This window comes from Lissotriton helveticus, chromosome 8 (genome assembly GCF_964261635.1).
Source record: "Lissotriton helveticus chromosome 8, aLisHel1.1, whole genome shotgun sequence".
NCBI classification, from domain to species: Eukaryota; Metazoa; Chordata; class Amphibia; order Caudata; family Salamandridae; genus Lissotriton; species Lissotriton helveticus.
In genome coordinates, this window is record NC_136069.1 from 752,602,252 (window position 1) to 752,674,106 (window position 71,855).

Below are 71,855 nucleotides of genomic sequence, written 5' to 3' on the forward strand. Positions count from 1 at the left end.
TTGTCCTTATTTATTAAAGAAACGTTTTTACTTTTTTGCTGTCCGTGTTTTCATTGTTTTTTAATTCAGGCTTGTTGCAACATGGCCCTCCGTCCAGGCTAATCAGGAAAACTTCCTCAATGGTTCGAGGCGGCAACCAATACTCCTTGCTGTCTCTCGACCCACTTCCAACTCGGTCCACTTCAGGGAATTGTGGCGCTCTTTCTCGGGCGGTGCATCCATCAGCGGGACCAAGCCGGAAAATATTGCTTCAACTACCTCGCATTCGAAGGAAGGACGCACTCACAAGCCGGGGATTTGAGGTTAAATTTCTTTTTTTTCAGTTTGCAGCCTGAAGCGTTTCGGGGTATCTTTCCCCTTCCTCATAGGCATAAAATGGACATCACGGCAAAATTTACTCCCAGCGTTCCCTGCGTGCTTTTAAGTTCATTTGCCTCCAGTGTGTCTCACTCCTGATTTTCTTTCAGGTGCATGCTGGAACATGTAGTTTTTTTACGGGTTCATTAATCCTCTCCAGTGGGTGCTGTGAAATTCAATTGTCCATATTTATTAAAGAAACGTTTTTCCTTTTTTGCTGTCCGTGTTTTCATTGTTTTTTAATTCCGGCTTGTTCCAACATAGCCCTCCTTCCAGGCTAATCAGGAATACTACCTTGATGGTTCGAGGCGGCAACCAATACTCCTTGCTGTCTCTCGACCCACTTCCAACTCGGTCCACTTCGGAGAATTGTGGCACTATTTTTCGGGCGGTGCATCCATCGGCGGGACCAAGCTGGAAAATATTGCTTCAACTCCCTCGCCTTCGAAGGAAGGACGCACTCACAAGCCTGTGGTTTGAGGTTACATTTCTTTATTTTCAGTTTGCAGCCTGACGCGTTTCGGGGTATCTTTCCCCTTCCTTATAGGCATAAAATGGACATCACGGCAAAATGTACCCAGCGTTCCCTGCATGCTTTTAAGTTCATTTGCCTCCAGTGTGCCTCACTCCTGATTTTCTTTCAGGTGCATGCTGGAACGTGTAGTTATTTTGCGGGCTCATTATTCCCCTCCAGTGGGTGCTGTGAAATTCAATTGTCCATATTTATTAAAGAAACGTTTTTCCTTTTTTGCTGTCCGTGTTTTCATTGTTTTTTTATTAATTCCGGCTTGTTCCAACATAGCCCTCCTTCCAGGCTAATCAGGAAAACTACCTCGACCAACCAATACTCCGTGCTGTCTCTCGACCCACTTCCAACTCGGTCCACTTCGGAGAATATTGGCGCTCTTTCCTGGGCGGTGCATCCATCAGCGGAACCAAGCCGAAAAATATTGCTTCAACTCCCTCGCATTCAAAGGAAGGACGCACTCACAAGCCGGTGATTTGAGGTAAAATTTCTTTATTTTCAGTTTGCAGCCTGACGCGTTTCGGGGTATCTTTCCCCTTCCTCATAGGCATAAAACTGACATCACGGCAAAATTTACTCCCAGTGTTCCCTGCATGCTTTTAAGTTAATTTGCCTCCAGTGTGTCTCACTCCTGATTTTCTTTCAGGTGCATGCTGGAACGTGTAGTTATTTTACGGGCTCATTAATCCCCTCCAGTGGGTGTTGAGAAATTCAATTGTCCATATTTATTAAAGAAACATTTTTCCTTTTTTGCTGTCCGTCTTTTCATTGTTTTTTAATTCCGGCTTGTTCCAACATAGCCCTCCTTCCAGGCTAATCAGGAATACTACCTTGATGGTTCGAGGCGGCAACCAATACTCCTTGCTGTCTCTCGACCCACTTCCAACCCGGTCCACTTCGGAGAATTGTGGCGCTCTTTCTCGGGCGGTGCATCCATCGGCGGGACCAAGCCGGAAAATATTGCTTCAACTCCCTCGCCTTCGAAGGAAGGACGCACTCACAAGCCGGTGATTTGAGGTAAAATTTCTTTATTTTCAGTTTGCAGCCTGACGCGTTTCGGGGTATCTTTCCCCTTCCTCATAGGCATGAAATGGACATCACGGCAAAATTTACTCCCAGCGTTCCCTGCATGCTTTTAAGTTCATTTGCTTCCAGTGTGCCTCACTCCTGATTTTCTTTCAGGTGCAGGCTGGAACGTGTAGTTATTTTGCGGGCTCATTAATCCCCTCCAGTGGGTGCTGTGAAATTCAATTGTCCATATTTATTGAAGAAACTTTTTTCCTTTTTTGAGGTCCGTGTCTTAATTGTTTTTTAATTCCGGCTTGTTCCAATATAGCCCTCCTTCCAGGCTAATCAGGAAAACTACCTCGATGGTTCGAGGCGGCAACCAATACTCATTGCTGTCTCTCGACCCACTTCCAACTCGGTCCACTTCGGAGAATTGTGGAGCTCTTTCTCGGGCGGTGCATCCATCGGCGGGACCAAGCCGGAAAATATTGCTTCAACTCCCTCGCATCCGAAGGAAGGACGCACTCACAAGCCGGTGGTTTGAGGTTAAATGTCTTTATTTTCAGTTTGCAGCCTGACGCGTTTTGGGGTATCTTTCCCATTCCTTATAGGCATAAAATGGACATCACTGCAAAATTTACTCCCAGCGTTCCCTGCATGCTTTTAAGTTCATTTGCCTCCAGTGTGCCTCACTCCTGATTTTCTTTCAGGTGCATGCTGGAACGTGTAGTTATTTTGCGGGCTCATTAATCCCCTCCAGTGGGTGCTGTGAAATTCAATTGTCCATATTTATTAAAGAAACTTTTTTCCTTTTTTGCTGTCCGTGTTTTCATTGTTTTTTAATTCCGGCTTGTTCCAATATAGCCCTCCTACCAGGCTAATCAGGAAAACTACCTCGATGGTTCGAGGCGGCAACCAATACTCCTTGCTGTCTCTCTACCCACTTCCAACTCGGTCCACTTCCGAGAATTGTGGTGCTCTTTCTCGGGCGGTGCATCCATCGGCGGGACCAAGCCGGAAAATATTGCTTCAACTCCCTCGCATTCGAAGGAAGGACGCACTCACAAGCCGGTGGTTTGAGGTAAAATTTCTTTATTTTCAGTTTGCAGCCTGACACGTTTCAGGGTATCTTTCCCCTTCCTCATAGGCATAAAATGGACATCACGGCAAAATTTACTCCCAGCGTTCCCTGCATGCTTTGAAGTTCATTTGCCTCCAGTGTGCCTCACTCCTGATTTTCTTTCAGGTGCATGTTGGAACGTGTAGTTATTTTGCGGGCTCATTAATCCCCTCCAGTGGGTGCTGTGAAATTCAATTGTCCATATTTATTGAAGAAACTTATTTCCTTTTTTTGCTGTCCGTGTTTTCATTGTTTTTTCATTCCGGCTTGTTCCAATATAGCCCTCCTTCCAGGCTAATCAGGAAAACTACCTCGATGGTTCGAGGCGGCTACCAATACTCCTTGCTGTCTCTCGACCCACTTCCAACTCGGTCCACTTCGGACAATTGTGGTGCTCTTTCTCGGGCGGTGCATCCATCGGCGGGACCAAGCCGGAAAATATTGCTTCAACTCCCTCGCATTCGAAGGAAGGACGCACTCACAAGCCGGTGATTTGAGGTTAAATTTCTTTATTTTCAGTTTGCAGCCTGACGCGTTTCCGGGTATCTTTCCCCTTCCTCATAGGCATAAAATGGACATCACGGCAAAATTTACTCCCAGCGTTCCCTGCATGCTTTGAAGTTCATTTGCCTCCAGTGTGCCTCACTCCTGATTTTCTTTCAGGTGCATGCTGGAACGTGTAGTTATTTTGCGGGCTCATTAATCCCCTTCAGCGGGTGCTGTGAAATTCAATTGTCCATATTTATTAAAGAAACGTTTTCCTTTTTTGCTGTCCGTGTTTTCATTGTTTTTTAATTCCGGCTTGTTCAAACATAGCCCTCCTTCAGGGATAATCAGGAAAACTACCTCGATGGTTCGAGGCGGCTACCAATACTCCTTGCTGTCTCTCAACCCACTTCCAACTCGGTCCACTTCGGACAATTGTGGCGCTCTTTCTCGGGCGGTGCATCCATCGGCGGGACCAAGCCGGAAAATATTGCTTCAACTTCCTCGCATTCGAAGGAAGGACGCACTCACAAGCCGGTGGTTTGAGGTTACATTTCTTTATTTTCAGTTTGCAGCCTGACGCGTTTCGGGGTATCTTTCCCCTTCCTCATAGGCATAAAATGGACATCATGGCAAAATTTACTCCCAGCGTTCCCTGCATGCTTTTAAGTTCATTTGCCTCCAGTGTGCCTCACTCCTGATTTTCTTTCAGGTGCATGCTGGAACGTGTAGTTATTTTGCGGGCTCAATAATCCCCTCCAGTGGGTGCTGTGAAATTCAATTGTCCATATTTATTAAAGAAACGTTTTTCCTTTTTTGCTGTCAGTGTTTTCATTGTTTTTTAATTCCGGCTTGTTCCAACATAGCCCTCCTTCCAGGCTAATGAGGAAAACTACCTCGATGGTTCGAGGCGGCAACCAATACTCCTTGCTGTCTCTCGACCCACTTCCAACTCTGTCTACTTCGGAGAATTGTTGCGCTCTTTCTCGGGCGGTGCATCCATCCGCGGGACCAAGCCGGAAAATATTGCTTCAACTACCTCGCATTCGAAGGAAGGACGCACTCACAAGCCAGTGATTTGAGGTTAAATTTCTTTTTTTTCAGTTTGCAGCCTGAAGCGTTTCGGGGTATCTTTCCCCTTCCTCATAGGCATAAAATGGACATCACGGCAAAATTTACTCCCAGCGTTCCCTGCATGCTTTGAAGTTCATTTGCCTCCAGTGTGCCTCACTCCTGATTTTCTTTCAGGTGCATGCTGGAAGGTGTAGTTATTTTGCAGGCTCATTAATCCCCTCTAGTGTGTGCTGTGAAATGTATTTGTCCATATTTATTAAAGAAACGTTTTTCCTATTTTGCTGTCCGTGTTTTCATTGTTTTTTAATTCCGGCTTGTTCCAACATAGCCCTCCATCCAGGCTAATCAGAAAAACTACCTCGATGGTTCGAGGCGGCAACAAATACTCCTTGCTGTCTCTCGACCCACTTCCAACCCGGTCCACTTCGGAGAATTGTGGCGCTCTTTCTCGGTCGGTGCATCCATCGGCGGGACCAAGCCGGAAAATATTGCTTCAACTCCCTCGCATTCGAAGGAAGGACGCACTCACAAGCCGGTGATTTGAGGTTAAATTTCTTTATTTTCAGTTTGCAGCCTGACGCCTTTTGGGGTATCTTTCCCCTTCCTCATAGGCATAAAATGGACATCACGGCAAAATTTACTCCCATTGTTCCCTGCATGCTTTTAAGTTCATTTGCCTCCAGTGTGCCTCACTCCTGATTTTCTTTCAGGTGCATGCTGGAAGGTGTAGTTATTTTGCGGGCTCATTAATCCCCTCTAGTGGGTGCTGTGAAATGTATTTGTCCATATTTATTAAAGAAACGTTTTTCCTATTTTGCTGTCCTTGTTTTCATTTTTTTTAATTCCGGCTTGTTCCAACATAGCCCTCCATCCTGGCTAATCAAAAAAACTACCTCGATGGTTCGAGGCAGCAACAAATACTCCTTGCTGTCTCTCGACCCACTTCCAACCCGGTCCACTTCGGAGAATTGTGGCGCTCTTTCTCGGGCGGTGCATCCATCGGCTGGACCAAGCCGGAAAATATTGCTTCAACTCCCTCGCCTTCGAAGGAAGGACGCACTCACAATCCGGTGATTTGAGGTAAAATTTCTTTATTTTCAGTTTGCAGCCTGACGCGTTTCGGGGTATCTTTCCCCTTCCTCATAGGCATAAAATGGACATCACGGCAAAATTTACTCCCAGCGTTCCCTGCATGCTTTTAAGTTCATTTGCCTCCAGTGTGCCTTACTCCTGATTTTCTTTCAGGTGCATGCTGGAACGTGTAGTTATTTTGCGGGCTCATTAATCCCCTCCAGTGGGTGCTGTGAAATTCAATTGTCCATATTTATTGAAGAAACTTTTTTCCTTTTTTGAGGTCCGTGTTTTAATTGTTTTTTAATTCCGGCTTGTTCCAATATAGCCCTCCTTCCAGGCTAATCAGGAAAACTACCTCGATGGTTCCAGGCGGCAACCAATACTCATTGCTGTCTCTCGACCCACTTCCAACTCGGTCCACTTCGGAGAATTGTGGAGCTCTTTCTCGGGCGGTGCATCCATCGGCGGGACCAAGCCGGAAAATATTGCTTCAACTCCCTCGCATTCGAAGGAAGGACGCACTCACAAGCCGGTGGTTTGAGGTTAAATGTCTTTATTTTCAGTTTGCAGCCTGACGCGTTTTGAGGTATCTTTCCCCTTCCTTATAGGCATAAAATGGACATCACGGCAAAATTTACTCCCAGCGTTCCCTGCATGCTTTAAGTTCATTTGCCTCCAGTGTGCCTCACTCCTGATTTTCTTTCAGGTGCATGCTGGAACGTGTAGTTATTTTGCGGGCTCATTAATCCCCTCCAGTGGGTGCTGTGAAATTCAATTGTCCATATTTATTAAAGAAACTTTTTTCCTTTTTTGCTGTCCGTGTTTTCATTGTTTTTTAATTCCGGCTTGTTCCAATATAGCCCTCCTACCAGGCTAATCAGGAAAACTACCTCGATGGTTCGAGGCGGCAACCAATACTCCTTGCTGTCTCTCTACCCACTTCCAACTCGGTCCACTTCCGAGAATTGTGGTGCTCTTTCTCGGGCGGTGCATCCATCGGCGGGACCAAGCCGGAAAATATTGCTTCAACTCCCTCGCATTCGAAGGAAGGACGCACTCACAAGCCGGTGGTTTGAGGTTAAATTTCTTTATTTTCAGTTTGCAGCCTGACACGTTTCGGGGTATCTTTCCCCTTCCTCATAGGCATAAAATGGACATCACGGCAAAATTTACTCCCAGCGTTCCCTGCATGCTTTGAAGTTCATTTGCCTCCAGTGTGCCTCACTCCTGATTTTCTTTCAGGTGCATGCTGGAACGTGTAGTTATTTTGCAGGCTCATTAATCCCCTCCAGTGGGTGCTGTGAAATTAAATTGTCCATATTTATTGAAGAAACTTTTTTCCTTTTTTGCTGTCCGTGTTTTCATTGTTTTTTAATTCCGGCTTGTTCCAATATAGCCCTCCTACCAGGCTAATCAGGAAAACTACCTCGATGGTTCGAGGCGGCAACCAATACTCCTTGCTGTCTCTCTACCCACTTCCAACTCGGTCCACTTCCGAGAATTGTGGTGCTCTTTCTCGGGCGGTGCATCCATCGGCGGGACCAAGCCGGAAAATATTGCTTCAACTCCCTCGCATTCGAAGGAAGGACGCACTCACAAGCCGGTGGTTTGAGGTTAAATTTCTTTATTTTCAGTTTGCAGCCTGACACGTTTCGGGGTATCTTTCCGCTTCCTCATAGGCATAAAATGGACATCACGGCAAAATTTACTCCCAGCGTTCCCTGCATGCTTTGAAGTTCATTTGCCTCCAGTGTGCCTCACTCCTGATTTTCTTTCAGGTGCATGCTGGAACGTGTAGTTATTTTGCGGGCTCATTAATCCCCTTCAGTGGGTGCTGTGAAATTCAATTGTCCATATTTATTAAAGAAACTTTTTCCTTTTTTTGCTGTCCGTGTTTTCATTGTTTTTTAATTCCGGCTTGTTCAAACATAGCCCTCCTTCAGGTATAATCAGGAAAACTACCTCGATGGTTCGAGGCGGCTACCAATACTCCTTGCTGTCTCTCAACCCACTTCCAACTCGGTCCACTTCGGACAATTGTGGCGCTCTTTCTCGGGCGGTGCATCCATCGGCGGGACCAAGCCGGAAAATATTGCTTCAACTTCCTCGCATTCGAAGGAAGGACGCACTCACAAGCCGGTGGTTTGAGGTTACATTTCTTTATTTTCAGTTTGCAGCCTGACGCGTTTCAGGGTATCTTTCCCCTTCCTCATAGGCATAAAATGGACATCATGGCAAAATTTACTCCCAGCGTTCCCTGCATGCTTTTAAGTTCATTTGCCTCCAGTGTGCCTCACTCCTGATTTTCTTTCAGGTGCATGCTGGAACGTGTAGTTATTTTGCGGGCTCATTAATCCCCTTCAGTGGGTGCTGTGAAATTCAATTGTCCATATTTATTAAAGAAACGTTTTTCCTTTTTTGCTGTCCGTGTTTTCATTGTTTTTTAATTCCGGCTTGTTCCAACATAGCCCTCCTTCCAGGCTAATGAGGAAAACTACCTTGATGGTTCGAGGCGGCAACCAATACTCCTTGCTGTCTTTCGCCCCATTTCCAACTCTGTCCACTTCGGAGAATTGTGGCACTCTTTCTCGGGCGGTGCATCCATCGGCGGGACCAAGCCGGAAAATATTGCTTCAACTCCCTCGCATTCCAAAGAAGGACGCACTCACAAGCCGGTGATTTGAGGTTAAATTTCTTTATTTACAGTTTGCAGCCTGACGCGTTTCCGGGTATCTTTCCCCTTCCTCATAGGCATAAAATGGACATCACGGCAAAATTTACTCCCAGCGTTCCCTGCATGCTTTTAAGTTCATTTGCCTCCAGTGTGCCTCACTCCTGATTTTCTTTCAGGTGCATGCTGGAAGGTGTAGTTATTTTGCGGGCTCATTAATCCTCTCCAGTGGGTGCTGTGGAATTCAATTGTCCATATTTATTAAAGAAACGTTTTTCCTTTTTTGCTGTCCGTGTTTTCATTGTTTTTTAATTCCGGCTTGTTCCAACATAGCCCTCCTTCCAGGCTAATCAGGAAAACTACCTCGATGGTTCGAGGCGGCAACCAATACTCCTTGCTGTCTCTCGACCCACTTCCAACTCGGTCCACTTCGGAGAATTGTGGCGCTCTTTCTCGGTCGGTGCATCCATCGGCGGGACCAAGCCGGAAAACATTGCTTCAACTCCCTCGCCTTCGAAGGAAGGACGCACTCACAAGCCGGTGGTTTGAGGTTAAATGTCTTTATTTTCAGTTTGCAGCCTGACGCGTTTTGGGGTATCTTTCCCATTCCTTATAGGCATAAAATGGACATCACGGCAAAATTTACTCCCAGCGTTCCCTGCATGCTTTTAAGTTCATTTGCCTCCAGTGTGCCTCACTCCTGATTTTCTTTCAGGTGCATGCTGGAACGTGTAGTTATTTTGCGGGCTCATTAATCCCCTCCAGTGGGTGCTGTGAAATTCAATTGTCCATATTTATTGAAGAAACTTTTTTCCTTTTTTTGCTGTCCGTGTTTTCATTGTTTTTTCATTCCGGCTTGTTCCAATATAGCCCTCCTTCCAGGCTAATCAGGAAAACTACCTCGATGGTTCGAGGCGGCTACCAATACTCCTTGCTGTCTCTCGACCCACTTCCAACTCGGTCCACTTCGGACAATTGTGGTGCTCTTTCTCGGGCGGTGCATCCATCGGCGGGACCAAGCCGGAAAATATTGCTTCAACTCCCTCGCATTCGAAGGAAGGACGCACTCACAAGCCGGTGGTTTGAGGTTAAATTTCTTTATTTTCAGTTTTCAGCCTGACGCGTTTCCGGGTATCTTTCCCCTTCCTCATAGGCATAAAATGGACATCACGGCAAAATTTACTCCCAGCGTTCCCTGCATGCTTTGAAGTTCATTTGCCTCCAGTGTGCCTCACTCCTGATTTTCTTTCAGGTGCATGCTGGAACGTGTAGTTATTTTGCGGGCTCATTAATCCCCTTCAGTGGGTGCTGTGAAATTCAATTGTCCATATTTATTAAAGAAACGTTTTCCTTTTTTGCTGTCCGTGTTTTCATTGTTTTTTAATTCCGGCTTGTTCAAACATAGCCCTCCTTCAGGGATAATCAGGAAAACTACCTCGATGGTTCGAGGCGGCTACCAATACTCCTTGCTGTCTCTCAACCCACTTCCAACTCGGTCCACTTCGGACAATTGTGGCGCTCTTTCTCGGGTGGTGCATCCATCGGCGGGACCAAGCCGGAAAATATTGCTTCAACTTCCTCGCATTCGAAGGAAGGACGCACTCACAAGCCGGTGATTTGAGGTTAAATTTCTTTTTTTTCAGTTTGCAGCCTGAAGCGTTTCGGGGTATCTTTCCCCTTCCTCATAGGCATAAAATGGACATCACGGCAAAATTTACTCCCAGCGTTCCCTGCATGCTTTGAAGTTCATTTGCCTCCAGTGTGCCTCACTCCTGATTTTCTTTCAGGTGCATGCTGGAAGGTGTAGTTATTTTGCGGGCTCATTAATCCCCTCTAGTGTGTGCTGTGAAATGTATTTGTCCATATTTATTAAAGAAACGTTTTTCCTTTTTTGCTGTCCGTGTTTTCATTGTTTTTTAATTCCGGCTTGTTCCAACATAGCCCTCCTTCCAGGCTAATCAGGAATACTACCTTGATGGTTCGAGGCGGCAACCAATACTCCTTGCTGTCTCTCGACCCACTTCCAACTCGGTCCACTTCGGAGAATTGTGGCACTCTTTTTCGGGCGGTGCATCCATCGGCGGGACCAAGCCGGAAAATATTGCTTCAACTCCCTCGCATTCGAAGAAAGGACGCACTCACAAGCCGGTGATTTGAGGTTAAATTTCTTTATTTTCAGTTTGCAGCCTGACGCCTTTCGGGGTATCTTCCCCCTTCCTCATGGGCATAAAATGGACATCACGGCAAAATTTACTCCCATCGTTCCCTGCATGCTTTTAAGTTCATTTGCCTCCAGTGTGCCTCACTCCTGATTTTCTTTCAGGTGCATGCTGGAAGGTGTAGTTATTTTGCGGGCTCATTAATCCCCTCTAGTGTGTGCTGTGAAATGTATTTGTCCATATTTATTAAAGAAACGTTTTTCCTATTTTGCTGTCCGTGTTTTCATTGTTTTTTAATTCCGGCTTGTTCCAACATAGCCCTCCTTCCAGGCTAATCAGGAATACTACCTTGATGGTTCGAGGCGGGCAACCAATACTCCTTGCTGTCTCTCGACCCACTTCCAACTCGGTGCACTTCGGAGAATTGTGGCACTCTTTTTCGGGCGGTGCATCCATCGGCGGGACCAAGCCGGAAAATATTGCTTCAACTCCCTCGCCTTCGAAGGAAGGACGCACTTACAAGCCGGTGATTTGAGGTAAAATTTCTTTATTTTCAGTTTGCAGCCTGACGCGTTTCGGGGTATCTTTCCCCTTCCTCATAGGCATAAAATGGACATCACGGCAAAATTTACTCCCAGCGTTCCCTGCATGCTTTTAAGTTCATTTGCCTCCAGTGTGCCTCACTCCTGATTTTCTTTCAGGTGCATGCTGGAACGTGTAGTTATTTTGCGGGCTCATTAATCCCCTCCAGTGGGTGCTGTGAAATTTAATTGTCCATATTTATTGAAGAAACTTTTTTCCTTTTTTGAGGTCAGTGTCTTAATTGTTTTTTAATTCCGGCTTGTTCCAATATAGCCCTCCTTCCAGGCTAATCAGGAAAACTACCTCGATGGTTCGAGGCGGCAACCAATACTCATTGCTGTCTCTCGACCCACTTCCAACTCGGTCCACTTCGGAGAATTGTGGAGCTCTTTCTCGGGCGGTGCATCCATCGGCGGGACCAAGCCGGAAAATATTGCTTCAACTCCCTCGCATTCGAAGGAAGGACGCACTCACAAGCCGGTGGTTTGAGGTTAAATGTCTTTATTTTCAGTTTGCAGCCTGACGCGTTTTGGGGTATCTTTCCCATTCCTTATAGGCATAAAATGGACATCACGGCAAAATTTACTCCCAGCGTTCCCTGCATGCTTTTAAGTTCATTTGCCTCCAGTGTGCCTCACTCCTGATTTTCTTTCAGGTGCATGCTGGAACGTGTAGTTATTTTGCGGGCTCATTAATCCCCTCCAGTGGGTGCTGTGAAATTCAATTGTCCATATTTATTGAAGAAACTTTTTTCCTTTTTTTGCTGTCCGTGTTTTCATTGTTTTTTCATTCCGGCTTGTTCCAATATAGCCCTCCTTCCAGGCTAATCAGGAAAACTACCTCGATGGTTCGAGGCGGCTACCAATACTCCTTGCTGTCTCTGGACCCATTTCCAACTCGGTCCACTTCGGACAATTGTGGTGCTCTTTCTCGGGCGGTGCATCCATCGGCGGGACCAAGCCGGAAAATATTGCTTCAACTCCCTCGCATTCGAAGGAAGGACGCACTCACAAGCCGGTGGTTTGAGGTTAAATTTCTTTATTTTCAGTTTGCAGCCTGACGCGTTTCCGGGTATCTTTCCCCTTCCTCATAGGCATAAAATGGACATCACGGCAAAATTTACTCCCAGCGTTCCCTGCATGCTTTGAAGTTCATTTGCCTCCAGTGTGCCTCACTCCTGATTTTCTTTCAGGTGCATGCTGGAACGTGTAGTTATTTTGCGGGCTCATTAATCCCCTTCAGTGGGTGCTGTGAAATTCAATTGTCCATATTTATTAAAGAAACGTTTTCCTTTTTTGCTGTCCGTGTTTTCATTGTTTTTTAATTCCGGCTTGTTCAAACATAGCCCTCCTTCAGGGATAATCAGGAAAACTACCTCGATGGTTCGAGGCGGCTACCAATACTCCTTGCTGTCTCTCAACCCACTTCCAACTCGGTCCACTTCGGACAATTGTGGCGCTCTTTCTCGGGTGGTGCATCCATCGGCGGGACCAAGCCGGAAAATATTGCTTCAACTCCCTCGCATTCGAAGGAAGGACGCACTCACAAGCCGGTGGTTTGAGGTTAAATTTCTTTATTTTCAGTTTGCAGCCTGACGCGTTTCCGGGTATCTTTCCCCTTCCTCATAGGCATAAAATGGACATCACGGCAAAATTTACTCCCAGCGTTCCCTGCATGCTTTGAAGTTCATTTGCCTCCAGTGTGCCTCACTCCTGATTTTCTTTCAGGTGCATGCTGGAACGTGTAGTTATTTTGCGGGCTCATTAATCCCCTTCAGTGGGTGCTGTGAAATTCAATTGTCCATATTTATTAAAGAAACGTTTTCCTTTTTTGCTGTCCGTGTTTTCATTGTTTTTTAATTCCGGCTTGTTCAAACATAGCCCTCCTTCCAGGCTAATGAGGAAAACTACCTTGATGGTTCGAGGCGGCAACCAATACTCCTTGCTGTCTCTCGACCCACTTCCAACTCGGTCCACTTCGGACAATTGTGGCGCTCTTTCTCGGGCGGTGCATCCATCGGCGGGACCAAGCCGGAAAATATTGCTTCAACTCCCTCGCATTCGAAGGAAGGAAGTACTCACAAGCCGGTGATTTGAGGTTAAATTTCTTTAATTTCAGTTTGCAGCCTGACGCGTTTTGGAGTATCTTTCCCCTTCCTCATAGGCATAAAATGGACATCACGGCAAAATTTATTCCCAGCGTTCCCTGCATGCTTTGAAGTTCATTTGCCTCCAGTGTGCCTCACTCCTCATTTTCTTTCAGGTGCATGCTGGAACGTGTAGTTATTTTGCGGGCTCATTAATCCCCTCCAGTGGGTGCTGTGAAATTCAATTGTCCATATTTATTAAAGAAACGTTTTTCCTTTTTTCCTCTCCGTGTTTTCATTGTTTTTTAATTCCGGCTTGTTCCAACATAGCCCTCCTTCCAGGCTAATCAGGAAAACTACCTCGATGGTTTGAGGCGGTAACCAATACTCCTTGCTGTCTCTCGACCCACTTCCAACTCTGTCTACTTCGGAGAATTGTTGCGCTCTTTCTCGGGCGGTGCATCCATCCGCGGGACCAAGCCGGAAAATATTGCTTCAACTACCTCGCATTCGAAGGAAGGACGCACTCACAAGCCGGTGATTTGAGGTTAAATTTCTTTTTTTTCAGTTTGCAGCCTGAAGCGTTTCGGGGTATCTTTCCCCTTCCTCATAGGCATAAAATGGACATCACGGCAAAATTTACTCCCAGCGTTCCCTGCATGCTTTGAAGTTCATTTGCCTCCAGTGTGCCTCACTCCTGATTTTCTTTCAGGTGCATGCTGGAAGGTGTAGTTATTTTGCGGGCTCATTAATCCCCTCTAGTGTGTGCTGTGAAATGTATTTGTCCATATTTATTAAAGAAACGTTTTTCCTATTTTGCTGTCCGTGTTTTCATTGTTTTTTAATTCCGGCTTGTTCCAACATAGCCCTCCATCCAGGCTAATAAGAAAAACTACCTCGATGGTTCGAGGCGGCAACAAATACTCCTTGCTGTCTCTCGACCCACTTCCAACCCGGTCCACTTCGGAGAATTGTGGCGCTCTTTCTCGGGCGGTGCATCCATCGGCGGGACCAAGCCGGAAAATATTGCTTCAACTACCTCGCATTCGAAGGAAGGACGCACTCACAAGCCGGTGATTTGAGGTTAAATTTCTTTCTTTTCAGTTTGCAGCCTGAAGCGTTTAGGGGTATCTTTCCCCTTCCTCATAGGCATAACATGGACATCACGGCAAAATTTACTCCCAGCGTTCCCTGCATGCTTTTAAGTTCATTTGCCTCCAGTGTGTCTCACTCCTGATTTTCTTTCAGGTGCATGCTGGAACGTGTAGTTATTTTACGGGCTCATTAATCCCCTCCAGTGGGTGTTGTGAAATTCAATTGTCCATATTTATTAAAGAAACGTTTTTCCTTTTTTGCTGTCCGTGTTTTCATTGTTTTTTAATTCCGGCTTGTTCCAACATAGCCCTCCTTCCAGGCTAATCAGGAATACTACCTTGATGGTTCGAGGCGGCAACCAATACTCCTTGCTGTCTCTCGACCCACTTCCAACTCGGTCCACTTCGGAGAATTGTGGCACTCTTTTTCGGGCGGTGCATCCATCGGCGGGACCAAGCCGGAAAATATTGCTTCAACTCCCTCGCATTCGAAGGAAGGACGCACTCACAAGCCGGTGATTTGAGGTTAAATGTCTTTATTTTCAGTTTGCAGCCTGACGCCTTTTGGGGTATCTTTCCCCTTCCTCATAGGCATAAAATGGACATCACGGCAAAATTTACTCCCAGCGTTCCCTGCATGCTTTTAAGTTCATTTGCCTCCAGTGTGCCTCACTCCTGATTTTCTTTCAGGTGCATGCTGGAACGTGTAGTTATTTTGCGGGCTCATTAATCCCCTCCAGTGGGTGCTGTGAAATTCAATTGTCCATATTTATTAAAGAAACTTTTTTCCTTTTTTGCTGTCCGTGTTTTCATTGTTTTTTAATTCCGGCTTGTTCCAATATAGCCCTCCTACCAGGCTAATCAGGAAAACTACCTCGATGGTTCGAGGCGGCAACCAATACTCCTTGCTGTCTCTCTACCCACTTCCAACTCGGTCCACTTCCGAGAATTGTGGTGCTCTTTCTCGGGCGGTGCATCCATCGGCGGGACCAAGCCGGAAAATATTGCTTCAACTCCCTCGCATTCGAAGGAAGGACGCACTCACAAGCCGGTGGTTTGAGGTTAAATTTCTTTATTTTCAGTTTGCAGCCTGACATGTTTCGGGGTATCTTTCCCCTTCCTCATAGGCATAAAATGGACATCACGGCAAAATTTACTCCCAGCGTTCCCTGCATGCTTTGAAGTTCATTTGCCTCCAGTGTGCCTCACTCCTGATTTTCTTTCAGGTGCATGCTGGAACGTGTAGTTATTTTGCGGGCTCATTAGCCCCCTCCAGTGGGTGCTGTGAAATTCAATTGTCCATATTTATTGAAGAAACTTTTTTCCTTTTTTTGCTGTCCGTGTTTTCATTGTTTTTTCATTCTGGCTTGTTCCAATATAGCCCTCCTTCCAGGCTAATCAGGAAAACTACCTCGATGGTTCGAGGCGGCTACCAATACTCCGTGCTGTCTCTCGACCCACTTCCAACTCGGTTCACTTCGGACAATTGTGGTGCTCTTTCTCGGGCGGTGCATCCATCGGCGGGACCAAGCCGGAAAATATTACTTCAACTCCCTCGCATTCGAAGGAAGGACGCACTCACAAGCCGGTGGTTTGAGGTTAAATTTCTTTATTTTCAGTTTGCAGCCTGACGCGTTTCCGGGTATCTTTCCCCTTCCTCATAGGCATAAAATGGACATCACGGCAAAATTTACTCCCAGCGTTCCCTGCATGCTTTGAAGTTCATTTGCCTCCAGTGTGCCTCACTCCTGATTTTCTTTCAGGTGCATGCTGGAACGTGTAGTTATTTTGCGGGCTCATTAATCCCCTTCAGTGGGTGCTGTGAAATTCAATTGTCCATATTTATTAAAGAAACGTTTTCCTTTTTTGCTGTCCGTGTTTTCATTGTTTTTTAATTCCGGCTTGTTCAAACATAGCCCTCCTTCAGGGATAATCAGGAAAACTACCTCGATGGTTCGAGGCGGCTACCAATACTCCTTGCTGTCTCTCAACCCACTTCCAACTCGGTCCACTTCGGACAATTGTGGCGCTCTTTCTCGGGCGGTGCATCCATCGGCGGGACCAAGCCGGAAAATATTGCTTCAACTTCCTCGCATTCGAAGGAAGGACGCACTCACAAGCCGGTGGTTTGAGGTTACATTTCTTTATTTTCAGTTTGCAGCCTGACGTGTTTCGGGGTATCTTTCCCCTTCCTCATAGGCATAAAATGGACATCATGGCAAAATTTACTCCCAGCGTTCCCTGCATGCTTTTAAGTTCATTTGCCTCCAGTGTGCCTCACTCCTGATTTTCTTTCAGGTGCATGCTGGAACGTGTAGTTATTTTGCGGGCTCATTAATCCCCTTCAGTGGGTGCTGTGAAATTCAATTGTCCATATTTATTAAAGAAACGTTTTTCCTTTTTTGCTGTCCGTGTTTTCATTGTTTTTTAATTCCGGCTTGTTCCAACATAGCCCTCCTTCCAGGCTAATGAGGAAAACTACCTTGATGGTTCGAGGCGGCAACCAATACTCCTTGCTGTCTTTCGCCCCATTTCCAACTCTGTCCACTTCGGAGAATTGTGGCACTCTTTCTCGGGCGGTGCATCCATCGGCGGGACCAAGCCGGAAAATATTGCTTCAACTCCCTCGCATTCGAAAGAAGGACGCACTCACAAGCCGGTGATTTGAGGTTAAATTTCTTTATTTACAGTTTGCAGCCTGACGCGTTTCCGGGTATCTTTCCCCTTCCTCATAGGCATAAAATGGACATCACGGCAAAATTTACTCCCACCGTTCCCTGCATGCTTTTAAGTTCATTTGCCTCCAGTGTGCCTCACTCCTGATTTTCTTTCAGGTGCATGCTGGAAGGTGTAGTTATTTTGCGGGCTCATTAATCCTCTCCAGTGGGTGCTGTGAAATTCAATTGTCCATATTTATTAAAGAAACGTTTTTCCTTTTTTGCTGTCCGTGTTTTCATTGTTTTTTAATTCCGGCTTGTTCCAACATAGCCCTCCTTCCAGGCTAATCAGGAAAACTACCTCGATGGTTCGAGGCGGCAACCAATACTCCTTGCTGTCTCTCGACCCACTTCCAACTCGGTCCACTTCGGAGAATTGTGGCGCTCTTTCTCGGGCGGTGCATCCATCGGCGGGACCAAGCCGGAAAACATTGCTTCAACTCCCTCGCCTTGGAAGGAAGGACGCACTCACAAGCCGGTGGTTTGAGGTTAAATTTCTTTATTTTCAGTTTGCAGCCTGACGCGTTTCGGGATATCTTTCCCCTTCCTCATAGGCATAAAATGGACATCACGGCAAAATTTACTCCCAGCGTTCCCTGCATGCTTTGAAGTTCATTTGCCTCCAGTGTGCCTCACTCCTGATTTTCTTTCAGGTGCATGCTGGAACGTGTAGTTATTTTGCGGGCTCATTAATCCTCTCCAGTGGGTGCTGTGAAATTCAATTGTCCATATTTATTAAAGAAACGTTTTTCCTTTTTTGCTGTCCGTGTTTTCATTGTTTTTTAATTCCGACTTGTTCCTACATAGCCCTCCTTCCAGGCTAATCAGGAAAACTACCTCGATGGTTCGAGGCGGTAACCAATACTCCTTGCTGTCTCTCGACCCACTTCCAACTCTGTCCACTTCAGAGAATTGTGGCGCTCTTTCTCAGGCGGTGCATCCATCGGCGGGACCAAGCCGGAAAATATTGCTTCAACTCCCTCGCATTCGAAAGAAGGACGCACTCACAAGCTGGTGATTTGAGGTTAAATTTCTTTATTTACAGTTTGCAGCCTGACGCGTTTCGGGGTATCTTTCCCCTTCCTCATAGGCATAAAATGGACATCACGGCAAAATGTACTCCCAGCGTTCCCTGCATGCTTTTAAGTTCATTTGTCTCCAGTGTGCCTCACTCCTGATTTTCTTCCAGTTGCATGCTGGAACGTGTAGTTATTTTGCAGGCTGATTAATCCCCTCCAGTGGGTGCTGTGAAATTCAATTTTCCATATTTATTAAAGAAACGTTTTTCCTTTTTTGCTGTCCGTGTTTTCATTGTTTTTTAATTCCGGCTTGTTCCAACATAGCCCTCCTTCCAGGCTAATCAGGAAAACTTCCTCAATGGTTCGAGGCGGCAACCAATACTCCTTGCTGTCTCTCGACCCACTTCCAACTCGGTCCACTTCAGAGAATTGTGGCGCTCTTTCTCGGGCGGTGCATCCATCAGCGGGAACAAGCCGGAAAATATTGTTTCAACTACCTCGCATTCGAAGGAAGGACGCACTCACAAGCCGGTGATTTGAGGTTAAATTTCTTTTTTATTCAGTTTGCAGCCTGAAGCGTTTCGGGGTATCTTTCCCCTTCCTCATAGGCATAAAATGGACATCACGGTAAAATTTACTCCCAGCGTTCCCTGCATGCTTTGAAGTTCATTTGCCTCCAGTGTGCCTCACTCCTGATTTTCTTTCAGGTGCATGCTGGAACGTGTAGTTATTTTGCAGGCTCATTAATCCCCTCCAGTGGGTGCTGTGAAATTCAATTGTCCATATTTATTGAAGAAACTTTTCTCCTTTTTTGCTGTCCGTGTTTTCATTGTTTTTTAATTCCGGCTTGTTCCAATATAGCCCTCCTTCCAGGCTAATCAGGAAAACTACCTCAATGGTTCGAGGCGGCTACCAATACTCCTTGCTGTCTCTTGACCCACTTCCAACTCGGTCCACTTCGGAGAATATTGGAGCTCTTTCTCGGGCGGTGCATCCATCAGCGGGACCAAGCCGGAAAATATTGCTTCAACTCCTTCGCATTCGAAGGAAGGACGCACTCACAAGCCGGTGATTTGAGGTTAAATTTCTTTATTTTCAGTTTGCAGCCTGACCCGTTTCGGGGTATCTTTCCCCTTCCTCATAGGCATAAAATGGACATCACGGCAAAATGTACTCCCAGCGTTCCCTGCATGCTTTTAAGTACATTTGCCTCCAGTGTGCCTCACTCCTGATTTTCTTTCAGGTGCATGCTGGAACGTGTAGTTATTTTGCGGGCTCATTAATCCCCTCCAGTGGGTGCTGTGAAATTCAATTGTCCATATTTATTAAAGAAACGTTTTTCCTTTTTTGCTGTACGTGATTTCATTGTTGTTTAATTCCGACTTGTTACAACATAGCCCTCCTTCCAGGCTAATCAGGAAAACTACCTCGATGGTTCGAGGCGTCAACCAATACTCCTTGCTGTCTCTCGACCCACTTCCAACTCGGTCCACTTCAGAGAATTGTGGCGCTCTTTCTCGGGCAGTGCATCCATCGGCGGGACCAAGCCGAAAAATATTGCTTCAACTCCCTCGCCTTCGAAGGAAGGAGGCACTCACAAGCCGGTGATTTGAGGTTAAATTTCTTTTTTTTCAGTTTGCAGCCTGAAGCGTTTCGGGGTATCTTTCCCCTTCCTCATAGGCATAAAATGGACATCACGGCAAAATTTACTCCCAGCGTTCCCTGCATGCTTTTAAGTTCATTTGCCTCCAGTGTGTCTCACTCCTGATTTTCTTTCAGGTGCATGCTGGAACGTGTAGTTATTTTACGGGCTCATTAATCCCCTCCAGTGGGTGCTGTGAAATTCAATTGTCCATATTTATTAAAGAAACGTTTTTCCTTTTTTGCTGTCCGTGTTTTCATTGTTTTTTAATTCCGGCTTGTTCCAACATAGCCCTCCTTCCAGGCTAATCAGGAATACTACCTTGATGGTTCGAGGCGGCAACCAATACTCCTTGCTGTCTCTCGACCCACTTCCAACCCGGTCCACTTCGGAGAATTGTGGCGCTCTTTCTCGGGCGGTGCATCCATCGGCGGGACCAAGCCGGAAAATATTGCTTCAACTCCCTCGCCTTCGAAGGAAGGACGCACTCACAAGCTGGTGGTTTGACTTCAAATTTCTTTATTTTCAGTTTGCAGCCTGACGCCTTTCGGGGTATCTTTCCCCTTCCTCATAGGCATAAAATGGACATCACGGCAAAATGTACTCCCATCGTTCCCTGCATGCTTTTAAGTTCATTTGCCTCCAGTATGCCTCACTCCTGATTTTCTTTCAGGTGCATGCTGGAAGGTGTAGTTATTTTGCGGGCTCATTAATTCCCTCTAGTGGGTGCTGTGAAATGTATTTGTCCATATTTATTAAAGAAATGTTTTTCCTTTTTTGCTGTCCGTGTTTTCATTGTTTTTTAATTCCGACTTGTTCCTACATAGCCCTCCTTCCAGGCTAATCAGGAAAACTACCTCAATGGTTCGAGGCGGTAACCAATACTCCTTGCTGTCTCTCGACCCACTTCCAACTCTGTCCACTTCGGAGAATTGTGGCGCTCTTTCTCGGGCGGTGCATCCATCGGCGGGACCAAGCCGGAAAATATTGCTTCAACTCCCTCGCCTTGGAAGGAAGGACGCACTCACAAGCCGGTGGTTTGAGGTTAAATTTCTTTATTTTCAGTTTGCAGCCTGACGCGTTTCGGGATATCTTTCCCCTTCCTCATAGGCATAAAATGGACATCATGGCAAAATTTACTCCCAGCGTTCCCTGCATGCTTTGAAGTTCATTTGCCTCCAGTGTGCCTCACTCCTGATTTTCTTTCAGGTGCATGCTGGAACGTGTAGTTATTTTGCGGGCTCATTAATCCTCTCCAGTGGGTGCTGTGAAATTCAATTGTCCATATTTATTAAAGAAACGTTTTTCCTTTTTTGCTGTCCGTGTTTTCATTGTTTTTTAATTCCGACTTGTTCCTACATAGCCCTCCTTCCAGGCTAATCAGGAAAACTACCTCGATGGTTCGAGGCGGTAACCAATACTCCTTGCTGTCTCTCGACCCACTTCCAACTCTGTCCACTTCAGAGAATTGTGGCGCTCTTTCTCGGGCGGTGCATCCATCGGCGGGACCAAGCCGGAAAATATTGCTTCAACTCCCTCGCATTCGAAAGAAGGACGCACTCACAAGCTGGTGATTTGAGGTTAAATTTCTTTATTTACAGTTTGCAGCCTGACGCGTTTCGGGGTATCTTTCCCCTTCCTCATAGGCATAAAATGGACATCACGGCAAAATGTACTCCCAGCGTTCCCTGCATGCTTTTAAGTTCATTTGTCTCCAGTGTGCCTCACTCCTGATTTTCTTTCAGTTGCATGCTGGAACGTGTAGTTATTTTGCAGGCTGATTAATCCCCTCCAGTGGGTGCTGTGAAATTCAATTTTCCATATTTATTAAAGAAACGTTTTTCCTTTTTTGCTGTCCGTGTTTTCATTGTTTTTTAATTCCGGCTTGTTCCAACATAGCCCTCCTTCCAGGCTAATCAGGAAAACTTCCTCAATGGTTCGAGGCGGCAACCAATACTCCTTGCTGTCTCTCGACCCACTTCCAACTCGGTCCACTTCAGAGAATTGTGGCGCTCTTTCTCGGGCGGTGCATCCATCAGCGGGAACAAGCCGGAAAATATTGTTTCAACTACCTCGCATTCGAAGGAAGGACGCACTCACAAGCCGGTGATTTGAGGTTAAATTTCTTTTTTATTCAGTTTGCAGCCTGAAGCGTTTCGGGGTATCTTTCCCCTTCCTCATAGGCATAAAATGGACATCACGGTAAAATTTACTCCCAGCGTTCCCTGCATGCTTTGAAGTTCATTTGCCTCCAGTGTGCCTCACTCCTGATTTTCTTTCAGGTGCATGCTGGAACGTGTAGTTATTTTGCAGGCTCATTAATCCCCTCCAGTGGGTGCTGTGAAATTCAATTGTCCATATTTATTGAAGAAACTTTTCTCCTTTTTTGCTGTCCGTGTTTTCATTGTTTTTTAATTCCGGCTTGTTCCAATATAGCCCTCCTTCCAGGCTAATCAGGAAAACTACCTCAATGGTTCGAGGCGGCTACCAATACTCCTTGCTGTCTCTTGACCCACTTCCAACTCGGTCCACTTCGGAGAATATTGGAGCTCTTTCTCGGGCGGTGCATCCATCAGCGGGACCAAGCCGGAAAATATTGCTTCAACTCCTTCGCATTCGAAGGAAGGACGCACTCACAAGCCGGTGATTTGAGGTTAAATTTCTTTATTTTCAGTTTGCAGCCTGACCCGTTTCGGGGTATCTTTCCCCTTCCTCATAGGCATAAAATGGACATCACGGCAAAATGTACTCCCAGCGTTCCCTGCATGCTTTTAAGTACATTTGCCTCCAGTGTGCCTCACTCCTGATTTTCTTTCAGGTGCATGCTGGAACGTGTAGTTATTTTGCGGGCTCATTAATCCCCTCCAGTGGGTGCTGTGAAATTCAATTGTCCATATTTATTAAAGAAACGTTTTTCCTTTTTTGCTGTACGTGATTTCATTGTTGTTTAATTCCGACTTGTTACAACATAGCCCTCCTTCCAGGCTAATCAGGAAAACTACCTCGATGGTTCGAGGCGTCAACCAATACTCCTTGCTGTCTCTCGACCCACTTCCAACTCGGTCCACTTCAGAGAATTGTGGCGCTCTTTCTCGGGCAGTGCATCCATCGGCGGGACCAAGCCGGAAAATATTGCTTCAACTCCCTCGCCTTCGAAGGAAGGAGGCACTCACAAGCCGGTGATTTGAGGTTAAATTTCTTTTTTTTCAGTTTGCAGCCTGAAGCGTTTCGGGGTATCTTTCCCCTTCCTCATAGGCATAAAATGGACATCACGGCAAAATTTACTCCCAGCGTTCCCTGCATGCTTTTAAGTTCATTTGCCTCCAGTGTGTCTCACTCCTGATTTTCTTTCAGGTGCATGCTGGAACGTGTAGTTATTTTACGGGCTCATTAATCCCCTCCAGTGGGTGCTGTGAAATTCAATTGTCCATATTTATTAAAGAAACGTTTTTCCTTTTTTGCTGTCCGTGTTTTCATTGTTTTTTAATTCCGGCTTGTTCCAACATAGCCCTCCTTCCAGGCTAATCAGGAATACTACCTTGATGGTTCGAGGCGGCAACCAATACTCCTTGCTGTCTCTCGACCCACTTCCAACCCGGTCCACTTCGGAGAATTGTGGCGCTCTTTCTCGGGCGGTGCATCCATCGGCGGGACCAAGCCGGAAAATATTGCTTCAACTCCCTCGCCTTCGAAGGAAGGACGCACTCACAAGCTGGTGGTTTGACTTCAAATTTCTTTATTTTCAGTTTGCAGCCTGACGCCTTTCGGGGTATCTTTCCCCTTCCTCATAGGCATAAAATGGACATCACGGCAAAATGTACTCCCATCGTTCCCTGCATGCTTTTAAGTTCATTTGCCTCCAGTATGCCTCACTCCTGATTTTCTTTCAGGTGCATGCTGGAAGGTGTAGTTATTTTGCGGGCTCATTAATTCCCTCTAGTGGGTGCTGTGAAATGTATTTGTCCATATTTATCAAAGAAATGTTTTTCCTTTTTTGCTGTCCGTGTTTTCATTGTTTTTTAATTCCGACTTGTTCCTACATAGCCCTCCTTCCAGGCTAATCAGGAAAACTACCTCAATGGTTCGAGGCGGTAACCAATACTCCTTGCTGTCTCTCGACCCACTTCCAACTCTGTCCACTTCGGAGAATTGTGGCGCTCTTTCTCGGGCGGTGCATCCATCGGCGGGACCAAGCCGGAAAATATTGCTTCAACTCCCTCGCATTCGAAAGAAGGACGCACTCACAAGCTGGTGATTTGAGGTTACATTTCTTTATTTACAGTTTGCAGCCTGACGCGTTTTGGGGTATCTTTCCCCTTCCTCATAGGCATAAAATGGACATCACGGCAAAATGTACTCCCAGCGTTCCCTGCATGCTTTTAAGTTCATTTGACTCCAGTGTGCCTCACTTCTGATTTTCTTTCAATTGCATGCTGGAACGTGTAGTTATTTTGCAGGCTGATTAATCCCCTCCAGTGGGTGCTGTGAAATTCAATTGTCCATATTTATTAAAGAAACGTTTTTCCTTTTTTGCTGTCCGTGTTTTCATTGTTTTTTAATTCCGGCTTGTTCCAACATAGCCCTCCTTCCAGGCTAATCAGGAGAACTTCCTCAATGGTTCGAGGTGGCAACCAATACTCCTTGCTGTCTCTCGACCCACTTCCAACTCGGTCCACTTCAGAGAATTGTGGCACTCTTTCTCGGGCGGTGCATCCATCAGCGGGACCAAGCCGGAAAATATTGTTTCAACTACCTCGCATTCGAAGGAAGGACGCACTCACAAGCCGGTGATTTGAGGTTAAATTTCTTTTTTTTCAGTTTGCAGCCTGAAGCGTTTCGGGGTATCTTTCCCCTTCCTCATAGGCATAAAATGGACATCACGGTAAAATTTACTCCCAGCATTCCCTGCATGCTTTGAAGTTCATTTGCCTCCAGTGTGCCTCACTCCTGATTTTCTTTCAGGTGCATGCTGGAACGTGTAGTTATTTTGCAGGCTCATTAATCCCCTCCAGTGGGTGCTGTGAAATTCAATTGTCCATATTTATTAAAGAAACGTTTTTCCTTTTTTGCTGTACGTGATTTCATTGTTGTTTAATTCCGACTTGTTCCAACATAGCCCTCCTTCCAGGCTAATCAGGAAAACTACCTCGATGGTTCGAGGCGGCAACCAATACTCCTTGCTGTCTCTCGACCCACTTCCAACTCGGTCCACTTCAGAGAATTGTGGCGCTCTTTCTCGGGCAGTGCATCCATCGGCGGGACCAAGACGGAAAATATTGCTTGAACTCCCTGGCCTTCGAAGGAAGGAGGCACTCACAAGCCGGTGATTTGAGGTTAAATTTCTTTTTTTTCAGTTTGCAGCCTGAAGCGTTTCGGGGTATCTTTCCCCTTCCTCATAGGCATAAAATGGAAAATACGGCAAAATTTACTCCCAGCGTTCCCTGCATGCTTTTAAGTTCATTTGCCTCCAGTGTGTCTCACTCCTGATTTTCTTTCAGGTGCATGCTGGAACGTGTAGTTATTTTACGGGCTCATTAATCCACTCCAGTGGGCGCTGTGAAACTCAATTGTCCATATTTATTAAGGAAACTATTTTCCTTTTTTGCTGTGCGTGTTTTCATTGTTTTTTAATTCCGGCTTGTTCCAATATAGCCCTCCTTCCAGGCTAATCAGGAAAACTACCTCGATGGTTCGAGGCGGCAATCAATACTCCTTGCTGTCTCTTGACTCACTTCCAACTCGGTCCACTTCGGAGAATTGTGGTGCTCTTTCTCGGGCGGTGCATCCATCGGCGGGACCAAGCCGGAAAATATTGCTTCAACTCCCTCGCATTCGAAGGCAGGACGCACTCACAAGCCGGTGGTTTGAGGTTACATTTCTTTATTTTCAGTTTGCAGCCTGACGCGTTTCGGGGTATCTTTCCCCTTCCTCATAGGCATAAAATGGACATCACGGCAAAATGTACTCCCAGCGTTCCCTGCATGCTTGTAAGTTCATTTGTCTCCAGTGTGCCTCACTCCTGATTTTCTTTCAGTTGCATGCTGGAACGTGTAGTTATTTTGCAGGCTGATTAATCCCCTCCAGTGGGTGCTGTGAAATTCAATTGTCCATATTTATTAAAGAAATGTTTTTCCTTTTTTGCTGTCCGTGTTTTCATTGTTTTTTAATTCCGGCTTGTTCCAACATAGCCCTCCTTCCAGGCTAATCAGGAAAACTTCCTCAATGGTTCGAGGCGGCAACCAATACTCCTTGCTGTCTCTCGACCCACTTCCAACTCGGCCCATTTCAGAGAATTGTGGCGCTCTTTCTCGGGCGGTGCATCCATCAGCGGGACCAAGCCGGAAAATATTGTTTCAACTACCTCGCATTTGAAGGATGGACGCACTCACAAGCCGGTGATTTGAGGTTAAATTTCTTTTTTTTTCAGTTTGCAGCCTGAAGCGTTTCGGGGTATCTTTCCCCTTCCTCATAGTCATAAAATGGACATCACGGTAAAATTTACTCCCAGCGTTCCCTGCATGCTTTGAAGTTCATTTGCCTCCAGTGTGCCTCACTCCTGATTTTCTTTCAGGTGCATGCTGGAACGTGTAGTTATTTTGCAGGCTCATAATCCCCTCCAGTGGGTGCTGTGAAATTCAATTGTCCATATTTATTGAAGAAACTTTTCTCCTTTTTTGCTGTCCGTGTTTTCATTGTTTTTTAATTCCGGCTTGTTCCAATATAGCCCTCCTTCCAGGCTAATCAGGAAAACTACCTCAATGGTTCGAGGCGGCTACCAATACTCCTTGCTGTCTCTCGACCCACTTCCAACTCGGTCCACTTCGGAGAATATTGGAGCTCTTTCTCGGGCGGTGCATCCATCAGCGGGACCAAGCCGGAAAATATTGCTTCAACTCCCTCGCATTCGAAGGAAGGACGCACTCACAAGCCGGTGATTTGAGGTTAAATTTCTTTATTTTCAGTTTGCAGCCTGACCCGTTTCGGGGTATCTTTCCCCTTCCTCATAGGCATAAAATGGACATCACAGCAAAATGTACTCCCAGCGTTCCCTGCATGCTTTTAAGTTCATTTGCCTCCAGTGTGCCTCACTCCTGATTTTCTTTCAGGTGCATGCTAGAACATGTAGTTATTTTGCGGGCTCATTAATCCCCTCCAGTGGGTGCTGTGAAATTCAATTGTCCATATTTATTAAAGAAACGTTTTTCCTTTTTTGCTGTACGTGATTTCATTGTTGTTTAATTCCGACTTGTTCCAACATAGCCCTCCTTCCAGGCTAATCAGGAAAACTACCTCGATGGTTCGAGGCGGCAACCAATACTCCTTGCTGTCTCTCGACCCACTTCCAACTCGGTCCACTTCAGAGAATTGTGGCGCTCTTTCTCGGGCGGTGCATCCATCGGCGGGACCAAGCCGGAAAATATTGCTTCAACTCCCTCGCCTTCGAAGGAAGGACGCACTCACAAGCCGGTGATTTGAGGTTAAATTTCTTTTTTTTCAGTTTGCAGCCTGAAGCGTTTCGGGGTATCTTTCCCCTTCCTCATAGGCATAAAATGGACATCACGGCAAAATTTACTCCCAGCGTTCCCTGCATGCTTTTAAGTTCATTTGCCTCCAGTGTGTCTCACTCCTGATTTTCTTTCAGGTGCATGCTGGAACGTGTAGTTATTTTACGGGCTCATTAATCCCCTCCAGTGGGTGCTGTGAAATTCAATTGTCCATATTTATTAAAGAAACGTTTTTCCTTTTTTGCTGTCCGTGTTTTCATTGTTTTTTAATTCCGGCTTGTTCCAACATAGCCCTCCTTCCAGGCTAATCAGGAATACTACCTTGATGGTTCGATGCGGCAACCAATACTCCTTGCTGTCTCTCGACCCACTTCCAACTCGGTCCACTTCGGAGTATTGTGGCACTCTTTTTCGGGCGGTGCATCCATCGGCGGGACCAAGCCGGAAAATATTGCTTCAACTCCCTCGCATTCGAAGGAAGGACGCACTCACAAGCCGGTGATTTGAGGTTAAATTTCTTTATTTTCAGTTTGCAGCCTGTCGCCTTTCGGGGTATCTTTCCCCTTCCTCATAGGCATAAAATGGACATCACGGCAAAATGTACTCCCATCGTTCCCTGCATGCTTTTAAGTTCATTTGCCTCCAGTATGCCTCACTCCTGATTTTCTTTCAGGTGCATGCTGGAAGGTGTAGTTATTTTGCGGGCTCATTAATCCCCTCTAGTGGGTGCTGTGAAATGTATTTGTCCATATTTATTAAAGAAATGTTTTTCCTATTTTGCTTTCCGTGTTTTCATTGTTTTTTAATTCCGGCTTGTTCCAACATAGCCCTCCTTCCAGGCTAATCAGAAAAACTACCTCGATGGTTCGAGGCGGCAACAAATACTCCTTGCTGTCTCTCGACCCACTTCCAACCCGGTCCACTTCGGAGAATTGTGGCGCTCTTTTTCGGGCGGTGCATCCATCGGCGGGACCAAGCCGGAAAATATTGCTTCAACTCCCTCGCCTTCGAAGGAAGGATGCACTCACAAGCCGGTGATTTGAGGTTAAATTTCTTTTTTTTCAGTTTGCAGCCTGAAGCGTTTCGGGGTATCTTTCCCCTTCCTCATAGGCATAAAATGGACATCACGGCAAAATTTACTCCCAGCGTTCCCTGCATGCTTTTAAGTTCATTTGCCTCCAGTGTGTCTCACTCCTGATTTTCTTTCAGGTGCATGCTGGAACGTGTAGTTATTTTACGGGCTCATTAATCCCCTCCAGTGGGTGCTGTGAAATTCAATTGTCCATATTTATTAAAGAAACGTTTTTCCTTTTTTGCTGTCCGTGTTTTCATTGTTTTTTAATTCCGGCTTGTTCCAACATAGCCCTCCTTCCAGGCTAATCAGGAATACTACCTTGATGGTTCGATGCGGCAACCAATACTCCTTGCTGTCTCTCGACCCACTTCCAACTCGGTCCACTTCGGAGTATTGTGGCACTCTTTTTCGGGCGGTGCATCCATCGGCGGGACCAAGCCGGAAAATATTGCTTCAACTCCCTCGCATTCGAAGGAAGGACGCACTCACAAGCCGGTGATTTGAGGTTAAATTTCTTTATTTTCAGTTTGCAGCCTGTCGCCTTTCGGGGTATCTTTCCCCTTCCTCATAGGCATAAAATGGACATCACGGCAAAATGTACTCCCATCGTTCCCTGCATGCTTTTAAGTTCATTTGCCTCCAGTATGCCTCACTCCTGATTTTCTTTCAGGTGCATGCTGGAAGGTGTAGTTATTTTGCGGGCTCATTAATCCCCTCTAGTGGGTGCTGTGAAATGTATTTGTCCATATTTATTAAAGAAATGTTTTTCCTATTTTGCTTTCCGTGTTTTCATTGTTTTTTAATTCCGGCTTGTTCCAACATAGCCCTCCTTCCAGGCTAATCAGAAAAACTACCTCGATGGTTCGAGGCGGCAACAAATACTCCTTGCTGTCTCTCGACCCACTTCCAACCCGGTACACTTCGGAGAATTGTGGCGCTCTTTCTCGGGCGGTGCATCTATCGGCGGGACCAAGCCGGAAAATATTGCTTCAACTCCCTCGCCTTCGAAGGAAGGACGCACTCACAAGCCGGTGGTTTGACTTCAAATTTCTTTATTTTCAGTTTGCAGCCTGACGCCTTTCGGGGTATCTTTCCCCTTCCTCATAGGCATAAAATGGACATCACGGCAAAATGTACTCCCATCGTTCCCTGCATGCTTTTAAGTTCATTTGCCTCCAGTATGCCTCACTCCTGATTTTCTTTCAGGTGCATGCTGGAAGGTGTAGTTATTTTGCGGGCTCATTAATCCCCTCTAGTAGGTGCTGTGAAATGTATTTGTCCATATTTATTAAAGAAATGTTTTTCCTATTTTGCTTTCCGTGTTTTCATTGTTTTTTAATTCCGGCTTGTTCCAACATAGCCCTCCTTCCAGGCTAATCAGAAAAACTACCTCGATGGTTCGAGGCGGCAACAAATACTCCTTGCTGTCTCTCGACCCACTTCCAACCCGGTCCACTTCGGAGAATTGTGGCGCTCTTTCTCTGGCGGTGCATCCATCGGCGGGACCAAGCCGGAAAATATTGCTTCCACTCCCTCGCCTTCGAAGGAAGGACGCACTCACAAGCCGGTGGTTTGAGGTTAAATTTCTTTATTTTCAGTTTGCAGCCTGACGCGTTTCGGGGTATCTTTCCCCTTCCTCATAGGCATAAAATGGACATCACGGCAAAATTTACTCCCAGCGTTCCCTGCATGCTTTGAAGTTCATTTGCCTCCAGTGTGCCTCACTCCTGATTTTCTTTCAGGTGCATGCTGGAACATGTAGTTATTTTGCGGGCTCATTAATCCCCTCCAGTAGGTGCTGTGAAATTCAATTGTCCATATTTATTGAAGAAACTTTTTTCCTTTTTTGCTGTCCGTGTTTTCATTGTTTTTTAATTCCGGCTTGTTCCAATATAGCCCTCCTTCCAGGCTAATCAGGAAAACTACCTCGATGGTTCGAGGCGGCTACCAATACTCCTTGCTGTCTCTCGACCCACTTCCAACTCGGTCCACTTCGGACAATTCTGTTGCTCTTTCTCGGGCGGTGCATCCATCGGCGGGACCAAGCCTTAAAATATTGCTTCAACTCCCTCGCATTCGAAGGAAGGACGCACTCACAAGCCGGTGGTTTGAGGTTAAATTTCTTTATTTTCAGTTTGCAGCCTGACGCGTTTCGGGGTATCTTTCCCCTTCCTTATAGGCATAAAATGGACATTACGGCAAAATTTACTCCCAGCGTTCCCTGCATGCTTTTAAGTTCATTTGCCTCCAGTGTGCCTCACTCCTGATTTTCTTTCAGGTGCATGCTGGAGCGTGTAGTTATTTTGCGGGCTCATTAATCCACTCCAGTGGGTGCTGTGAAATTCAATTGTCCATATTTATTAAAGAAACGTTTTTCCTTTTTTGCTGTCCGTGTTTTCATTGTTTTTTAATTCCGGCTTGTTCCAATATAGCCCTCCTTCCAGGCTAATCAGGAAAACTACCTCGATGGTTCGAGGCGGCAACCAATACACCTTGCTGTCTCTCGACCCACTTCCAACTGGGTCCACTTCGGAGAATTGTGGCGCTCTTTCTCGGGCGGTGCATCCATCGGCGGGACCAAGCCGGAAAATATTGTTTCAACTCCCTCGCATTCGAAAGAAGGACGCACTCACAAGCCGGTGATTTGAGGTTAAATTTCTTTATTTACAGTTTGCAGCCTGACGCATTTCCGGGTATCTTTTCCCTTCCTCATAGGCATAAAATGGACATCACGGCAAAATTTACTCCCAGCGTTCCCTGCATGCTTTGAAGTTCATTTGCCTCCAGTGTGCCTCACTCCTGATTTTCTTTCAGGTGCATGCTGGAAGGTGTAGTTATTTTGCGGGCTCATTAATCCTCTCCAGTGGGTGCTGTGAAATTCAATTGTCCATATTCATCAAAGAAACGTTTTTCCTTTTTTGCTGTCCGTGTTTTCATTGTTTTTTAATTCCGGCTTGTTCCAACATAGCCCTCCTTCCAGGCTAATCAGGAAAACTACCTCGATGGTTCGAGGCGGCAACAAATACTCCTTGCTGTCTCTCGACCCACTTCCAACTCGGTCCACTTCGGAGAATATTGGCGCTCTTTTTCGGGCGGTGCATCCATCGGCGGGACCAAGCCTTAAAATATTGCTTCAACTCCCTCGCCTTCGAAGGAAGGACGCACTCACAAGCCGGTGGTTTGAGGTTACATTTCTTTATTTTCAGTTTGCAGCCTGACGCGTTTCGGGGTATCTTTCCCCTTCCTCATAGGCATAAAATGGACATCACGGCAAAATTTACTCCCAGCGTTCCCTGCATGCTTTTAAGTTCATTTGCCTCCAGTGTGCCTCACTCCTGATTTTCTTTCAGGTGCATGCTGGAACGTGTAGTTATTTTGCGGGCTCATTAAACCCCTTCAGTGGGTGCTGTGAAATTCAATTGTCCATATTTATTAAAGAAACGTTTTTCCTTTTTTGCTGTCCGTGTTTTCATTGTTTTTTAATTCCAGCTTGTTCCAACATAGCTCTCCTTCCAGGCTAATGAGGAAAACTACCTTGATGGTTCGAGGCGGCAACCAATACTCCTTGCTGTCTTTCGCCCCATTTCCAACTCTGTCCACTTCGGAGAATTGTGGCGCTCTTTCTCGGGCGGTGCATCCATCGGTGGAACCAAGCTGGAAAATATTGCTTCAACTCCCTCGCACTCGAAAGAAGGACGCACTCACAAGCCGGTGATTTGAGGTTAAATTTCTTTATTTACAGTTTGTAGACTGACGCGTTTCCGGGTATCTTTTCCCTTCCTCATAGGCATAAAATGGACATCACGGCAAAATTTACTCCCAGCGTTCCCTGCATGCTTTAAGTTCATTTGCCTCCAGTGTGCCTCACTCCTGATTTTCTTTCAGGTGCATGCTGGAAGGTGTAGTTATTTTGCGGGCTCATTAATCCTCTCCAGTGGGTGCTGTGAAATGCAATTGTCCATATTTATTAAAGAAACGTTTTTCCTTTTTTGCTGTCCGTGTTTTCATTGTTTTTTAATTCCGGCTTGTTCCAACATAGCCCTCCTTCCAGGCTAATCAGGAAAACGTCCTCAATGGTTCGAGGCGGCAACCAATACTCCTTGCTGTCTCTCGACCCACTTCCAACTCGGTCCACTTCGGAGAATTGTGGCGCTCTTTCTCGGGCGGTGCATCCATCAGCGGGACCAAGCCGGAAAATATTGCTTCAACTACCTCGCATTCGAAGGAAGGACGCACTCACAAGCCGGTGATTTGAGGTTACATTTCTTTTTTTTCAGTTTGCAGCCTGAAGCGTTTCGGGGTATCTTTCCCCTTCCTCATAGGCATAAAATGGACATCACGGCAAAATTTACTCCCAGCGATCCCTGCATGCTTTTAAGTTCATTTGCCTCCAGTGTGTCTCACTCCTGATTTTCTTTCAGGTGCATGCTGGAACGTGTAGTTATTTTACGGGCTCATTAATCCCCTCCAGTGGGTGCTGTAAAATTCAATTGTCCATATTTATTAAAGAAACGTTTTCCTTTTTTGCTGTCCGTGTTTTCATTGTTTTTTAATTCCGGCTTGTTCCAACATAGCCCTCCTTCCAGGCTAATCAGGAATACTACCTTGATGGTTCGAGGCGGCAACCAATACTCCTTGATGTCTCTCGACCCACTTCCAACTCAGTCCACTTCGGAGAATTGTGGCACTCTTTTTCGGGCGGTGCATCCATCGGCGGGACCAAGCCGGAAAATATTGCTTCAACTCCCTCGCATTCGAAGGAAGGACTCACTCACAAGCCGGTGAGTTGAGGTTAAATTTCTATATTTTCAGTTTGCAGCCTGACGCCTTTCGGGGTATCTTTCCCCTTCCTCATAGGCATAAAATGGACATCACGGCAAAATTTACTCCCATCGTTCCCTGCATCCTTTTAAGTTCATTTGCCTCCAGTGTGCCTCACTCCTGATTTTCTTTCAGGTGCATGCTGGAAGGTGTAGTTATTTTGCGGGCTCATTAATCCCCTCCAGTGGGTGCTGTGAAATTCAATTGTCCATATTTATTAAAGAAACTTTTTTCCTTTTTTGCTGTCCGTGTTTTCATTGTTTTTTTAATTCCGGCTTGTTCCAACATAGCCCTCCTTCCAGGCTAATGAGGAAAACTACCTTGATGGTTCGAGGCGGCAACCAATACTCCTTGCTGTCTTTCGCCCCATTTCCAACTCTGTCAACTTCGGAGAATTGTGGCGCTCTTTCTCGGGTGGTGCATCCATCGGCGGGACCAAGCCGGAAAATATTGCTTCAACTCCCTCGCATTCGAAAGAAGGACGCACTCACAAGCCGGTGATTTGAGGTTAAATTTCTTTATTTACAGTTTGCAGGCTGACGCGTTTCCGGGTATCTTTCCCCTTCCTCATAGGCATAAAATGGACATCACGGCAAAATTTACTCCCAGCGTTCCCTGCATGCTTTTAAGTTCATTTGCCTCCAGTGTGCCTCACTCCTGATTTTCTTTCAGGTGCATGCTGGAAGGTGTAGTTATTTTGCGGGCTCATTAATCCTCTCCAGTGGGTGCTGTGAAATTCAATTGTCCATATTTATTAAAGAAATGTTTTTCCTTTTTTGCTGTCCGTGTTTTCATTGTTTTTTAATTCCGGCTTGTTCCAACATAGCCCTCCTTCCAGGCTAATCAGGAAAACTACCTCGATGGTTCGAGGCGGCAACCAATGCTCCTTGCTGTCTCTCGACCCCCTTCCAAATCGGTCCACTTCGGAGAATATTGGAGCTCTTTCTCGGGCGGTGCATCCATCAGCGGGACCAAGCCGGAAAATATTGCTTCAACTCCTTCGCATTCGAAGGAAGGACGCACTCACAAGCCGGTGATTTGAGGTTAAATTTCTTTATTTTCAGTTTGCAGCCTGACCCGTTTCGGGGTATCTTTCCCCTTCCTCATAGGCATAAAATGGACATCACGGCAAAATGTACTCCCAGCATTCCCTGCATGCTTTTAAGTACATTTGCCTCCAGTGTGCCTCACTCCTGATTTTCTTTCAGGTGCATGCTGGAACGTGTAGTTATTTTGCGGGCTCATTAATCCCCTCCAGTGGGTGCTGTGAAATTCAATTGTCCATATTTATTAAAGAAACGTTTTTCCTTTTTTGCTGTACGTGATTTCATTGTTGTTTAATTCCGACTTGTTACAACATAGCCCTCCTTCCAGGCTAATCAGGAAAACTACCTCGATGGTTCGAGGCGGCAACCAATACTCCTTGCTGTCTCTCGACCCACTTCCAACTCGGTCCACTTCAGAGAATTGTGGCGCTCTTTCTCGGGCAGTGCATCCATCGGCGGGACCAAGCCGGAAAATATTGCTTCAACTCCCTCGCCTTCGAAGGAAGGAGGCACTCACAAGCCGGTGATTTGAGGTTAAATTTCTTTTTTTTCAGTTTGCAGCCTGAAGCGTTTCGGGGTATCTTTCCCCTTCCTCATAGGCATAAAATGGACATCACGGCAAAATTTACTCCCAGCGTTCCCTGCATGCTTTTAAGTTTATTTGCCTCCAGTGTGTCTCACTCCTGATTTTCTTTCAGGTGCATGCTGGAACGTGTAGTTATTTTACGGGCTCATTAATCCCCTCCAGTGGGTGCTGTGAAATTCAATTGTCCATATTTATTAAAGAAACGTTTTTCCTTTTTTGCTGTCCGTGTTTTCATTGTTTTTTAATTCCGGCTTGTTCCAACATAGCCCTCCTTCCAGGCTAATCAGGAATACTACCTTGATGGTTCGAGGCGGCAACCAATACTCCTTGCTGTCTCTCGACCCACTTCCAACCCGGTCCACTTCGGAGAATTGTGGCGCTCTTTCTCGGGCGGTGCATCCATCGGCGGGACCAAGCCGGAAAATATTGCTTCAACTCCCTCGCCTTCGAAGGAAGGACGCACTCACAAGCCGGTGGTTTGACTTCAAATTTCTTTATTTTCAGTTTGCAGCCTGACGCCTTTCGGGGTATCTTTCCCCTTCCTCATAGGCATAAAATGGACATCACGGCAAAATGTACTCCCATCGTTCCCTGCATGCTTTTAAGTTCATTTGCCTCCAGTATGCCTCACTCCTGATTTTCTTTCAGGTGCATGCTGGAAGGTGTAGTTATTTTGCGGGCTCATTAATTCCCTCTAGTGGGTGCTGTGAAATGTATTTGTCCATATTTATTAAAGAAATGTTTTTCCTTTTTTGCTGTCCTTGTTTTCATTGTTTTTTAATTCCGACTTGTTCCTACATAGCCCTCCTTCCAGGCTAATCAGGAAAACTACCTCAATGGTTCGAGGCGGTAACCAATACTCCTTGCTGTCTCTCGACCCACTTCCAACTCTGTCCACTTCGGAGAATTGTGGCGCTCTTTCTCGGGCGGTGCATCCATCGGCGGGACCAAGCCGGAAAATATTGCTTCAACTCCCTCGCATTCGAAAGAAGGACGCACTCACAAGCTGGTGATTTGAGGTTACATTTCTTTATTTACAGTTTGCAGCCTGACGCGTTTTGGGGTATCTTTCCCCTTCCTCATAGGCATAAAATGGACATCACGGCAAAATGTACTCCCAGCGTTCCCTGCATGCTTTTAAGTTCATTTGACTCCAGTGTGCCTCACTTCTGATTTTCTTTCAGTTGCATGCTGGAACGTGTAGTTATTTTGCAGGCTGATTAATCCCCTCCAGTGGGTGCTGTGAAATTCAATTGTCCATATTTATTAAAGAAACGTTTTTCCTTTTTTGCTGTCCGTGTTTTCATTGTTTTTTAATTCCGGCTTGTTCCAACATAGCCCTCCTTCCTTCCTCAATGGTTCGAGGTGGCAACCAATACTCCTTGCTGTCTCTCGACCCACTTCCAACTCGGTCCACTTCAGAGAATTGTGGCGCTCTTTCTCGGGCAGTGCATCCATCGGCGGGACCAAGCCGGAAAATATTGCTTCAACTCCCTCGCCTTCGAAGGAAGGAGGCACTCACAAGCCGGTGATTTGAGGTTAAATTTCTTTTTTTTCAGTTTGCAGCCTGAAGCGTTTCGGGGTATCTTTCCCCTTCCTCATAGGCATAAAATGGACATCACGGCAAAATTTACTCCCAGCGTTCCCTGCATGCTTTTAAGTTCATTTGCCTCCAGTGTGTCTCACTCCTGATTTTCTTTCAGGTGCATGCTGGAACGTGTAGTTATTTTACGGGCTCATTAATCCCCTCCAGTGGGTGCTGTGAAATTCAATTGTCCATATTTATTAAAGAAACGTTTTTCCTTTTTTGCTGTCCGTGTTTTCATTGTTTTTTAATTCCGGCTTGTTCCAACATAGCCCTCCTTCCAGGCTAATCAGGAATACTACCTTGATGGTTCGAGGCGGCAACCAATACTCCTTGCTGTCTCTCGACCCACTTCCAACCCGGTCCACTTCGGAGAATTGTGGCGCTCTTTCTCGGGCGGTGCATCCATCGGCGGGACCAAGCCGGAAAATATTGCTTCAACTCCCTCGCCTTCGAAGGAAGGACGCACTCACAAGCCGGTGGTTTGACTTCAAATTTCTTTATTTTCAGTTTGCAGCCTGACGCCTTTCGGGGTATCTTTCCCCTTCCTCATAGGCATAAAATGGACATCACGGCAAAATGTACTCCCATCGTTCCCTGCATGCTTTTAAGTTCATTTGCCTCCAGTATGCCTCACTCCTGATTTTCTTTCAGGTGCATGCTGGAAGGTGTAGTTATTTTGCGGGCTCATTAATTCCCTCTAGTGGGTGCTGTGAAATGTATTTGTCCATATTTATTAAAGAAATGTTTTTCCTTTTTTGCTGTCCGTGTTTTCATTGTTTTTTAATTCCGACTTGTTCCTACATAGCCCTCCTTCCAGGCTAATCAGGAAAACTACCTCAATGGTTCGAGGCGGTAACCAATACTCCTTGCTGTCTCTCGACCCACTTCCAACCCTGTCCACTTCGGAGAATTGTGGCGCTCTTTCTCGGGCGGTGCATCCATCGGCGGGACCAAGCCGGAAAATATTGCTTCAACTCCCTCGCATTCGAAAGAAGGACGCACTCACAAGCTGGTGATTTGAGGTTACATTTCTTTATTTACAGTTTGCAGCCTGACGCGTTTTGGGGTATCTTTCCCCTTCCTCATAGGCATAAAATGGACATCACGGCAAAATGTACTCCCAGCGTTCCCTGCATGCTTTTAAGTTCATTTGACTCCAGTGTGCCTCACTTCTGATTTTCTTTCAGTTGCATGCTGGAACGTGTAGTTATTTTGCAGGCTGATTAATCCCCTCCAGTGGGTGCTGTGAAATTCAATTGTCCATATTTATTAAAGAAACGTTTTTCCTTTTTTGCTGTCCGTGTTTTCATTGTTTTTTAATTCCGGCTTGTTCCAACATAGCCCTCCTTCCAGGCTAATCAGGAGAACTTCCTCAATGGTTCGAGGTGGCAACCAATACTCCTTGCTGTCTCTCGACCCACTTCCAACTCGGTCCACTTCAGAGAATTGTGGCACTCTTTCTCGGGCGGTGCATCCATCAGCGGGACCAAGCCGGAAAATATTGTTTCAACTACCTCGCATTCGAAGGAAGGACGCACTCACAAGCCGGTGATTTGAGGTTAAATTTCTTTTTTTTCAGTTTGCAGCCTGAAGCGTTTCGGGGTATCTTTCCCCTTCCTCATAGGCATAAAATGGACATCACGGTAAAATTTACTCCCAGCATTCCCTGCATGCTTTGAAGTTCATTTGCCTCCAGTGTGCCTCACTCCTGATTTTCTTTCAGGTGCATGCTGGAACGTGTAGTTATTTTGCAGGCTCATTAATCCCCTCCAGTGGGTGCTGTGAAATTCAATTGTCCATATTTATTGAAGAAACTTTTCTCCTTTTTTGCTGTCCGTGTTTTCATTGTTTTTTTATTCCGGCTTGTTCCAATATAGCCCTCCTTCCAGGCTAATCAGGAAAACTACCTCAATGGTTCGAGGCGGCTACCAATACTCCTTGCTGTCTCTCGACCCACTTCCAACTCGGTCCACTTCGGAGAATATTGGAGCTCTTTCTCGGGCGGTGCATCCATCAGCGGGACCAAGCCGGAAAATATTGCTTCAACTCCCTCGCATTCGAAGGAAGGACGCACTCACAAGCCTGTGATTTGAGGTTAAATTTCTTTATTTTCAGTTTGCAGCCTGACCCGTTTCGGGGTATCTTTCCCCTTCCTCATAGGCATAAAATGGACATCACGGCAAAATGTACTCCCAGCGTTCCCTGCATGCTTTTAAGTTCATTTGCCTCCAGTATGCCTCACTCCTGATTTTCTTTCAGGTGCATGCTGGAAGGTGTAGTTATTTTGCGGGCTCATTAATTCCCTCTAGTGGGTGCTGTGAAATGTATTTGTCCATATTTATTAAAGAAATGTTTTTCCTTTTTTGCTGTCCGTGTTTTCATTGTTTTTTAATTCCGACTTGTTCCTACATAGCCCTCCTTCCAGGCTAATCAGGAAAACTACCTCAATGGTTCGAGGCGGTAACCAATATTCCTTGCTGTCTCTCGACCCACTTCCAACTCTGTCCACTTCGGAGAATTGTGGCGCTCTTTCTCGGGCGGTGCATCCATCGGCGGGACCAAGCCGGAAAATATTGCTTCAACTCCCTCGCATTCGAAAGAAGGACGCACTCACAAGCTGGTGATTTGAGGTTACATTTCTTTATTTACAGTTTGCAGCCTGACGCGTTTTGGGGTATCTTTCCCCTTCCTCATAGGCATAAAATGGACATCACGGCAAAATGTACTCCCAGCGTTCCCTGCATGCTTTTAAGTTCATTTGACTCCAGTGTGCCTCACTTCTGATTTTCTTTCAGTTGCATGCTGGAACGTGTAGTTATTTTGCAGGCTGATTAATCCCCTCCAGTGGGTGCTGTGAAATTCAATTGTCCATATTTATTAAAGAAACGTTTTTCCTTTTTTGCTGTCCGTGTTTTCATTGTTTTTTAATTCCGGCTTGTTCCAACATAGCCCTCCTTCCAGGCTAATCAGGAGAACTTCCTCAATGGTTCGAGGTGGCAACCAATACTCCTTGCTGTCTCTCGACCCACTTCCAACTCGGTCCACTTCAGAGAATTGTGGCACTCTTTCTCGGGCGGTGCATCCATCAGCGGGACCAAGCCGGAAAATATTGTTTCAACTACCTCGCATTCGAAGGAAGGACGCACTCACAAGCCGGTGATTTGAGGTTAAATTTCTTTTTTTTCAGTTTGCAGCCTGAAGCGTTTCGGGGTATCTTTCCCCTTCCTCATAGGCATAAAATGGAAAATACGGCAAAATTTACTCCCAGCGTTCCCTGCATGCTTTTAAGTTCATTTGCCTCCAGTGTGTCTCACTCCTGATTTTCTTTCAGGTGCATGCTGGAACGTGTAGTTATTTTACGGGCTCATTAATCCACTCCAGTGGGCGCTGTGAAATTCAATTGTCCATATTTATTAAGGAAACTATTTTCCTTTTTTGCTGTCCGTGTTTTCATTGTTTTTTAATTCCGGCTTGTTCCAATATAGCCCTCCTTCCAGGCTAATCAGGAAAACTACCTCGATGGTTCGAGGCGGCAATCAATACTCCTTGCTGTCTCTTGACTCACTTCCAACTCGGTCCACTTCGGAGAATTGTGGTGCTCTTTCTCGGGCGGTGCATCCATCGGCGGGACCAAGCCGGAAAATATTGCTTCAACTCCCTCGCATTCGAAGGCAGGACGCACTCACAAGCCGGTGGTTTGAGGTTACATTTCTTTATTTTCAGTTTGCAGCCTGACGCGTTTCGGGGTATCTTTCCCCTTCCTCATAGGCATAAAATGGACATCACGGCAAAATGTACTCCCAGCGTTCCCTGCATGCTTGTAAGTTCATTTGTCTCCAGTGTGCCTCACTCCTGATTTTCTTTCAGTTGCATGCTGGAACGTGTAGTTATTTTGCAGGCTGATTAATCCCCTCCAGTGGGTGCTGTGAAATTCAATTGTCCATATTTATTAAAGAAATGTTTTTCCTTTTTTGCTGTCCGTGTTTTCATTGTTTTTTAATTCCGGCTTGTTCCAACATAGCCCTCCTTCCAGGCTAATCAGGAAAACTTCCTCAATGGTTCGAGGCGGCAACCAATACTCCTTGCTGTCTCTCGACCCACTTCCAACTCGGCCCATTTCAGAGAATTGTGGCGCTCTTTCTCGGGCGGTGCATCCATCAGCGGGACCAAGCCGGAAAATATTGTTTCAACTACCTCGCATTCGAAGGATGGACGCACTCACAAGCCGGTGATTTGAGGTTAAATTTCTTTTTTTTTCAGTTTGCAGCCTGAAGCGTTTCGGGGTATCTTTCCCCTTCCTCATAGTCATAAAATGAACATCACGGTAAAATTTACTCCCAGCGTTCCCTGCATGCTTTGAAGTTCATTTGCCTCCAGTGTGCCTCACTCCTGATTTTCTTTCAGGTGCATGCTGGAACGTGTAGTTATTTTGCAGGCTCATAATCCCCTCCAGTGGGTGCTGTGAAATTCAATTGTCCATATTTATTGAAGAAACTTTTCTCCTTTTTTGCTGTCCGTGTTTTCATTGTTTTTTAATTCCGGCTTGTTCCAATATAGCCCTCCTTTCAGGCTAATCAGGAAAACTACCTCAATGGTTCGAGGCGGCTACCAATACTCCTTGCTGTCTCTCGACCCACTTCCAACTCGGTCCACTTCGGAGAATATTGGAGCTCTTTCTCGGGCGGTGCATCCATCAGCGGGACCAAGCCGGAAAATATTGCTTCAACTCCCTCGCATTCGAAGGAAGGACGCACTCACAAGCCGGTGATTTGAGGTTAAATTTCTTTATTTTCAGTTTACAGCCTGACCCGTTTCGGGGTATCTTTCCCCTTCCTCATAGGCATAAAATGGACATCACAGCAAAATGTACTCCCAGCGTTCCCTGCATGCTTTTAAGTTCATTTGCCTCCAGTGTGCCTCACTCCTGATTTTCTTCCAGGTGCATGCTGGAACATGTAGTTATTTTGCGGGCTCATTAATCCCCTCCAGTGGGTGCTGTGAAATTCAATTGTCCATATTTATTAAAGAAACGTTTTTCCTTTTTTGCTGTACGTGATTTCATTGTTGTTTAATTCCGACTTGTTCCAACATAGCCCTCCTTCCAGGCTAATCAGGAAAACTACCTCGATGGTTCGAGGCGGCAACCAATACTCCTTGCTGTCTCTCGACCCACTTCCAACTCGGTCCACTTCAGAGAATTGTGGCGCTCTTTCTCGGGCGGTGCATCCATCGGCGGGACCAAGCCGGAAAATATTGCTTCAACTCCCTCGCCTTCGAAGGAAGGACGCACTCACAAGCCGGTGATTTGAGGTTAAATTTCTTTTTTTTCAGTTTGCAGCCTGAAGCGTTTCGGGGTATCTTTCCCCTTCCTCATAGGCATAAAATGGACATCACGGCAAAATTTACTCCCAGCGTTCCCTGCATGCTTTTAAGTTCATTTGCCTCCAGTGTGTCTCACTCCTGATTTTCTTTCAGGTGCATGCTGGAACGTGTAGTTATTTTACGGGCTCATTAATCCCCTCCAGTGGGTGCTGTGAAATTCAATTGTCCATATTTATTAAAGAAACGTTTTTCCTTTTTTGCTGTCCGTGTTTTCATTGTTTTTTAATTCCGGCTTGTTCCAACATAGCCCTCCTTCCAGGCTAATCAGGAATACTACCTTGATGGTTCGATGCGGCAACCAATACTCCTTGCTGTCTCTCGACCCACTTCCAACTCGGTCCACTTCGGAGTATTGTGGCACTCTTTTTCGGGCGGTGCATCCATCGGCGGGACCAAGCCGGAAAATATTGCTTCAACTCCCTCGCATTCGAAGGAAGGACGCACTCACAAGCCGGTGATTTGAGGTTAAATTTCTTTATTTTCAGTTTGCAGCCTGTCGCCTTTCGGGGTATCTTTCCCCTTCCTCATAGGCATAAAATGGACATCACGGCAAAATGTACTCCCATCGTTCCCTGCATGCTTTTAAGTTCATTTGCCTCCAGTATGCCTCACTCCTGATTTTCTTTCAGGTGCATGCTGGAAGGTGTAGTTATTTTGCGGGCTCATTAATCCCCTCTAGTGGGTGCTGTGAAATGTATTTGTCCATATTTATTAAAGAAATGTTTTTCCTATTTTGCTTTCCGTGTTTTCATTGTTTTTTAATTCCGGCTTGTTCCAACATAGCCCTCCTTCCAGGCTAATCAGAAAAACTACCTCGATGGTTCGAGGCGGCAACAAATACTCCTTGCTGTCTCTCGACCCACTTCCAACCCGGTCCACTTCGGAGAATTGTGGCGCTCTTTTTCGGGCGGTGCATCCATCGGCGGGACCAAGCCGGAAAATATTGCTTCAACTCCCTCGCCTTCGAAGGAAGGATGCACTCACAAGCCGGTGATTTGAGGTTAAATTTCTTTTTTTTCAGTTTGCAGCCTGAAGCGTTTCGGGGTATCTTTCCCCTTCCTCATAGGCATAAAATGGACATCACGGCAAAATTTACTCCCAGCGTTCCCTGCATGCTTTTAAGTTCATTTGCCTCCAGTGTGTCTCACTCCTGATTTTCTTTCAGGTGCATGCTGGAACGTGTAGTTATTTTACGGGCTCATTAATCCCCTCCAGTGGGTGCTGTGAAATTCAATTGTCCATATTTATTAAAGAAACGTTTTTCCTTTTTTGCTGTCCGTGTTTTCATTGTTTTTTAATTCCGGCTTGTTCCAACATAGCCCTCCTTCCAGGCTAATCAGGAATACTACCTTGATGGTTCGATGCGGCAACCAATACTCCTTGCTGTCTCTCGACCCACTTCCAACTCGGTCCACTTCGGAGTATTGTGGCACTCTTTTTCGGGCGGTGCATCCATCGGCGGGACCAAGCCGGAAAATATTGCTTCAACTCCCTCGCATTCGAAGGAAGGACGCACTCACAAGCCGGTGATTTGAGGTTAAATTTCTTTATTTTCAGTTTGCAGCCTGTCGCCTTTCGGGGTATCTTTCCCCTTCCTCATAGGCATAAAATGGACATCACGGCAAAATGTACTCCCATCGTTCCCTGCATGCTTTTAAGTTCATTTGCCTCCAGTATGCCTCACTCCTGATTTTCTTTCAGGTGCATGCTGGAAGGTGTAGTTATTTTGCGGGCTCATTAATCCCCTCTAGTGGGTGCTGTGAAATGTATTTGTCCATATTTATTAAAGAAATGTTTTTCCTATTTTGCTTTCCGTGTTTTCATTGTTTTTTAATTCCGGCTTGTTCCAACATAGCCCTCCTTCCAGGCTAATCAGAAAAACTACCTCGATGGTTCGAGGCGGCAACAAATACTCCTTGCTGTCTCTCGACCCACTTCCAACCCGGTACACTTCGGAGAATTGTGGCGCTCTTTCTCGGGCGGTGCATCCATCGGCGGGACCAAGCCGGAAAATATTGCTTCAACTCCCTCGCCTTCGAAGGAAGGACGCACTCACAAGCCGGTGGTTTGACTTCAAATTTCTTTATTTTCAGTTTGCAGCCTGACGCCTTTCGGGGTATCTTTCCCCTTCCTCATAGGCATAAAATGGACATCACGGCAAAATGTACTCCCATCGTTCCCTGCATGCTTTTAAGTTCATTTGCCTCCAGTATGCCTCACTCCTGATTTTCTTTCAGGTGCATGCTGGAAGGTGTAGTTATTTTGCGGGCTCATTAATCCCCTCTAGTAGGTGCTGTGAAATGTATTTGTCCATATTTATTAAAGAAATGTTTTTCCTATTTTGCTTTCCGTGTTTTCATTGTTTTTTAATTCCGGCTTGTTCCAACATAGCCCTCCTTCCAGGCTAATCAGAAAAACTACCTCGATGGTTCGAGGCGGCAACAAATACTCCTTGCTGTCTCTCGACCCACTTCCAACCCGGTCCACTTCGGAGAATTGTGGCGCTCTTTCTCGGGCGGTGCATCCATCGGCGGGACCAAGCCGGAAAATATTGCTTCCACTCCCTCGCCTTCGAAGGAAGGACGCACTCACAAGCCGGTGGTTTGAGGTTAAATTTCTTTATTTTCAGTTTGCAGCCTGACGCGTTTCGGGGTATCTTTCCCCTTCCTCATAGGCATAAAATGGACATCACGGCAAAATTTACTCCCAGCGTTCCCTGCATGCTTTGAAGTTCATTTGCCTCCAGTGTGCCTCACTCCTGATTTTCTTTCAGGTGCATGCTGGAACATGTAGTTATTTTGCGGGCTCATTAATCCCCTCCAGTAGGTGCTGTGAAATTCAATTGTCCATATTTATTGAAGAAACTTTTTTCCTTTTTTGCTGTCCGTGTTTTCATTGTTTTTTATTTCCGGCTTGTTCCAATATAGCCCTCCTTCCAGGCTAATCAGGAAAACTACCTCGATGGTTCGAGGCGGCTACCAATACTCCTTGCTGTCTCTCGACCCACTTCCAACTCGGTCCACTTCGGACAATTCTGTTGCTCTTTCTCGGGCGGTGCATCCATCGGCGGGACCAAGCCTTAAAATATTGCTTCAACTCCCTCGCATTCGAAGGAAGGACGCACTCACAAGCCGGTGGTTTGAGGTTAAATTTCTTTATTTTCAGTTTGCAGCCTGACGCGTTTCGGGGTATCTTTCCCCTTCCTTATAGGCATAAAATGGACATTACGGCAAAATTTACTCCCAGCGTTCCCTGCATGCTTTTAAGTTCATTTGCCTCCAGTGTGCCTCACTCCTGATTTTCTTTCAGGTGCATGCTGGAGCGTGTAGTTATTTTGCGGGCTCATTAATCCACTCCAGTGGGTGCTGTGAAATTCAATTGTCCATATTTATTAAAGAAACGTTTTTCCTTTTTTGCTGTCCGTGTTTTCATTGTTTTTTAATTCCGGCTTGTTCCAATATAGCCCTCCTTCCAGGCTAATCAGGAAAACTACCTCGATGGTTCGAGGCGGCAACCAATACACCTTGCTGTCTCTCGACCCACTTCCAACTGGGTCCACTTCGGAGAATTGTGGCGCTCTTTCTCGGGCGGTGCATCCATCGGCGGGACCAAGCCGGAAAATATTGTTTCAACTCCCTCGCATTCGAAAGAAGGACGCACTCACAAGCCGGTGATTTGAGGTTAAATTTCTTTATTTACAGTTTGCAGCCTGACGCATTTCCGGGTATCTTTTCCTTTCCTCATAGGCATAAAATGGACATCACGGCAAAATTTACTCCCAGCGTTCCCTGCATGCTTTGAAGTTCATTTGCCTCCAGTGTGCCTCACTCCTGATTTTCTTTCAGGTGCATGCTGGAAGGTGTAGTTATTTTGCGGGCTCATTAATCCTCTCCAGTGGGTGCTGTGAAATTCAATTGTCCATATTCATCAAAGAAACGTTTTTCCTTTTTTGCTGTCCGTGTTTTCATTGTTTTTTAATTCCGGCTTGTTCCAACATAGCCCTCCTTCCAGGCTAATCAGGAAAACTACCTCGATGGTTCGAGGCGGCAACAAATACTCCTTGCTGTCTCTCGACCCACTTCCAACTCGGTCCACTTCGGAGAATATTGGCGCTCTTTTTCGGGCGGTGCATCCATCGGCGGGACCAAGCCTTAAAATATTGCTTCAACTCCCTCGCCTTCGAAGGAAGGACGCACTCACAAGCCGGTGGTTTGAGGTTACATTTCTTTATTTTCAGTTTGCAGCCTGACGCGTTTCGGGGTATCTTTCCCCTTCCTCATAGGCATAAAATGGACATCACGGCAAAATTTACTCCCAGCGTTCCCTGCATGCTTTTAAGTTCATTTGCCTCCAGTGTGCCTCACTCCTGATTTTCTTTCAGGTGCATGCTGGAACGTGTAGTTATTTTGCGGGCTCATTAAACCCCTTCAGTGGGTGCTGTGAAATTCAATTGTCCATATTTATTAAAGAAACGTTTTTCCTTTTTTGCTGTCCGTGTTTTCATTGTTTTTTAATTCCAGCTTGTTCCAACATAGCTCTCCTTCCAGGCTAATGAGGAAAACTACCTTGATGGTTCGAGGCGGCAACCAATACTCCTTGCTGTCTTTCGCCCCATTTCCAACTCTGTCCACTTCGGAGAATTGTGGCGCTCTTTCTCGGGCGGTGCATCCATCGGTGGAACCAAGCTGGAAAATATTGCTTCAACTCCCTCGCACTCGAAAGAAGGACGCACTCACAAGCCGGTGATTTGAGGTTAAATTTCTTTATTTACAGTTTGTAGACTGACGCGTTTCCGGGTATCTTTTCCCTTCCTCATAGGCATAAAATGGACATCACGGCAAAATTTACTCCCAGCGTTCCCTGCATGCTTTAAGTTCATTTGCCTCCAGTGTGCCTCACTCCTGATTTTCTTTCAGGTGCATGCTGGAAGGTTTAGTTATTTTGCGGGCTCATTAATCCTCTCCAGTGGGTGCTGTGAAATTCAATTGTCCATATTTATTAAAGAAACGTTTTTCCTTTTTTGCTGTCCGTGTTTTCATTGTTTTTTAATTCCGGCTTGTTCCAACATAGCCCTCCTTCCAGGCTAATCAGGAAAACGTCCTCAATGGTTCGAGGCGGCAACCAATACTCCTTGCTGTCTCTCGACCCACTTCCAACTCGGTCCACTTCGGAGAATTGTGGTGCTCTTTCTCGGGCGGTGCATCCATCAGCGGGACCAAGCCGGAAAATATTGCTTCAACTCCCTCGCATTCGAAGGAAGGACGCACTCACAAGCCGGTGATTTGAGGTTAAATTTCTTTATTTTCAGTTTACAGCCTGACCCGTTTCGGGGTATCTTTCCCCTTCCTCATAGGCATAAAATGGACATCACAGCAAAATGTACTCCCAGCGTTCCCTGCATGCTTTTAAGTTCATTTGCCTCCAGTGTGCCTCACTCCTGATTTTCTTTCAGGTGCATGCTGGAACATGTAGTTATTTTGCGGGCTCATTAATCCCCTCCAGTGGGTGCTGTGAAATTCAATTGTCCATATTTATTAAAGAAACGTTTTTCCTTTTTTGCTGTACGTGATTTCATTGTTGTTTAATTCCCACTTGTTCCAACATAGCCCTCCTTCCAGGCTAATCAGGAAAACTACCTCGATGGTTCGAGGCGGCAACCAATACTCCTTGCTGTCTCTCGACCCACTTCCAACTCGGTCCACTTCAGAGAATTGTGGCGCTCTTTCTCGGGCGGTGCATCCATCGGCGGGACCAAGCCGGAAAATATTGCTTCAACTCCCTCGCCTTCGAAGGAAGGACGCACTCACAAGCCGGTGATTTGAGGTTAAATTTCTTTTTTTTCAGTTTGCAGCCTGAAGCGTTTCGGGGTATCTTTCCCCTTCCTCATAGGCATAAAATGGACATCACGGCAAAATTTACTCCCAGCGTTCCCTGCATGCTTTTAAGTTCATTTGCCTCCAGTGTGTCTCACTCCTGATTTTCTTTCAGGTGCATGCTGGAACGTGTAGTTATTTTACGGGCTCATTAATCCCCTCCAGTGGGTGCTGTGAAATTCAATTGTCCATATTTATTAAAGAAACGTTTTTCCTTTTTTGCTGTCCGTGTTTTCATTGTTTTTTAATTCCGGCTTGTTCCAACATAGCCCTCCTTCCAGGCTAATCAGGAATACTACCTTGATGGTTCGATGCGGCAACCAATACTCCTTGCTGTCTCTCGACCCACTTCCAACTCGGTCCACTTCGGAGTATTGTGGCACTCTTTTTCGGGCGGTGCATCCATCGGCGGGACCAAGCCGGAAAATATTGCTTCAACTCCCTCGCATTCGAAGGAAGGACGCACTCACAAGCCGGTGATTTGAGGTTAAATTTCTTTATTTTCAGTTTGCAGCCTGTCGCCTTTCGGGGTATCTTTCCCCTTCCTCATAGGCATAAAATGGACATCACGGCAAAATGTACTCCCATCGTTCCCTGCATGCTTTTAAGTTCATTTGCCTCCAGTATGCCTCACTCCTGATTTTCTTTCAGGTGCATGCTGGAAGGTGTAGTTATTTTGCGGGCTCATTAATCCCCTCTAGTGGGTGCTGTGAAATGTATTTGTCCATATTTATTAAAGAAATGTTTTTCCTATTTTGCTTTCCGTGTTTTCATTGTTTTTTAATTCCGGCTTGTTCCAACATAGCCCTCCTTCCAGGCTAATCAGAAAAACTACCTCGATGGTTCGAGGCGGCAACAAATACTCCTTGCTGTCTCTCGACCCACTTCCAACCCGGTCCACTTCGGAGAATTGTGGCGCTCTTTTTCGGGCGGTGCATCCATCGGCGGGACCAAGCCGGAAAATATTGCTTCAACTCCCTCGCCTTCGAAGGAAGGATGCACTCACAAGCCGGTGATTTGAGGTTAAATTTCTTTTTTTTCAGTTTGCAGCCTGAAGCGTTTCGGGGTATCTTTCCCCTTCCTCATAGGCATAAAATGGACATCACGGCAAAATTTACTCCCAGCGTTCCCTGCATGCTTTTAAGTTCATTTGCCTCCAGTGTGTCTCACTCCTGATTTTCTTTCAGGTGCATGCTGGAACGTGTAGTTATTTTACGGGCTCATTAATCCCCTCCAGTGGGTGCTGTGAAATTCAATTGTCCATATTTATTAAAGAAACGTTTTTCCTTTTTTGCTGTCCGTGTTTTCATTGTTTTTTAATTCCGGCTTGTTCCAACATAGCCCTCCTTCCAGGCTAATCAGGAATACTACCTTGATGGTTCGATGCGGCAACCAATACTCCTTGCTGTCTCTCGACCCACTTCCAACTCGGTCCACTTCGGAGTATTGTGGCACTCTTTTTCGGGCGGTGCATCCATCGGCGGGACCAAGCCGGAAAATATTGCTTCAACTCCCTCGCATTCGAAGGAAGGACGCACTCACAAGCCGGTGATTTGAGGTTAAATTTCTTTATTTTCAGTTTGCAGCCTGTCGCCTTTCGGGGTATCTTTCCCCTTCCTCATAGGCATAAAATGGACATCACGGCAAAATGTACTCCCATCGTTCCCTGCATGCTTTTAAGTTCATTTGCCTCCAGTATGCCTCACTCCTGATTTTCTTTCAGGTGCATGCTGGAAGGTGTAGTTATTTTGCGGGCTCATTAATCCCCTCTAGTGGGTGCTGTGAAATGTATTTGTCCATATTTATTAAAGAAATGTTTTTCCTATTTTGCTTTCCGTGTTTTCATTGTTTTTTAATTCCGGCTTGTTCCAACATAGCCCTCCTTCCAGGCTAATCAGAAAAACTACCTCGATGGTTCGAGGCGGCAACAAATACTCCTTGCTGTCTCTCGACCCACTTCCAACCCGGTACACTTCGGAGAATTGTGGCGCTCTTTCTCGGGCGGTGCATCCATCGGCGGGACCAAGCCGGAAAATATTGCTTCAACTCCCTCGCCTTCGAAGGAAGGACGCACTCACAAGCCGGTGGTTTGACTTCAAATTTCTTTATTTTCAGTTTGCAGCCTGACGCCTTTCGGGGTATCTTTCCCCTTCCTCATAGGCATAAAATGGACATCACGGCAAAATGTACTCCCATCGTTCCCTGCATGCTTTTAAGTTCATTTGCCTCCAGTATGCCTCACTCCTGATTTTCTTTCAGGTGCATGCTGGAAGGTGTAGTTATTTTGCGGGCTCATTAATCCCCTCTAGTAGGTGCTGTGAAATGTATTTGTCCATATTTATTAAAGAAATGTTTTTCCTATTTTGCTTTCCGTGTTTTCATTGTTTTTTAATTCCGGCTTGTTCCAACATAGCCCTCCTTCCAGGCTAATCAGAAAAACTACCTCGATGGTTCGAGGCGGCAACAAATACTCCTTGCTGTCTCTCGACCCACTTCCAACCCGGTCCACTTCGGAGAATTGTGGCGCTCTTTCTCGGGCGGTGCATCCATCGGCGGGACCAAGCCGGAAAATATTGCTTCCACTCCCTCGCCTTCGAAGGAAGGACGCACTCACAAGCCGGTGGTTTGAGGTTAAATTTCTTTATTTTCAGTTTGCAGCCTGACGCGTTTCGGGGTATCTTTCCCCTTCCTCATAGGCATAAAATGGACATCACGGCAAAATTTACTCCCAGCGTTCCCTGCATGCTTTGAAGTTCATTTGCCTCCAGTGTGCCTCACTCCTGATTTTCTTTCAGGTGCATGCTGGAACATGTAGTTATTTTGCGGGCTCATTAATCCCCTCCAGTAGGTGCTGTGAAATTCAATTGTCCATATTTATTGAAGAAACTTTTTTCCTTTTTTGCTGTCCGTGTTTTCATTGTTTTTTATTTCCGGCTTGTTCCAATATAGCCCTCCTTCCAGGCTAATCAGGAAAACTACCTCGATGGTTCGAGGCGGCTACCAATACTCCTTGCTGTCTCTCGACCCACTTCCAACTCGGTCCACTTCGGACAATTCTGTTGCTCTTTCTCGGGCGGTGCATCCATCGGCGGGACCAAGCCTTAAAATATTGCTTCAACTCCCTCGCATTCGAAGGAAGGACGCACTCACAAGCCGGTGGTTTGAGGTTAAATTTCTTTATTTTCAGTTTGCAGCCTGACGCGTTTCGGGGTATCTTTCCCCTTCCTTATAGGCATAAAATGGACATTACGGCAAAATTTACTCCCAGCGTTCCCTGCATGCTTTTAAGTTCATTTGCCTCCAGTGTGCCTCACTCCTGATTTTCTTTCAGGTGCATGCTGGAGCGTGTAGTTATTTTGCGGGCTCATTAATCCACTCCAGTGGGTGCTGTGAAATTCAATTGTCCATATTTATTAAAGAAACGTTTTTCCTTTTTTGCTGTCCGTGTTTTCATTGTTTTTTAATTCCGGCTTGTTCCAATATAGCCCTCCTTCCAGGCTAATCAGGAAAACTACCTCGATGGTTCGAGGCGGCAACCAATACACCTTGCTGTCTCTCGACCCACTTCCAACTGGGTCCACTTCGGAGAATTGTGGCGCTCTTTCTCGGGCGGTGCATCCATCGGCGGGACCAAGCCGGAAAATATTGTTTCAACTCCCTCGCATTCGAAAGAAGGACGCACTCACAAGCCGGTGATTTGAGGTTAAATTTCTTTATTTACAGTTTGCAGCCTGACGCATTTCCGGGTATCTTTTCCCTTCCTCATAGGCATAAAATGGACATCACGGCAAAATTTACTCCCAGCGTTCCCTGCATGCTTTGAAGTTCATTTGCCTCCAGTGTGCCTCACTCCTGATTTTCTTTCAGGTGCATGCTGGAAGGTGTAGTTATTTTGCGGGCTCATTAATCCTCTCCAGTGGGTGCTGTGAAATTCAATTGTCCATATTCATCAAAGAAACGTTTTTCCTTTTTTGCTGTCCGTGTTTTCATTGTTTTTTAATTCCGGCTTGTTCCAACATAGCCCTCCTTCCAGGCTAATCAGGAAAACTACCTCGATGGTTCGAGGCGGCAACAAATACTCCTTGCTGTCTCTCGACCCACTTCCAACTCGGTCCACTTCGGAGAATATTGGCGCTCTTTTTCGGGCGGTGCATCCATCGGCGGGACCAAGCCTTAAAATATTGCTTCAACTCCCTCGCCTTCGAAGGAAGGACGCACTCACAAGCCGGTGGTTTGAGGTTACATTTCTTTATTTTCAGTTTGCAGCCTGACGCGTTTCGGGGTATCTTTCCCCTTCCTCATAGGCATAAAATGGACATCACGGCAAAATTTACTCCCAGCGTTCCCTGCATGCTTTTAAGTTCATTTGCCTCCAGTGTGCCTCACTCCTGATTTTCTTTCAGGTGCATGCTGGAACGTGTAGTTATTTTGCGGGCTCATTAAACCCCTTCAGTGGGTGCTGTGAAATTCAATTGTCCATATTTATTAAAGAAACGTTTTTCCTTTTTTGCTGTCCGTGTTTTCATTGTTTTTTAATTCCAGCTTGTTCCAACATAGCTCTCCTTCCAGGCTAATGAGGAAAACTACCTTGATGGTTCGAGGCGGCAACCAATACTCCTTGCTGTCTTTCGCCCCATTTCCAACTCTGTCCACTTCGGAGAATTGTGGCGCTCTTTCTCGGGCGGTGCATCCATCGGTGGAACCAAGCTGGAAAATATTGCTTCAACTCCCTCGCACTCGAAAGAAGGACGCACTCACAAGCCGGTGATTTGAGGTTAAATTTCTTTATTTACAGTTTGTAGACTGACGCGTTTCCGGGTATCTTTTCCCTTCCTCATAGGCATAAAATGGACATCACGGCAAAATTTACTCCCAGCGTTCCCTGCATGCTTTAAGTTCATTTGCCTCCAGTGTGCCTCACTCCTGATTTTCTTTCAGGTGCATGCTGGAAGGTGTAGTTATTTTGCGGGCTCATTAATCCTCTCCAGTGGGTGCTGTGAAATTCAATTGTCCATATTTATTAAAGAAACGTTTTTCCTTTTTTGCTGTCCGTGTTTTCATTGTTTTTTAATTCCGGCTTGTTCCAACATAGCCCTCCTTCCAGGCTAATCAGGAAAACGTCCTCAATGGTTCGAGGCGGCAACCAATACTCCTTGCTGTCTCTCGACCCACTTCCAACTCGGTCCACTTCGGAGAATTGTGGCGCTCTTTCTCGGGCGGTGCATCCATCAGCGGGACCAAGCAGGAAAATATTGCTTCAACTACCTCGCATTCGAAGGAAGGACGCACTCACAAGCCGGTGATTTGAGGTTACATTTCTTTTTTTTCAGTTTGCAGCCTGAAGCGTTTCGGGGTATCTTTCCCCTTCCTCATAGGCATAAAATGGACATCACGGCAAAATTTACTCCCAGCGATCCCTGCATGCTTTTAAGTTCATTTGCCTCCAGTGTGTCTCACTCCTGATTTTCTTTCAGGTGCATGCTGGAACGTGTAGTTATTTTACGGGCTCATTAATCACCTCCAGTGGGTGCTGTAAAATTCAATTGTCCATATTTATTAAAGAAACGTTTTCCTTTTTTGCTGTCCGTGTTTTCATTGTTTTTTAATTCCGGCTTGTTCCAACATTGCCCTCCTTCCAGGCTAATCAGGAATACTACCTTGATGGTTCGAGGCGGCAACCAATACTCCTTGATGTCTCTCGACCCACTTCCCACTCAGTCCACTTCGGAGAATTGTGGCACTCTTTTTCGGGCGGTGCATCCATCGGCGGGACCAAGCCGGAAAATATTGCTTCAACTCCCTCGCATTCGAAGGAAGGACTCACTCACAAGCCGGTGAGTTGAGGTTAAATTTCTATATTTTCAGTTTGCAGCCTGACGCCTTTCGGGGTATCTTTCCCCTTCCTCATAGGCATAAAATGGACATCACGGCAAAATTTACTCCCATCGTTCCCTGCATCCTTTTAAGTTCATTTGCCTCCAGTGTGCCTCACTCCTGATTTTCTTTCAGGTGCATGCTGGAAGGTGTAGTTATTTTGCGGGCTCATTAATCCCCTCCAGTGGGTGCTGTGAAATTCAATTGTCCATATTTATTAAAGAAACTTTTTTCCTTTTTTGCTGTCCGTGTTTTCATTGTTTTTTTAATTCCGGCTTGTTCCAACATAGCCCTCCTTCCAGGCTAATGAGGAAAACTACCTTGATGGTTCGAGGCGGCAACCAATACTCCTTGCTGTCTTTCGCCCCATTTCCAACTCTGTCAACTTCGGAGAATTGTGGCGCTCTTTCTCGGGTGGTGCATCCATCGGCGGGACCAAGCCGGAAAATATTGCTTCAACTCCCTCACATTCGAAAGAAGGACGCACTCACAAGCCGGTGATTTGAGGTTAAATTTCTTTATTTACAGTTTGCAGGCTGACGCGTTTCCGGGTATCTTTCCCCTTCCTCATAGGCATAAAATGGACATCACGGCAAAATTTACTCCCAGCGTTCCCTGCATGCTTTTAAGTTCATTTGCCTCCAGTGTGCCTCACTCCTGATTTTCTTTCAGGTGCATGCTGGAAGGTGTAGTTATTTTGCGGGCTCATTAATCCTCTCCAGTGGGTGCTGTGAAATTCAATTGTCCATATTTATTAAAGAAATGTTTTTCCTTTTTTGCTGTCCGTGTTTTCATTGTTTTTTAATTCCGGCTTGTTCCAACATAGCCCTCCTTCCAGGCTAATCAGGAAAACTACCTCGATGGTTCGAGGCGGCAACCAATGCTCCTTGCTGTCTCTCGACCCCCTTCCAAATCGGTCCACTTCGGAGAATATTGGAGCTCTTTCTCGGGCGGTGCATCCATCAGCGGGACCAAGCCGGAAAATATTGCTTCAACTCCTTCGCATTCGAAGGAAGGACGCACTCACAAGCCGGTGATTTGAGGTTAAATTTCTTTATTTTCAGTTTGCAGCCTGACCCGTTTCGGGGTATCTTTCCCCTTCCTCATAGGCATAAAATGGACATCACGGCAAAATGTACTCCCAGCGTTCCCTGCATGCTTTTAAGTACATTTGCCTCCAGTGTGCCTCACTCCTGATTTTCTTTCAGGTGCATGCTGGAACGTGTAGTTATTTTGCGGGCTCATTAATCCCCTCCAGTGGGTGCTGTGAAATTCAATTGTCCATATTTATTAAAGAAACGTTTTTCCTTTTTTGCTGTACGTGATTTCATTGTTGTTTAATTCCGACTTGTTACAACATAGCCCTCCTTCCAGGCTAATCAGGAAAACTACCTCGATGGTTCGAGGCGGCAACCAATACTCCTTGCTGTCTCTCGACCCACTTCCAACTCGGTCCACTTCAGAGAATTGTGGCGCTCTTTCTCGGGCAGTGCATCCATCGGCGGGACCAAGCCGGAAAATATTGCTTCAACTCCCTCGCCTTCGAAGGAAGGAGGCACTCACAAGCCGGTGATTTGAGGTTAAATTTCTTTTTTTTCAGTTTGCAGCCTGAAGCGTTTCGGGGTATCTTTCCCCTTCCTCATAGGCATAAAATGGACATCACGGCAAAATTTACTCCCAGCGTTCCCTGCATGCTTTTAAGTTCATTTGCCTCCAGTGTGTCTCACTCCTGATTTTCTTTCAGGTGCATGCTGGAACGTGTAGTTATTTTACGGGCTCATTAATCCCCTCCAGTGGGTGCTGTGAAATTCAATTGTCCATATTTATTAAAGAAACGTTTTTCCTTTTTTGCTGTCCGTGTTTTCATTGTTTTTTAATTCCGGCTTGTTCCAACATAGCCCTCCTTCCAGGCTAATCAGGAATACTACCTTGATGGTTCGATGCGGCAACCAATACTCCTTGCTGTCTCTCGACCCACTTCCAACTCGGTCCACTTCGGAGTATTGTGGCACTCTTTTTCGGGCGGTGCATCCATCGGCGGGACCAAGCCGGAAAATATTGCTTCAACTCCCTCGCATTCGAAGGAAGGACGCACTCACAAGCCGGTGATTTGAGGTTAAATTTCTTTATTTTCAGTTTGCAGCCTGTCGCCTTTCGGGGTATCTTTCCCCTTCCTCATAGGCATAAAATGGACATCACGGCAAAATGTACTCCCATCGTTCCCTGCATGCTTTTAAGTTCATTTGCCTCCAGTATGCCTCACTCCTGATTTTCTTTCAGGTGCATGCTGGAAGGTGTAGTTATTTTGCGGGCTCATTAATCCCCTCTAGTGGGTGCTGTGAAATGTATTTGTCCATATTTATTAAAGAAATGTTTTTCCTATTTTGCTTTCCGTGTTTTCATTGTTTTTTAATTCCGGCTTGTTCCAACATAGCCCTCCTTCCAGGCTAATCAGAAAAACTACCTCGATGGTTCGAGGCGGCAACAAATACTCCTTGCTGTCTCTCGACCCACTTCCAACCCGGTACACTTCGGAGAATTGTGGCGCTCTTTCTCGGGCGGTGCATCCATCGGCGGGACCAAGCCGGAAAATATTGCTTCAACTCCCTCGCCTTCGAAGGAAGGACGCACTCACAAGCCGGTGGTTTGACTTCAAATTTCTTTATTTTCAGTTTGCAGCCTGACGCCTTTCGGGGTATCTTTCCCCTTCCTCATAGGCATAAAATGGACATCACGGCAAAATGTACTCCCATCGTTCCCTGCATGCTTTTAAGTTCATTTGCCTCCAGTATGCCTCACTCCTGATTTTCTTTCAGGTGCATGCTGGAAGGTGTAGTTATTTTGCGGGCTCATTAATCCCCTCTAGTAGGTGCTGTGAAATGTATTTGTCCATATTTATTAAAGAAATGTTTTTCCTATTTTGCTTTCCGTGTTTTCATTGTTTTTTAATTCCGGCTTGTTCCAACATAGCCCTCCTTCCAGGCTAATCAGAAAAACTACCTCGATGGTTCGAGGCGGCAACAAATACTCCTTGCTGTCTCTCGACCCACTTCCAACCCGGTCCACTTCGGAGAATTGTGGCGCTCTTTCTCGGGCGGTGCATCCATCGGCGGGACCAAGCCGGAAAATATTGCTTCCACTCCCTCGCCTTCGAAGGAAGGACGCACTCACAAGCCGGTGGTTTGAGGTTAAATTTCTTTATTTTCAGTTTGCAGCCTGACGCGTTTCGGGGTATCTTTCCCCTTCCTCATAGGCATAAAATGGACATCACGGCAAAATTTACTCCCAGCGTTCCCTGCATGCTTTGAAGTTCATTTGCCTCCAGTGTGCCTCACTCCTGATTTTCTTTCAGGTGCATGCTGGAACATGTAGTTATTTTGCGGGCTCATTAATCCCCTCCAGTAGGTGCTGTGAAATTCAATTGTCCATATTTATTGAAGAAACTTTTTTCCTTTTTTGCTGTCCGTGTTTTCATTGTTTTTTAATTCCGGCTTGTTCCAATATAGCCCTCCTTCCAGGCTAATCAGGAAAACTACCTCGATGGTTCGAGGCGGCTACCAATACTCCTTGCTGTCTCTCGACCCACTTCCAACTCGGTCCACTTCGGACAATTCTGTTGCTCTTTCTCGGGCGGTGCATCCATCGGCGGGACCAAGCCTTAAAATATTGCTTCAACTCCCTCGCATTCGAAGGAAGGACGCACTCACAAGCCGGTGGTTTGAGGTTAAATTTCTTTATTTTCAGTTTGCAGTCTGACGCGTTTCGGGGTATCTTTCCCCTTCCTTATAGGCATAAAATGGACATTACGGCAAAATTTACTCCCAGCGTTCCCTGCATGCTTTTAAGTTCATTTGCCTCCAGTGTGCCTCACTCCTGATTTTCTTTCAGGTGCATGCTGGAGCGTGTAGTTATTTTGCGGGCTCATTAATCCACTCCAGTGGGTGCTGTGAAATTCAATTGTCCATATTTATTAAAGAAACGTTTTTCCTTTTTTGCTGTCCGTGTTTTCATTGTTTTTTAATTCCGGCTTGTTCCAATATAGCCCTCCTTCCAGGCTAATCAGGAAAACTACCTCGATGGTTCGAGGCGGCAACCAATACACCTTGCTGTCTCTCGACCCACTTCCAACTGGGTCCACTTCGGAGAATTGTGGCGCTCTTTCTCGGGCGGTGCATCCATCGGCGGGACCAAGCCGGAAAATATTGTTTCAACTCCCTCGCATTCGAAAGAAGGACGCACTCACAAGCCGGTGATTTGAGGTTAAATTTCTTTATTTACAGTTTGCAGCCTGACGCATTTCCGGGTATCTTTTCCCTTCCTCATAGGCATAAAATGGACATCACGGCAAAATTTACTCCCAGCGTTCCCTGCATGCTTTGAAGTTCATTTGCCTCCAGTGTGCCTCACTCCTGATTTTCTTTCAGGTGCATGCTGGAAGGTGTAGTTATTTTGCGGGCTCATTAATCCTCTCCAGTGGGTGCTGTGAAATTCAATTGTCCATATTCATCAAAGAAACGTTTTTCCTTTTTTGCTGTCCGTGTTTTCATTGTTTTTTAATTCCGGCTTGTTCCAACATAGCCCTCCTTCCAGGCTAATCAGGAAAACTACCTCGATGGTTCGAGGCGGCAACAAATACTCCTTGCTGTCTCTCGACCCACTTCCAACTCGGTCCACTTCGGAGAATATTGGCGCTCTTTTTCGGGCGGTGCATCCATCGGCGGGACCAAGCCTTAAAATATTGCTTCAACTCCCTCGCCTTCGAAGGAAGGACGCACTCACAAGCCGGTGGTTTGAGGTTACATTTCTTTATTTTCAGTTTGCAGCCTGACGCGTTTCGGGGTATCTTTCCCCTTCCTCATAGGCATAAAATGGACATCACGGCAAAATTTACTCCCAGCGTTCCCTGCATGCTTTTAAGTTCATTTGCCTCCAGTGTGCCTCACTCCTGATTTTCTTTCAGGTGCATGCTGGAACGTGTAGTTATTTTGCGGGCTCATTAAACCCCTTCAGTGGGTGCTGTGAAATTCAATTGTCCATATTTATTAAAGAAACATTTTTCCTTTTTTGCTGTCCGTGTTTTCATTGTTTTTTAATTCCAGCTTGTTCCAACATAGCTCTCCTTCCAGGCTAATGAGGAAAACTACCTTGATGGTTCGAGGCGGCAACCAATACTCCTTGCTGTTTTCCGCCCCATTTCCAACTCTGTCCACTTCGGAGAATTGTGGCGCTCTTTCTCGGGCGGTGCATCCATCGGTGGAACCAAGCTGGAAAATATTGCTTCAACTCCCTCGCACTCGAAAGAAGGACGCACTCACAAGCCGGTGATTTGAGGTTAAATTTCTTTATTTACAGTTTGTAGACTGACGCGTTTCCGGGTATCTTTTCCCTTCCTCATAGGCATAAAATGGACATCACGGCAAAATTTACTCCCAGCGTTCCCTGCATGCTGTAAGTTCATTTGCCTCCAGTGTGCCTCACTCCTGATTTTCTTTCAGGTGCATGCTGGAAGGTGTAGTTATTTTGCGGGCTCATTAATCCTCTCCAGTGGGTGCTGTGAAATTCAATTGTCCATATTTATTAAAGAAACGTTTTTCCTTTTTTGCTGTCCGTGTTTTCATTGTTTTTTAATTCCGGCTTGTTCCAACATAGCCCTCCTTCCAGGCTAATCAGGAAAACGTCCTCAATGGTTCGAGGCGGCAACCAATACTCCTTGCTGTCTCTCGACCCACTTCCAACTCGGTCCACTTCGGAGAATTGTGGCGCTCTTTCTCGGGCGGTGCATCCATCAGCGGGACCAAGCCGGAAAATATTGCTTCAACTACCTCGCATTCGAAGGAAGGACGCACTCACAAGCCGGTGATTTGAGGTTACATTTCTTTTTTTTCAGTTTGCAGCCTGAAGCGTTTCGGGGTATCTTTCCCCTTCCTCATAGGCATAAAATGGACATCACGGCAAAATTTACTCCCAGCGATCCCTGCATGCTTTTAAGTTCATTTGCCTCCAGTGTGTCTCACTCCTGATTTTCTTTCAGGTGCATGCTGGAACGTGTAGTTATTTTACGGGCTCATTAATCCCCTCCAGTGGGTGCTGTAAAATTCAATTGTCCATATTTATTAAAGAAACGTTTTCCTTTTTTGCTGTCCGTGTTTTCATTGTTTTTTAATTCCGGCTTGTTCCAACATAGCCCTCCTTCCAGGCTAATCAGGAATACTACCTTGATGGTTCGAGGCGGCAACCAATACTCCTTGATGTCTCTCGACCCACTTCCAACTCAGTCCACTTCGGAGAATTGTGGCACTCTTTTTCGGGCGGTGCATCCATCGGCGGGACCAAGCCGGAAAATATTGCTTCAACTCCCTCGCATTCGAAGGAAGGACTCACTCACAAGCCGGTGAGTTGAGGTTAAATTTCTATATTTTCAGTTTGCAGCCTGACGCCTTTCGGGGTATCTTTCCCCTTCCTCATAGGCATAAAATGGACATCACGGCAAAATTTACTCCCATCGTTCCCTGCATCCTTTTAAGTTCATTTGCCTCCAGTGTGCCTCACTCCTGATTTTCTTTCAGGTGCATGCTGGAAGGTGTAGTTATTTTGCGGGCTCATTAATCCCCTCCAGTGGGTGCTGTGAAATTCAATTGTCCATATTTATTAAAGAAACTTTTTTCCTTTTTTGCTGTCCGTGTTTTCATTGTTTTTTTAATTCCGGCTTGTTCCAACATAGCCCTCCTTCCAGGCTAATGAGGAAAACTACCTTGATGGTTCGAGGCGGCAACCAATACTCCTTGCTGTCTTTCGCCCCATTTCCAACTCTGTCAACTTCGGAGAATTGTGGCGCTCTTTCTCGGGTGGTGCATCCATCGGCGGGACCAAGCCGGAAAATATTGCTTCAACTCCCTCGCATTCGAAAGAAGGACGCACTCACAAGCCGGTGATTTGAGGTTAAATTTCTTTATTTACAGTTTGCAGGCTGACGCGTTTCCGGGTATCTTTCCCCTTCCTCATAGGCATAAAATGGACATCACGGCAAAATTTACTCCCAGCGTTCCCTGCATGCTTTTAAGTTCATTTGCCTCCAGTGTGCCTCACTCCTGATTTTCTTTCAGGTGCATGCTGGAAGGTGTAGTTATTTTGCGGGCTCATTAATCCTCTCCAGTGGGTGCTGTGAAATTCAATTGTCCATATTTATTAAAGAAATGTTTTTCCTTTTTTGCTGTCCGTGTTTTCATTGTTTTTTAATTCCGGCTTGTTCCAACATAGCCCTCCTTCCAGGCTAATCAGGAAAACTACCTCGATGGTTCGAGGCGGCAACCAATGCTCCTTGCTGTCTCTTGACCCCCTTCCAAATCGGTCCACTTCGGAGAATATTGGAGCTCTTTCTCGGGCGGTGCATCCATCAGCGGGACCAAGCCGGAAAATATTGCTTCAACTCCTTCGCATTCGAAGGAAGGACGCACTCACAAGCCGGTGATTTGAGGTTAAATTTCTTTATTTTCAGTTTGCAGCCTGACCCGTTTCGGGGTATCTTTCCCCTTCCTCATAGGCATAAAATGGACATCACGGCAAAATGTACTCCCAGCGTTCCCTGCATGCTTTTAAGTACATTTGCCTCCAGTGTGCCTCACTCCTGATTTTCTTTCAGGTGCATGCTGGAACGTGTAGTTATTTTGCGGGCTCATTAATCCCCTCCAGTGGGTGCTGTGAAATTCAATTGTCCATATTTATTAAAGAAACGTTTTTCCTTTTTTGCTGTACGTGATTTCATTGTTGTTTAATTCCGACTTGTTACAACATAGCCCTCCTTCCAGGCTAATCAGGAAAACTACCTCGATGGTTCAAGGCGGCAACCAATACTCCTTGCTGTCTCTCGACCCACTTCCAACTCGGTCCACTTCAGAGAATTGTGGCGCTCTTTCTCGGGCAGTGCATCCATCGGCGGGACCAAGCCGGAAAATATTGCTTCAACTCCCTCGCCTTCGAAGGAAGGAGGCACTCACAAGCCGGTGATTTGAGGTTAAATTTCTTTTTTTTCAGTTTGCAGCCTGAAGCGTTTCGGGGTATCTTTCCCCTTCCTCATAGGCATAAAATGGACATCACGGCAAAATTTACTCCCAGCGTTCCCTGCATGCTTTTAAGTTTATTTGCCTCCAGTGTGTCTCACTCCTGATTTTCTTTCAGGTGCATGCTGGAACGTGTAGTTATTTTACGGGCTCATTAATCCCCTCCAGTGGGTGCTGTGAAATTCAATTGTCCATATGTATTAAAGAAACGTTTTTCCTTTTTTGCTGTCCGTGTTTTCATTGTTTTTTAATTCCGGCTTGTTCCAACATAGCCCTCCTTCCAGGCTAATCAGGAATACTACCTTGATGGTTCGAGGCGGCAACCAATACTCCTTGCTGTCTCTCGACCCACTTCCAACCCGGTCCACTTTGGAGAATTGTGGCGCTCTTTCTCGGGCGGTGCATCCATCGGCGGGACCAAGCCGGAAAATATTGCTTCAACTCCCTCGCCTTCGAAGAAAGGACGCACTCACAAGCCGGTGGTTTGACTTCAAATTTCTTTATTTTCAGTTTGCAGCCTGACGCCTTTCGGGGTATCTTTCCCCTTCCTCATAGGCATAAAATGGACATCACGGCAAAATGTACTCCCATCGTTCCCTGCATGCTTTTAAGTTCATTTGCCTCCAGTATGCCTCACTCCTGATTTTCTTTCAGGTGCATGCTGGAAGGTGTAGTTATTTTGCGGGCTCATTAATTCCCTCTAGTGGGTGCTGTGAAATGTATTTGTCCATATTTATTAAAGAAATGTTTTTCCTTTTTTGCTGTCCTTGTTTTCATTGTTTTTTAATTCCGACTTGTTCCTACATAGCCCTCCTTCCAGGCTAATCAGGAAAACTACCTCAATGGTTCGAGGCGGTAACCAATACTCCTTGCTGTCTCTCGACCCACTTCCAACTCTGTCCACTTCGGAGAATTGTGGCGCTCTTTCTCGGGCGGTGCATCCATCGGCGGGACCAAGCCGGAAAATATTGCTTCAACTCCCTCGCATTCGAAAGAAGGACGCACTCACAAGCTGGTGATTTGAGGTTACATTTCTTTATTTACAGTTTGCAGCCTGACGCGTTTTGGGGTATCTTTCCCCTTCCTCATAGGCATAAAATGGACATCACGGCAAAATGTACTCCCAGCGTTCCCTGCATGCTTTTAAGTTCATTTGACTCCAGTGTGCCTCACTTCTGATTTTCTTTCAGTTGCATGCTGGAACGTGTAGTTATTTTGCAGGCTGATTAATCCCCTCCAGTGGGTGCTGTGAAATTCAATTGTCCATATTTATTAAAGAAACGTTTTTCCTTTTTTGCTGTCCGTGTTTTCATTGTTTTTTAATTCCGGCTTGTTCCAACATAGCCCTCCTTCCAGGCTAATCAGGAGAACTTCCTCAATGGTTCGAGGTGGCAACCAATACTCCTTGCTGTCTCTCGACCCACTTCCAACTCGGTCCACTTCAGAGAATTGTGGCGCTCTTTCTCGGGCAGTGCATCCATCGGCGGGACCAAGCCGGAAAATATTGCTTCAACTCCCTCGCCTTCGAAGGAAGGAGGCACTCACAAGCCGGTGATTTGAGGTTAAATTTCTTTTTTTTCAGTTTGCAGCCTGAAGCGTTTCGGGGTATCTTTCCCCTTCCTCATAGGCATAAAATGGACATCACGGCAAAATTTACTCCCAGCGTTCCCTGCATGCTTTTAAGTTCATTTGCCTCCAGTGTGTCTCACTCCTGATTTTCTTTCAGGTGCATGCTGGAACGTGTAGTTATTTTACGGGCTCATTAATCCCCTCCAGTGGGTGCTGTGAAATTCAATTGTCCATATTTATTAAAGAAACGTTTTTCCTTTTTTGCTGTCCGTGTTTTCATTGTTTTTTAATTCCGGCTTGTTCCAACATAGCCCTCCTTCCAGGCTAATCAGGAATACTACCTTGATGGTTCGAGGCGGCAACCAATACTCCTTGCTGTCTCTCGACCCACTTCCAACCCGGTCCACTTCGGAGAATTGTGGCGCTCTTTCTCGGGCGGTGCATCCATCGGCGGGACCAAGCCGGAAAATATTGCTTCAACTCCCTCGCCTTCGAAGGAAGGACGCACTCACAAGCCGGTGGTTTGACTTCAAATTTCTTTATTTTCAGTTTGCAGCCTGACGCCTTTCGGGGTATCTTTCCCCTTCCTCATAGGCATAAAATGGACATCACGGCAAAATGTACTCCCATCGTTCCCTGCATGCTTTTAAGTTCATTTGCCTCCAGTATGCCTCACTCCTGATTTTCTTTCAGGTGCATGCTGGAAGGTGTAGTTATTTTGCGGGCTCATTAATTCCCTCTAGTGGGTGCTGTGAAATGTATTTGTCCATATTTATTAAAGAAATGTTTTTCCTTTTTTGCTGTCCGTGTTTTCATTGTTTTTTAATTCCGACTTGTTCCTACATAGCCCTCCTTCCAGGCTAATCAGGAAAACTACCTCAATGGTTCGAGGCGGTAACCAATACTCCTTGCTGTCTCTCGACCCACTTCCAACTCTGTCCACTTCGGAGAATTGTGGCGCTCTTTCTCGGGCGGTGCATCCATCGGCGGGACCAAGCCGGAAAATATTGCTTCAACTCCCTCGCATTCGAAAGAAGGACGCACTCACAAGCTGGTGATTTGAGGTTACATTTCTTTATTTACAGTTTGCAGCCTGACGCGTTTTGGGGTATCTTTCCCCTTCCTCATAGGCATAAAATGGACATCACGGCAAAATGTACTCCCAGCGTTCCCTGCATGCTTTTAAGTTCATTTGACTCCAGTGTGCCTCACTTCTGATTTTCTTTCAGTTGCATGCTGGAACGTGTAGTTATTTTGCAGGCTGATTAATCCCCTCCAGTGGGTGCTGTGAAATTCAATTGTCCATATTTATTAAAGAAACGTTTTTCCTTTTTTGCTGTCCGTGTTTTCATTGTTTTTTAATTCCGGCTTGTTCCAACATAGCCCTCCTTCCAGGCTAATCAGGAGAACTTCCTCAATGGTTCGAGGTGGCAACCAATACTCCTTGCTGTCTCTCGACCCACTTCCAACTCGGTCCACTTCAGAGAATTGTGGCACTCTTTCTCGGGCGGTGCATCCATCAGCGGGACCAAGCCGGAAAATATTGTTTCAACTACCTCGCATTCGAAGGAAGGACGCACTCACAAGCCGGTGATTTGAGGTTAAATTCCTTTTTTTTCAGATTGCAGCCTGAAGCGTTTCGGGGTATCTTTCCCCTTCCTCATAGGCATAAAATGGACATCACGGTAAAATTTACTCCCAGCATTCCCTGCATGCTTTGAAGTTCATTTGCCTCCAGTGTGCCTCACTCCTGATTTTCTTTCAGGTGCATGCTGGAACGTGTAGTTATTTTGCAGGCTCATTAATCCCCTCCAGTGGGTGCTGTGAAATTCAATTGTCCATATTTATTGAAGAAACTTTTCTCCTTTTTTGCTGTCCGTGTTTTCATTGTTTTTTTATTCCGGCTTGTTCCAATATAGCCCTCCTTCCAGGCTAATCAGGAAAACTACCTCAATGGTTCGAGGCGGCTACCAATACTCCTTGCTGTCTCTCGACCCACTTCCAACTCGGTCCACTTCGGAGAATATTGGAGCTCTTTCTCGGGCGGTGCATCCATCAGCGGGACCAAGCCGGAAAATATTGCTTCAACTCCCTCGCATTCGAAGGAAGGACGCACTCACAAGCCTGTGATTTGAGGTTAAATTTCTTTATTTTCAGTTTGCAGCCTGACCCGTTTCGGGGTATCTTTCCCCTTCCTCATAGGCATAAAATGGACATCACGGCAAAATGTACTCCCAGCGTTCCCTGCATGCTTTTAAGTTCATTTGCCTCCAGTATGCCTCACTCCTGATTTTCTTTCAGGTGCATGCTGGAAGGTGTAGTTATTTTGCGGGCTCATTAATTCCCTCTAGTGGGTGCTGTGAAATGTATTTGTCCATATTTATTAAAGAAATGTTTTTCCTTTTTTGCTGTCCGTGTTTTCATTGTTTTTTAATTCCGACTTGTTCCTACATAGCCCTCCTTCCAGGCTAATCAGGAAAACTACCTCAATGGTTCGAGGCGGTAACCAATACTCCTTGCTGTCTCTCGACCCACTTCCAACTCTGTCCACTTCGGAGAATTGTGGCGCTCTTTCTCGGGCGGTGCATCCATCGGCGGGACCAAGCCGGAAAATATTGCTTCAACTCCCTCGCATTCGAAAGAAGGACGCACTCACAAGCTGGTGATTTGAGGTTACATTTCTTTATTTACAGTTTGCAGCCTGACGCGTTTTGGGGTATCTTTCCCCTTCCTCATAGGCATAAAATGGACATCACGGCAAAATGTACTCCCAGCGTTCCCTGCATGCTTTTAAGTTCATTTGACTCCAGTGTGCCTCACTTCTGATTTTCTTTCAGTTGCATGCTGGAACGTGTAGTTATTTTGCAGGCTGATTAATCCCCTCCAGTGGGTGCTGTGAAATTCAATTGTCCATATTTATTAAAGAAACGTTTTTCCTTTTTTGCTGTCCGTGTTTTCATTGTTTTTTAATTCCGGCTTGTTCCAACATAGCCCTCCTTCCAGGCTAATCAGGAGAACTTCCTCAATGGTTCGAGGTGGCAACCAATACTCCTTGCTGTCTCTCGACCCACTTCCAACTCGGTCCACTTCAGAGAATTGTGGCACTCTTTCTCGGGCGGTGCATCCATCAGCGGGACCAAGCCGGAAAATATTGTTTCAACTACCTCGCATTCGAAGGAAGGACGCACTCACAAGCCGGTGATTTGAGGTTAAATTTCTTTTTTTTCAGTTTGCAGCCTGAAGCGTTTCGGGGTATCTTTCCCCTTCCTCATAGGCATAAAATGGACATCACGGTAAAATTTACTCCCAGCATTCCCTGCATGCTTTGAAGTTCATTTGCCTCCAGTGTGCCTCACTCCTGATTTTCTTTCAGGTGCATGCTGGAACGTGTAGTTATTTTGCAGGCTCATTAATCCCCTCCAGTGGGTGCTGTGAAATTCAATTGTCCATATTTATTGAAGAAACTTTTCTCCTTTTTTGCTGTCCGTGTTTTCATTGTTTTTTTATTCCGGCTTGTTCCAATATAGCCCTCCTTCCAGGCTAATCAGGAAAACTACCTCAATGGTTCGAGGCGGCTACCAATACTCCTTGCTGTCTCTCGACCCACTTCCAACTCGGTCCACTTCGGAGAATATTGGAGCTCTTTCTCGGGCGGTGCATCCATCAGCGGGACCAAGCCGGAAAATATTGCTTCAACTCCCTCGCATTCGAAGGAAGGACGCACTCACAAGCCTGTGATTTGAGGTTAAATTTCTTTATTTTCAGTTTGCAGCCTGACCCGTTTCGGGGTATCTTTCCCCTTCCTCATAGGCATAAAATGGACATCACGGCAAAATGTACTCCCAGCGTTCCCTGCATGCTTTTAAGTACATTTGCCTCCAGTGTGCCTCACTCCTGATTTTCTTTCAGGTGCATGCTGGAACGTGTAGTTATTTTGCGGGCTCATTAATCCCCTCCAGTGGGTGCTGTGAAATTCAATTGTCCATATTTATTAAAGAAACGTTTTTCCTTTTTTGCTGTACGTGATTTCATTGTTGTTTAATTCCGACTTGTTCCAACATAGCCCTCCTTCCAGGCTAATCAGGAAAACTACCTCGATGGTTCGAGGCGGCAACCAATACTCCTTGCTGTCTCTCGACCCACTTCCAACTCGGTCCACTTCAGAGAATTGTGGCGCTCTTTCTCGGGCAGTGCATCCATCGGCGGGACCAAGACGGAAAATATTGCTTGAACTCCCTCGCCTTCGAAGGAAGGAGGCACTCACAAGCCGGTGATTTGAGGTTAAATTTCTTTTTTTTCAGTTTGCAGCCTGAAGCGTTTCGGGGTATCTTTCCCCTTCCTCATAGGCATAAAATGGAAAATACGGCAAAATTTACTCCCAGCGTTCCCTGCATGCTTTTAAGTTCATTTGCCTCCAGTGTGTCTCACTCCTGATTTTCTTTCAGGTGCATGCTGGAACGTGTAGTTATTTTGCAGGCTGATTAATCCCCTCCAGTGGGTGCTGTGAAATTCAATTGTCCATATTTATTAAAGAAATGTTTTTCCTTTTTTGCTGTCCGTGTTTTCATTGTTTTTTAATTCCGGCTTGTTCCAACATAGCCCTCCTTCCAGGCTAATCAGGAAAACTTCCTCAATGGTTCGAGGCGGCAACCAATACTCCTTGCTGTCTCTCGACCCACTTCCAACTCGGCCCATTTCAGAGAATTGTGGCGCTCTTTCTCGGGCGGTGCATCCATCAGCGGGACCAAGCCGGAAAATATTGTTTCAACTACCTCGCATTCGAAGGAAGGACGCACTCACAAGCCGGTGATTTGAGGTTAAATTTCTTTTTTTTCAGTTTGCAGCCTGAAGCGTTTCGGGGTATCTTTCCCCTTCCTCATAGTCATAAAATGGACATCACGGTAAAATTTACTCCCAGCGTTCCCTGCATGCTTTGAAGTTCATTTGCCTCCAGTGTGCCTCACTCCTGATTTTCTTTCAGGTGCATGCTGGAACGTGTAGTTATTTTGCAGGCTCATAATCCCCTCCAGTGGGTGCTGTGAAATTCAATTGTCCATATTTATTGAAGAAACTTTTCTCCTTTTTTGCTGTCCGTGTTTTCATTGTTTTTTAATTCCGGCTTGTTCCAATATAGCCCTCCTTCCAGGCTAATCAGGAAAACTACCTCAATGGTTCGAGGCGGCTACCAATACTCCTTGCTGTCTCTCGACCCACTTCCAACTCGGTCCACTTCGGAGAATATTGGAGCTCTTTCTCGGGCGGTGCATCCATCAGCGGGACCAAGCCGGAAAATATTGCTTCAACTCCCTCGCATTCGAAGGAAGGACGCACTCACAAGCCGGTGATTTGAGGTTAAATTTCTTTATTTTCAGTTTGCAGCCTGACCCGTTTCGGGGTATCTTTCCCCTTCCTCATAGGCATAAAATGGATATCACAGCAAAATGTACTCCCAGCGTTCCCTGCATGCTTTTAAGTTCATTTGCCTCCAGTGTGCCTCACTCCTGATTTTCTTTCAGGTGCATGCTGGAACATGTAGTTATTTTGCGGGCTCATTAATCCCCTCCAGTGGGTGCTGTGAAATTCAATTGTCCATATTTATTAAAGAAACGTTTTTCCTTTTTTGCTGTACGTGATTTCATTGTTGTTTAATTCCGACTTGTTCCAACATAGCCCTCCTTCCAGGCTAATCAGGAAAACTACCTCGATGGTTCGAGGCGGCAACCAATACTCCTTGCTGTCTCTCGACCCACTTCCAACTCGGTCCACTTCAGAGAATTGTGGCGCTCTTTCTCGGGCGGTGCATCCATCGGCGGGACCAAGCCGGAAAATATTGCTTCAACTCCCTCGCCTTCGAAGGAAGGACGCACTCACAAGCCGGTGATTTGAGGTTAAATTTCTTTTTTTTCAGTTTGCAGCCTGAAGCGTTTCGGGGTATCTTTCCCCTTCCTCATAGGCATAAAATGGACATCACGCCAAAATGTACTCCCAGCGTTCCCTGCATGCTTTTAAGTTCATTTGCCTCCAGTGTGTCTCACTCCTGATTTTCTTTCAGGTGCATGCTGGAACGTGTAGTTATTTTACGGGCTCATTAATCCCCTCCAGTGGGTGCTGTGAAATTCAATTGTCCATATTTATTAAAGAAACGTTTTTCCTTTTTTGCTGTCCGTGTTTTCATTGTTTTTTAATTCCGGCTTGTTCCAACATAGCCCTCCTTCCAGGCTAATCAGGAATACTACCTTGATGGTTCGATGCGGCAACCAATACTCCTTGCTGTCTCTCGACCCACTTCCAACTCGGTCCACTTCGGAGTATTGTGGCACTCTTTTTCGGGCGGTGCATCCATCGGCGGGACCAAGCCGGAAAATATTGCTTCAACTCCCTCGCATTCGAAGGAAGGACGCACTCACAAGCCGGTGATTTGAGGTTAAATTTCTTTATTTTCAGTTTGCAGCCTGTCGCCTTTCGGGGTATCTTTCCCCTTCCTCATAGGCATAAAATGGACATCACGGCAAAATGTACTCCCATCGTTCCCTGCATGCTTTTAAGTTCATTTGCCTCCAGTATGCCTCACTCCTGATTTTCTTTCAGGTGCATGCTGGAAGGTGTAGTTATTTTGCGGGCTCATTAATCCCCTCTAGTGGGTGCTGTGAAATGTATTTGTCCATATTTATTAAAGAAATGTTTTTCCTATTTTGCTTTCCGTGTTTTCATTGTTTTTTAATTCCGGCTTGTTCCAACATAGCCCTCCTTCCAGGCTAATCAGAAAAACGACCTCGATGGTTCGAGGCGGCAACAAATACTCCTTGCTGTCTCTCGACCCACTTCCAACCCGGTCCACTTCGGAGAATTGTGGCGCTCTTTTTCGGGCGGTGCATCCATCGGCGGGACCAAGCCGGAAAATATTGCTTCAACTCCCTCGCCTTCGAAGGAAGGATGCACTCACAAGCCGGTGATTTGAGGTTAAATTTCTTTTTTTTCAGTTTGCAGCCTGAAGCGTTTCGGGGTATCTTTCCCCTTCCTCATAGGCATAAAATGGACATCACGGCAAAATTTACTCCCAGCGTTCCCTGCATGCTTTTAAGTTCATTTGCCTCCAGTGTGTCTCACTCCTGATTTTCTTTCAGGTGCATGCTGGAACGTGTAGTTATTTTACTGGCTCATTAATCCCCTCCAGTGGGTGCTGTGAAATTCAATTGTCCATATTTATTAAAGAAACGTTTTTCCTTTTTTGCTGTCCGTGTTTTCATTGTTTTTTAATTCCGGCTTGTTCCAACATAGCCCTCCTTCCAGGCTAATCAGGAATACTACCTTGATGGTTCGATGCGGCAACCAATACTCCTTGCTGTCTCTCGACCCACTTCCAACTCGGTCCACTTCGGAGTATTGTGGCACTCTTTTTCGGGCGGTGCATCCATCGGCGGGACCAAGCCGGAAAATATTGCTTCAACTCCCTCGCATTCGAAGGAAGGACGCACTCACAAGCCGGTGATTTGAGGTTAAATTTCTTTATTTTCAGTTTGCAGCCTGTCGCCTTTCGGGGTATCTTTCCCCTTCCTCATAGGCATAAAATGGACATCACGGCAAAATGTACTCCCATCGTTCCCTGCATGCTTTTAAGTTCATTTGCCTCCAGTATGCCTCACTCCTGATTTTCTTTCAGGTGCATGCTGGAAGGTGTAGTTATTTTGCGGGCTCATTAATCCCCTCTAGTGGGTGCTGTGAAATGTATTTGTCCATATTTATTAAAGAAATGTTTTTCCTATTTTGCTTTCCGTGTTTTCATTGTTTTTTAATTCCGGCTTGTTCCAACATAGCCCTCCTTCCAGGCTAATCAGAAAAACTACCTCGATGGTTCGAGGCGGCAACAAATACTCCTTGCTGTCTCTCGACCCACTTCCAACCCGGTCCACTTCGGAGAATTGTGGCGCTCTTTCTCGGGCGGTGCATCCATCGGCGGGACCAAGCCGGAAAATATTGCTTCAACTCCCTCGCCTTCGAAGGAAGGACGCACTCACAAGCCGGTGGTTTGACTTCAAATTTCTTTATTTTCAGTTTGCAGCCTGACGCCTTTCGGGGTATCTTTCCCCTTCCTCATAGGCATAAAATGGACATCACGGCAAAATGTACTCCCATCGTTCCCTGCATGCTTTTAAGTTCATTTGCCTCCAGTATGCCTCACTCCTGATTTTCTTTCAGGTGCATGCTGGAAGGTGTAGTTATTTTGCGGGCTCATTAATCCCCTCTAGTAGGTGCTGTGAAATGTATTTGTCCATATTTATTAAAGAAATGTTTTTCCTATTTTGCTTTCCGTGTTTTCATTGTTTTTTAATTCCGGCTTGTTCCAACATAGCCCTCCTTCCAGGCTAATCAGAAAAACTACCTCGATGGTTCGAGGCGGCAACAAATACTCCTTGCTGTCTCTCGACCCACTTCCAACCCGGTCCACTTCGGAGAATTGTGGCGCTCTTTCTCGGGCGGTGCATCCATCGGCGGGACCAAGCCGGAAAATATTGCTTCCACTCCCTCGCCTTCGAAGGAAGGACGCACTCACAAGCCGGTGGTTTGAGGTTAAATTTCTTTATTTTCAGTTTGCAGCCTGACGCGTTTCGGGGTATCTTTCCCCTTCCTCATAGGCATAAAATGGACATCACGGCAAAATTTACTCCCAGCGTTCCCTGCATGCTTTTAAGTTCATTTGCCTCCAGTGTGCCTCACTCCTGATTTTCTTTCAGGTGCATGCTGGAACGTGTAGTTATTTTGCGGGCTCATTAAACCCCTTCAGTGGGTGCTGTGAAATTCAATTGTCCATATTTATTAAAGAAACGTTTTTCCTTTTTTGCTGTCCGTGTTTTCATTGTTTTTTA